Genomic DNA, 72,089 nt, shown 5'->3' on the forward strand with positions numbered 1-72,089 from the left:
GGACTAAAGCCCAGCTAGAGAATGAAACATCCCCTTGCATGTATTCCCTGAAAAACAGTCACGTATGCTCAAACATAAAAGAATGGCAAGGGTGCCCCTGGCAGCTCCCCACCTTGCAGAATTTCAAAACTGCCTGTGGCCTCACCAGAATGAACTATCTGAACAAAAGGAGGTGGAAAGAATGAGAGGAGAGTGGATGCTGACTGATTTCTTGGCCTCTCCTTCCTTCCGCCCCCAGCCTCCTTCCCTACAGATGTTTTTGCTGAACTTCTGTCAAGCCTTCTTGGCTTACTCTTTGGCTCTTTCCCCAGGGAACTGTATCCAAGCAAGCATGGCAAGTGTTGCATGAATCAAGAAGAAAGATTGCCTTTTCCTAGCTAAGTCATTTTAGCTTTAGTTTACTTTTTAAACAACACTGTTTTTTTCCTAATTACGGAAGCTGTCAGGCCCATTGTGAAAAAGTATTGAAAACTGCAGATAAGCAACAAAACAAATAACAAAAATCAAGTATGATCCCACCATCCAAATTTAATCATCATTGACACTTTTATTGTTTTCTTTTAGCCTTTCTATATGAATCAGTATGAATAAATATGTTTCCAAAGGGATTATATTGGGTATAATGTTTTATAAACTACCTTTTCCCTCACTTGGCAATACATTCTAAATATTTTTTTAATGTTCATTTTTGAGAGTGAGAGAGAGAACACAAGTGGGGAAGGGGCAGACAGAGAGAGACACAGAATCCAAAGCAGGCTCCAGGCTCTGAGCTGTCAGCACAGAGCTCGACGTGGGACTTGAACTCACAAACTATGAGATCATGACCTGAGCTGAAGTCAGACACTCAACTGACTGAGCCACCCAAGTGCCTCAATACATTCTAAATATTTTGTCATGATATCACATATCTTCAGACCATCATATTTTTATTTTTTTTTAATTTTTTTTTAACGTTTATTTATTTTTGAGACAGAGAGAGACAGAGCATGAATGGGGGAGGGTCAGAGAGAGGGAGACACAGAATCTGAAACAGGCTCCGGGCTCTGAGCTGTCAGCACAGGGGCCCAATGCGGGGCTCGAACTCACGGACCACGAGATCGTGACCTGAGCCGAAGTTGGCGCTCAACTGACTGAGCCACCCAGGCGCCCCAGACCATCATATTGTTAAATAAACTTTGTATTTTAGAGCAGTTTCTAGGTTCAGAGCAAACTTGAGTGGAAGGGGCAGAGATTTATCAAATGCCCCTTGCCCCACATATGCATAGACTCCCTCATTATCAATATCTTCCAGACCACCAAGCTGCATGGCCTTCTAGTATTCTCATTCTCTTAATCAAGTCCTACTGTTGAATGTTCACATTATTTCCAGGGATTATATTCAAAACACATAGAAAACATGTAAAAGCCAGCAGGTATGGATCAACCAATCAGAATGACCAGCCCATCAGACCACAGCTGGGTTCTGGAGACCCCAGACTGTACCACGCGTGAACTTAAGTTTAGTGTTTAAATGGAAGGATGTTCTAGAGCAGGACTTAGAAGGCAGGCAGTTCTTGCAGGGAGGGCTTCAAGTAGCATCTATTTAACCAGTGCCAGCAAAAGATTTTCAATATTTTAAGAGTCTATATTGTTTTATAGATGCTAATTTTCTCAATATCAGAATATTAATTAAAATTACAAATAGAACAGCTATGAACATCTTTGCACAGATATATCTTTGCACAGATCTCTGATTACTCCTAGATGGAACATGTACTGAGTCAAAACATTTGATACATTCTTAGGCCCTTTAGGATATTCCTAAATTGTTTTTCAAAAGTTAACACAATTTACACTTTTACCAAGCTTAATACGTTTTTTAAAAAGAAAAAAATCTAACTTAACCATTAAACCTTGTGGGGTTGGTGTTTTGTTTTTTGTTTTGTTTTGTTTTGTTTTGCCTCTTTGTTCCTTTCAACCCAGTATGTCCACTCTTAGATATGCATCCAAGAAAAATAGTCTTGTATGTGCAAAAAGAGGCATATACAGGGACATTTATTGTAGTGTGGTGTTCATAGTATGAACAACAACCCAACTTTGTTCTTTCCCAAGATTGCTTTGGCTACTTGAGGTCTTTTGTGGTTTCATAAAAATTTTAGTATTACTTTTTCTAGTTGTTATTTTAATAGAGATTGCATTAGATGTGCAGATTGCTTTGGGTAATATGGACATCCTAACCATATTTGTTCTCCCAATTCATGATCATGGAATATTTTTCCATTTGTTTCTGCCACGTTCAGTTTCATTCATCAATGTTTTATAATTTTCAGAATACAGGTCTTTTACCTCCTAGGTTAAGCTTATTCCTAAGTATTTTATTATTTTTGGTGCAATTGCAAATGGGGCTATTTCCTTAATTTCTCTTTCTGCTACTTCATTATTGCTGTAAAGAAATACAATAGATTTCTGTACATTAATTTTGTATCCTGTGACTTTACTGAACTTATTTTTCGGTTCTAGTAGTTTTTTGGTGGAGTCTTTAGGGTTTTCTATATATAGTATCACGTCATCTACAAATAGTAAAAGTTTTACTTCTTCTTTACTGATTTGGATGCCTTTTATTCCTTCTTGTCTGATTGCTGTGGCTAGAATTGTAGTCCTATGTTGAATAAAAGTGGTGAGAGTGGACATTTCTTATTGTTCCTGATCTTAGGGGAAAAGCTCCAAGTTTTTCATCATTGAGTATGATGTTAGCTGTGGAGTTTTCATAGAAGGCCTTTATTATGTTGAGGTATGTTCCCTCTAACCTACTTTGTTAGAGTTTTTATCATGAATGGATGTTGTACTTTGTTGAATGGTTTTTCTGCATATATTGAAATGATTGTATGGTTTTTTTTTGCTTTTCAGTTTTTTTTTAAAGTTTATTTATTTATTTTGAGAGAGAGAGAGAGAGCAGGGGAGGGGCAGAGAGAGAGGGAGAGAGAGAGAATCCCAAGCAAGCTCTGTGCTGTCAGCATGCAGCCCAATGTGGGGCTCAATCTCAGGAATTGTGAGATCATGACCTGAGTCAAAACCAAGAGTTGGAAGCTTAATGACTGAGCCACCCACATGCCCCATTGTTTTTTTTTTTTTTTTTATCCTTTCTCTTGTTGATATGATATATCACATTGATTGATTTGCAAATGTTGAACCACATTTGCATTCCTGGAATGAATTCCACTTGATCATGATGAATGATTTTTAAAAACATATTGTTGGGGCACCTGGGTGGCTCAGTCGGTTAAGTGTCCAAGTTAGGCTCAGGTCATGATCTCACCCTTTGTGAGCTTGAGCCCCGCATCGGGCTCTGTGCTGACAGCTCAGAGCCTGGAGCCTGCTTCAGATTCTGTATCTCCCTCTCTCTCTGCCCCTCCCCCTCTCGTGCTCTGTCTTCTGTCTCTCAAAAATAAACATTGAAAAAAATAAAAAAAAACCATATTGCTGAATTCAGTTCTCTAACATTTTGTTGAGAATTTTTGCATCTATGTTCATCAGAGAAATTGATCTATAGTTCTCTCTCTCTTTTTGCAATGTTTTTATCTGTTTTTGTTGTCAGGATAATGCTGACCTCATAGACTGAATTTGGAAGCTTTCCTGCCTTTTCTATGTTTGGAATAGTTTGAGAAAAATTAGTATTATCTCTTCATTAAATGTTTGGTAGAATTCACCTGTGGAGCCATCTGGTCTTGAACTTTTGTTTCTTGGGAGTTTTCTGATTCCGATTCAATTTCATTGCTAATAATATGTCTGTTCAAATGTTCTATTTCTTCCTGATTCAGTTTTGGAAGGTTTTATGTTTCTAGGAATTTATCCATTTCTTCTAGTTTGTCCAATTTGTTGGCATATAATCTTTCTTTTTTAAAAAAAAAATTTTTTTTTAACGTTTATTTATTTTTGAGACAGAGAGAGACAGAGCATGAACGGGGGAGGGTCAGAGAGAGGGAGACACAGAATCGGAAACAGGCTCCAGGCTCCGAGCTGTCAGCACAGAGCCTGACGTGGGGCTCGAACTCACGGACCCGCGAGATCATGACCTGAGCCGAAGTCGGCCGCCTAACCCACTGAGCCACCCAGGCACCCCGGCATATAATTTTTCTTAATGTTCTCTTGAACAAGAGGGAGAATGGATGGTTAAAATACTTTATGGAAATTGATGGTGTGAAACATTACACAATGATTAAAAAGAATGAGGAAGATGTACAAGACTGACTTAGAAGGTCCTGAGACATAATGAAAAAGAAAGCATGTGTGGGACATAATATGCAGTATGAGCACAGTAATAGTATATAAAAAGCATTTGAATATGTAACAATGTATAAATGTATATATGTATAATGAAACTATATATGAGTATGTCAGTATCTGGGAAGAACACACATGGAAATATTGGGGTTTCTGAGGAACAAAGTAGGATTATAAGGTGGGTAAAAGGTTTTCTCATTTTTTAGTCTGTGTGTTTTTATCATGTTTTAATTCTTATAATGATAAACTTTTCCTATTGTATGATTTTTAACAATAGCCTTTAAAATATGAAATAAAGAGATTGAACTTGGTTGTTTTACTTTTGTATTTTGTTTTCTTTTTTTTCTCCTAGCAGAAGAATCCTTTCCTCCCCAAACCTTGAAGTAAAATTCCAACATGTATGATACCTAAAATCAATGCTGGTCTAATTACAAACCAGCCTCAAGGGCCTGAGGTCTCTGCATCATATAAGCCCCCCACACTTGATATCATACCCTGCTGTCACTGTTTTGAAATTCTTATTAATTTTTAATAAGGGGCCCCATTGTTTCACTTTATATCGGGCCCCATAAATGACGTAGCCAGTCATAACCATAGATTAAAACTCTCCACGTTCCAAGAGTGTTTTGTGAGTTTTCAAAGTGTCAGAACCACTGAGTAGTACTGCACTGAGTAGCCACCTGGGGATTAGAGCCATGGAAGTCAGCCTCCTAAGAGTGTTCTAAGAAACTCTGCACATCCAGGTCCTGAAGTCAGAGCTTCAAATGACTGAGATTGAAATATATGGGCTCGAGTCTTTGCAGTCAAAGACATGCCAGTGCCAGACGCATCTGTAACTCTTCCAATGCACAACGTTTCTTTCTTTTTTTAAAAAAAATTTTTTTAATGTTTATTTATTTATTTATTTTTTAATTTCTTTTTAACGTTTATTTATTTTTGAGACCGAGAGAGACAGAGCATGAACGGGGGAGGATCAGAGAGAGGGAGACACAGAATCTGAAACAGGCTCCAGGCTCTGAGCTGTCAGCACAGAGCCCGACGCGGGGCTTGAACTCACGGACCGCGAGATCATGACCTGAGCGGAAGTCGGCTGCTCAACCGACTGAGCCACCCAGGCGCCCCTCACAACGTTTCTTTCCAAATGCCTTCCTGATTTCTGTGGAAATTCCCTATGATTACCGGTAAAGCCCAAATCTGCATATGATATAAAAGTGAAAACTTTTTAACTAGAACCCTTGGTTAAAATCAAAATGTAATCTTTTCATGTTATCTTGTTATCATGTTATCTTGGAGGCGATAAGATGACTGATGTTTCAGGTACAGGGAGACGATGAGAAAATCTGCATCCTATGGTATTTTTTTTTCCATTGGCAGAAAAATTAAATTTCCTTCTTAGGGCTTACTTTCTTGGGCTTCGAAAATGATTTCATTTTTCTCCTTCTATGTCAATGGAATCAAGTGAAAGGAGATTTTGTGGGCAGAAAAGATTAATTGTATTTCTGTCATGCAAAAGGAAATGAAATGAGTCTCACGGGTCTTGTCTCGGAAAACCCACACCAGTGCTTAGAAACCTCTGATTCATTTTCTAACAGCTTGCTTAGAAACCATGTATTCCTTTCTAATAAGCTGCCTGAAATTGCTGTGTTCCTACAGCATGACTTGAGTCATGTCATGTCCTTTGACGGGAATCCTTACTAAGTCCCCATTGCCGGCAGGCTTGTCTGCCTTCCTTCCTTTCTTTCCTCCTTTCTGAAATCTGCGCTGTACAGAAAATCACAAAAATTTCTGCCACTCCAAAATAGCCCCTTTTAACCTGTTGGTGAACATCCTGCAAATTATTTCTCTATGAAAAGATAAAATACCAATTATGGCTATAAATATGTATTGACATGCATGGGTCTTTCCTCATTGCCTTCTCTTCCATTTAATTGGTTAAAACATCAATTAAATGACATTTGCATAGGGGCGCCTGGGTGGCGCAGTCGGTTAAGCGTCCGGCTTCAGCCAGGTCACGATCTCGCGGTCCGTGAGTTCGAGCCCCGCATCAGGCTCTGGGCTGATGGCTCGGAGCCTGGAGCCTGTTTCCGATTCTGTGTCTCCCTCTCTCTCTGCCCCTACCCCGTTCATGCTCTGTCTCTCTCTGTCCCAGGAATGAATAAAAAACGTTGAAAAAAAAAATTTAAAAAAAAATGACATTTGCATAAACTATCTCTTCATCAAATTCCAAGTTCGAACTCCTTACATTGGCATTTAAGACGGGTCCCAACTCCGCAGCAGATTTTCTTCCCTCTTCTTCATTTATCTGAACAACATTCGATTCAGTCACACTTATTACGTAGTCCTCTTTAAAAGTATTAGAAATGCCCCTAGGTAGGCATCCTTCCAATAATCCCTTTGCTCTGCAATGCTGCAGCAATCCTATAAACGTCACTCGAGTCCTGCCATGCATCATAGACTGACTGTTACTGTTACTTATCTTTTTCTAAGCTGAAGGTAAAGACTGTCTTGAACATCCTTTCATCCTTTGCCTTATTTAGCATAGGGCCCTAGATTCAGTAAGCAGCTGATAAATAGTTGATAATAGAGATAGGGATACTGTTACCACCACATAAGGGGACTTGACACTGATGTTTTATTCCTAAATATCTGGGAAGCTTGTAGGCACTACTTTCCCTAATCTTTCTCATTATATGTGTTCTCTATCACTTCCTTTAGCTGCAAATCTGACATCACTCTTGTTTAGGGTCTAATAAGAGAGTTTTGGCTTCTAAGACCTTTCCTTCCTATCATGGGACAGAGTACAATCTTCCTCCCCGTCTCTCTCTGTCCTTTTCTCTCTTTCAACTGTTTCTTTCTTGAAAACAGTGACAATCATTTTATTAAAGGGCTGGAAGCCAGGGGCTTCCCAGATGTAGAATGAATAATGTTCTCCTTATTTTGGTGGTCAAGATATTCACCACCTGAGGTTTGGCATATTTTATTCCCCCAAGCTGTCACTTCTCTTTTTTAGTGCCTACTGTTTTCCAGGGGCTGTACTGAATGCTTTACACAATTATTCTGCTTCCTACTCACAATGAGCCTGCGAGGTAGACATTCCCCTATTTTGTTCATGAGAAAAGGGAAGCTCAGAGACACTGAGTGACTTAACAGATATCTCTCTGTCCCGGCAAAGGTTAAAAAGGAGCACTTTCAAAGCAGATTATTTGACCTAACTCCTGGCTTCATAACAATGTTAGAGAGTGAATTAATAAAATATGCAAAACCTTCCATGGAAAGGTGCTCATTAAAAGGTTCTGATTCCTTTGAGAACATAAATAAACACATATTTACTCCTTTATAAGATTAATTCCTGAAACCTCTGGGTCCTCAATGAAGCCTTTTCCCAATACATTCAAGACATAGGTTTTTCACAGGGATCCAATGCCCTTCTTGATGTAAGTGTCACATCTCAAGACTTGCTGGGCTGGAGGTGGCCTGGTGAGGGGCAGGGAGGATAAACAGGGACCAGTTGGGACAGATGCTGGGGGGCTAGACCCAGATTCAGGCCTCAGGAGCAGTCTTTCTGAGCATCTAGAGATTATGACACTGGATGAGAAGTAGTTCAAGAAAGCTGCCCAGTCATGATACCCAAGATGCAACAGTAGGGATGCCCTATGACTGTGGTTGCTAAAGCTTACAAGATCTTCATGTGTGCCTGCAAGTTCACTTACATTACCCAAAATCTTTAAAAAGGATTTCCCAAAGTGTGGCCCATAAAACACAGTGCTTTGAATATAGAAAAACCTCTGGGATCAAACAAGCGTGAGAAACAAAGTGTATTATTCCCACTCCACCAACGAAATTAGATGATTAAAGCCTCTAAAAATATGAAAAATAAACAAAAAAACCCTTGTAATCAAGAAGCCATATTGAAAACACTTAGGACATGAATATGTTACGAACAATAGAAATGGCAACTCTAGTAATTGAAATTCTAAGAAATTTTTGTTAAAAGAAGAGAGTTAAGATGGTAGTTCAAACACACAGAGTGAAAGGCTTTTTTCCTACAAGAGCGGAAACATGACAAGGTTTTCACACGGAGGCAAAGCAATAGTGCACAAGGCAGAGCTTGCTGCCTCAGATTTATGTCTGTTTCCTCAGAGAAATTGCGAGCTCCTTAGGGGAATGCCAGAGGTGGAACTCAAAAAGAGTTTGAGAAATTGCTAGAGAATTGATCATTAATGGCTACCATCCCCAAGAAGGAACAAGGGTGGGAGTCAAGGCAGCCTGAGGAAGAAGAGTAGAAAAGCACTTGCTCTGAGGTAGAAAGGGAGTGGGAAAGGATGCAGAAAACATACGGATATTCTGGAGAGGAGGCTACACAAGGAGCTGTCTGGCAGTGAAGAGAACTCCCATCAGGTGGCTTCCTTCATTGCAATAGTGCCGGAGGCTGGGTCACTGCTCACAGAGGGAGCCGGCTGCATTTTGGGAACAGGGCAGAGAGGGAAAGGAACTGAGCAAGACAGAAAACAGCTGTTAGCCTCATATTTTGGGGAGGCAACAGGAAATGTATAAAGTTTTGCTGAGTAACTGTGAGAACCAACGTGAAAAAGAGTCATATACAGTGGTCTTGAAGGGCATGGTCTCTGGAGCCAGACTAACCAGGTTTGGGTTTGAATCCCAGATCCCTCCCTTTTTGAAAGGTGGTAAGAATTAAACTAGGTAATATATGTAAAATGCTTAGAAGAGTTGCCTGGCACATTAGTAAGCACTCATTAAGTATTAGATGTTATTGGGGCGCCTGGGTGGCTCAGTTGGTTAAGCGGCCGACTTCGGCTCAGGTCATGATCTCACACTCCATGAGTTCGAGCCCCACGTCGGGCTCTGTGCTGACAGCTCAGAGCCTGGAGCCTGTTTCAGATTCTGTGTCTCCCTCTCTCTGACCCTCCCCTGTTCATGCTCTGTCTCTCCCTGTCTCAAAAATAAATAAAAACGTTAAAAAAATTTGTTAAAAAAAAAAAAAAGTATTAGATGTTATTATTGTTGTTATTAAATTGTGAAGGAACCACTTATAAGAATCTTGTGATTTTCTCCCTCTTTTTTTTTTTTCTTGTGATTTCTTTCTTAAAGAAGCATAGGGTTTCTTGGAACTACCATAGATATGAACATAGTCATGAAATGAGGCAAGAACCCAAGGCTGAAGATTGGCCCAGCGGGTACTAAGGGAAGTCACAAGATGGAGGAGTCTGGGTTTCTTCTTTTTAAAAACAATTTTTTTTTTAATGTTTATTCATTTTTTGAGAGACAGAGAGAGACAGAGCATGAGCGGGGGAGGGGCAGAGAGAGAGGGAGACACAGAATCTAAACCAGGTTCCAGACTCTGAGCTGTCAGCACAGAGCTCGACATGGGGCTTGAACCCATAAACCATGAGATCATGACCTGAGCTGAAGTTGGATGCTGACCTGACTGAACCATCCAGGCACTCCTGGAGTCTGGGTTTCTAATTAGGTAGAGAGCATAGGAAAGCCTAGGAGAAAGTTGGGACATGTACCTTGAGCTTTTAGCTGAGGAAATACTCAGGGTGATGACGAGACCTAAAATATTGACATAGAAAACATGGCTACCATATATACATTTATTCCATTGCTTTGACAAACATTTTTTGAGTGCCTAATGCCAGCCACTCCTAGTGCTGGGGTACAGTTGTCCACAAAGCACACAAACATCCCCGTCTTCATGGAGCCTACATTCTGGCCAGAGGACTAACAGCCACCCACAATACCCTAAACTCCCTCCTCAAATGATTGCCTTAATCTTCTTGACAAACCAATTAGGCAGGTATTATCCAAAACATTTTTTCAGACAAAGAAATTAAATTCTTCCACAAACCAATTAGCTAATGAATGGCAAAGCCAGGTTTGAAACACTGATCTAATTTTAAAGTTCATGCCTATAAAAATTTGTATCTCCATGCTGCTGAATAATTTTGGTGGTTGTAGAGGAAAGTTTTAAGAGTTGGGGGCTTCGGATCCCTGAAGTCACCACGTTAGGCCCTTCCAGTGGGTGCTGAGTTCCTCAAGAATGATGGGAGAAGATGAGGTACCAAGGGAAATGTACATTTGGCACTGAAGTCATAGAAGAAGTGAAAGTGGGTTGTAAAGAATGGTAAGAGGAAGTATGGATTTCAAAGGCAAAGAGGTGACGGAGCCATCAAATAGGAGTAGCCCTGGTTCGCAAGATCAACTGCTTCCTCGTTCCTGCTAAGTGGGAGGAAAACGGGAGAAGTCATGTCCTCTGTTGTAGAAGATTTTACTTAAGTGTCTTATTCAGACAAGGAGGTGAAAGGACAGGCATGGCAGAAGCATCTGAGGCTGGAAAGGCATCCCAGAGCATCGTGTCCGTAGGCAGATGGACAGAGGGCTGAATTTAGTTTCCAATAGTTAGCAAAAGCAAGGAAGCTGGGAGATTAGCTGGAGATGTAAGTTAAAAGAAAGCAGGCGAGCTCTGTACACCTGGAACTTTGTGAGAGGGGGTTGAAGGGTTGCACATGCCGCATTCCATGCGGAATGTCAGAGAGGACAAGTCCAACTGCAAACTCGCCTGCCTAGGTGTGTAGCTCTCACAAATGGCCTCTTCTAGGGGAAAGGTGGATCTGGCCTCACCAGAACTTTTCAGGGAAACTTAACTGTCCCCAGTCTACCCCACTGAATTGAGAGCATTTTGTGATTACCAGATTGAGAAGAACAAGGATATTAGCAGGTATATACTATTTCACAGCTGTACCGTCTCGTCACAACCTTGCCAGGAGCCTTGACATCAAATCCTTGATTATTGGAACCATGCTTTAAAATTCCTGGAACCCCAAATTGTCCGGTTAGCAGAAACTGAAGAGGGCAATCTGAGTGGTCAGGCCTGGAGAAAATCCCCCACAAAATGTAAGTTAGAGATCTCATCAGCTGTCCTTTAAAATAGTTGATCTGTTTCTTTTGATTAATGGTTCTCCAAATTTATAATGTTAAAGGTTTTGGTGAGGCTGGGGGAAGGAGGAGGGGTTCATTCCAGTTGCACCAAACAGCCCTAGAGACCAAAGGTATAAACACATAGCAATGAAGAGATAGGGTGTAGGGAGGAGAAGAGGGATTCTCGTTTCAATGGTCTAGAGCGTAATATTTTCAAACTTTCATACATATATGAATCACCTGGGATCTTGTGAAAATGCAGACGCTGATTCAGTGAGACAGGGTAGGACCTGAGATTCTGCATGTTTAGCAAGCTCCCAGGTGGTGCTGATACTGCAGGTGTGCAAACCACACCGTGAGTAATGAGGACCTACACTACATAACTCGTCAAGAGTTAGTTTCAGGGGCACCTGGCTGGCTTGATCAGTAGCACAATGTGACTCTTGATCTGGAGGTCTTGAGTCCAAGACCCACACTAGGTGTAGAGATTACTAAAAAAAAGTTAGCCTCAAAAGATAGCTTGTTTTTGAGATGAGAAGGTTATTAAGTAACCCATCAAAACATATTGGGCATCAAATGTACATATAACAGTAGGATAATTGCCAACTTCATAGCCAGAACTTGCAGGTTTAAATCTTGATTCTACCATTTTCTAGCAATAAAATTTGGGCAAATCATGGACCATCTCTGAGTCTCAGTTTCTGCATCTAAAAAATAGAGGCAAGGGGCACCTGGGTGGCTCAGTCGGTTGAGCGTCCGACTTCGGCTCAGGTCATGATCTCGCGGTCTGTGAGTTCGAGCCCCGCATCGGGCTCTGTGCTGGCAGCTCAGAGCCTGGAGCCTGCTTTCGATTCTGTGTCTCCCTCTCTCTCTGCCCCTCCCCTGCTCATGCTCTGTCTCTCTCTCTGTCCAAATAAATAAACATTAAAAAAAAATTTTTTTAAATAGAGGCAATAAGATCTGCCTGGGTTGCCTGACCATACAGGGTGGATGTGAGGATCAAATGAAACAACTTAGTGAAAGTTCTTAAGAAACTGAAGGTGCTGCACATGTGTAAGCACTATTATTCCTATTATTATTATTATTTTGAAGCTAAAGAAACCTGACTAATAGCTCCCATTTCTACTCTTATTCACTGTATCTAGTTGATTCACTCTGGCAAACACCCATCATCACAGAAGAAGGTGATGGTCTAGAACAAGTGTTGGCAAACTTTTTCTGTAAAGAGCAGGATCGCAAATATTTTAGGTTTTGCAGGCCAGGTAGTAAATATTTTAGGCTTTGCATGCCAAATTTACATCGCTCTTGCAACCATTCAACTCGGTCATTGCAGCACAAAACAGTCATAGACAATATGTAAAGGAATGGGTGTGGCTGTGTTCCAATAAAATGTTATTTACAGAAACAGGGGGCAGGATGGATTTGGCCTGCAGGCTATAGTTTGCTGATTCCTGGGCTAGAAAATCTGTGTTGTTCAATATGGTAGCCACAGGCCACATATGGCTAATTGAATTTAAATTTATTTAGGTTAAAAAGTTTCAATTCCTCGGTTGCATTAGCACATCTCAAGGGCTCAGTAGACATAGATGGCTGGGACCCACTGTATTGAACAGTGTAGAGAAGATTTCCAACATCACAGAAAATTTTATTCGGAAGCCCTGAGCTAGATCATCTTTTGGGGTGGGGAAGAAATCCCTTATAAGTAGCTGTGAGGACGTGGAAATTCTGAGTCTTAGTTTGGCTAGTTAACCAGTATGACTCTAAGTAAATCACACCATCTCCCAGAGCTTAGGACACATAAAACAGGAATAATACCTTCCTCACTGTGTTGTTGTGGGAACTGAATAAGATAATATGTGAAAAGCATTGTAATCTTGTTAGGTGCTGCACAAACATAAGCCATCATTAGGATTCTGTTATTTGAAATAAGAGAAAATGTATGGATGCAGAATTGGTGTAGGTACTTGAATTGAGAGAAACAGGTTTTCTTTTGAATCACCCAATGGAAACTATTAGGATGTCAAAGAATTGTCAAAGTCAGGAAATATTATTTGCACAGTATTCTAGTTCTTGGACAGGAAAGAGACATGAAACCAGGCAGATTTCATGGCCATTCATCTTTCAAAGCTAGGAACTGCCTTAGTAATGCTCAGCACCTTCAGGAAACAGATGAAACTGTCCAGATAGGATCTGTGATGAAATTGGGCAGGTCACAGTGTCCCTCCTGAAAGAGATCAAAGTTTCAGTCTTTTTTGTCACTCTCAAAGTTAAGAAGGATGGAGCTATCTCACATCAAAGGTTCTAGTCTTTCCCTTTGCTTCTCCCTCACAGGGGTCCCCTCTGTACCACATCCACTGTGGATCCCCCCCACTGGTCAAGGACAAAGCTCAGTTTTGCCACAGAGTGATGGCCAGGGTGTTGGCTGCCCAGATGGTTCCAAAATATCTGTGGTTCCCAGAGCCTCTTTCCTCCTACCATTCCTTTTTCTTTTCTCTTTAATTTTTTTTATTACATTTATTTATTTTTGAGAGACAGAGTGAGACAGAGCGCAAGTGGGGCGGGGTAGGGGGAGCAGAGAGAGGAGACACAGAATCGGAAGCAGTCTCCAGGCTTTGAGCAAGCGTTCAGCACAGAGGCTGACGTGGGGCTCGAACCGACAAACCATGAGATCATGACGTGAGCCGAAGTCAGACACTTAATTGACTGAGCCACCCAGGCACCCCTCTTTAATATTTATTCATTTTTGAGAGAGAGAGAGAGAGAGAGAGAGAGAGGGAGCTTGTGGGGGAGGGGCAGAGGGCGAGGGAGAGAGAATCCAAAGCAGTCTCCACACTGTCAGCACAGAGCCCAACAGGTGCTTGATCTCAAGAACAGCAAGATCATGACCTGAGCTGAAACCAAGGGTGGGATGCTCAACCAACTAAGCCACCCAGGCACCCCTCCTCCTACCATTCTTAATCCCAGCCATAGTTCACCCTTCTAGGAAAATCCCTGCTATCCTTTGCCTTCCATTAGCCTATATTCCCCCTCGGTCCCTCAGGGTTTCTGTCTCTCAGGGTTCTGGGGGGCCAGGATACCCTCCAGAGAAGAAGGTATATCCTTTTGGTGATGGGTATAATCCCTTTGATTTCTGCCAATAAGTGGGAGTTATGTTTCATAGGGATCCTTTCTTATAGCTTTTCACATGAGCTTTCTAGAAGCTTCCTCACATCTCTCTGCCTCCTTTCTATTTCCTCTCCCCTTTCTTTTCCGCACTACCTCACTACTCTAACACTTAACTCCTCTGCCCTCTGCTAACACTTGCCTATCTGGCTGGAAGGAAATGCCCCTTATACACAGCTGGTGGTGGTGTACATTGTTTCAACCTTTAGGAAAGCAATTTGGAAATATTTTTCTAAGTCCTTAAAGATGCATATATACCTCGACCCAGTTGCTTCACCTCTAAGGAAGTATTATAAGTAAATAATAGAGATGTGCTGAAAATTACTAAGCAAGGATATTCATTACTATATTATTGATATTAAAAAATTAGAAATGACCTAGTTGTCAACAACAGAAAAAGAATAAAACAAATATCAAATTTAGAAATAAAAATAAATACAACAAAATATTAGGAGTGGTTTTGTCTGGATATCTCGGGTATCTCTGGTCATCTCCAGAGTACCAGTGATTTCTATTTCCTTCTTTCTCCTTTTCCATTTTTTGTGCGTATACATGATCAGAAAGAGATTATAAAAACCAACCCATTTCCCTAGCCTGGCTCTTATACATTGCTCTATAATATTCCCATTCAAGGATTTAAAATACACGTTTGTAGGCTCAGACAACCCTCATGTTAACCAGAGAAGTCCTAAGAACAGCCACACACACAGACTTTCCTGTATATATCTGAACAGAGAAACCTAAGAGCTTACTTTGGGGTCCCTTATAACTGATGGCCAGTTTTGGAAGGAGAGGGGTTGAGACCAAACTTCCTGAAATAGGCCTGTTATCAGTGTATCAGTGCAGGGAATGTAGTTGCCATCCTGCTAAGAAAGCCCTCTTGTTGCCATCATTGTCCCTGCAGTGCTGAAGAAATGGCTCTTATGAAGCTAAGTGACAGGATGTCTCTGCAGATGAAGACAGTTGGAAAGGAACAACAGTTTACTGAGAAAAACAATGGCTTTCTCCAAAATACGGATGTGGCTGAAGGTGCAATGCAGAAGTAAGTGAGGGCTGAGCTCTCAGGAACAGTCTCTGTCTGGAGACTTAGTTGGGACAGTAGGATGCAAACAATGAGATTTTCAAGTTCAGGGGTGGGGTTGACATTCTTCTCTACAATTCTTTTAATTTTGACCTCATGAATATTTATTGGAAGACACTAAAGGGGCCTATGGTCATAAACCAGGTGGACATCAGTTGAATAGAAATGGTTAAGGTTCTAATCTCAATTTACAAAAATACTTTGTTTTGTGCTTTTATTATCTTCATGTGGAAAATATATAAACCATTTACAATACTTTCTAGAGTAGAAAAAGCACAAAATATTCAGACAAATAAACATACGCATTGGTTAATACATGATAAAAATGTGTTCTAATATATACCAACAGTTAACAACCTTTTTCAATAGGAAGAAATGTGTTAAAGTAAAAGACTTCCCAGAATCCTCATGTGTCAAAAAACCTATTATGACATCAACGATGTTTTTATTTTTTTTTTAATTTTTTTTTTTAACGTTTTATTTATTTTTGAGACAGAGAGAGACAGAGCATGAAGAGGGGAGGGTCAGCGAGAGGGAGACACAGAATCTGAAACAGGCTCCAGGCTCTGAGCTGTCAGCACAGAGCCCGACGCGGGGCTCGAACCCACGGACCGGGAGATCATGACCTGAGCCGAAGTCGGCCGCCCAACCGACTGAGCCACCCAGGTGCCCCTCAACGATGTTTTTAAATGCATTTACAATTTATTAATACCAGTAGTATATACCTTTGGAAACTTTAAGCAGTATTTCTGGAAGCAATATTTGTTCAGTCTATAGAAATGTTTAGATTCCCTGTATAGATTCCAGAACCCCTTTCTATACAGGGTAGGTGTAAAGTGTACCCCACCTCAGGGTTCAAAACCCACAGACTGGAAACTCCTGCCATAGACCTCCATCACAATGTATTGCGATTCACTCAGATGTATATGTGAGTGTGTGTGTACATATCCACACACATGCGCTCCAGATAATAACAGTAATCCAATAGGAAATGGGCAAAGAATTTCAATACATTACCATAGAACAGGAAATACAAATGGGTTTTATACATATACGCAAAAATGCTCAACCTCGCTAATAGAAAAAAGATTAAAACTAAACAGAGATACCAGTTGAAGCATATGGGATTGACAAAGGTGAAAAAACTTTAATAATACATGATTGTAGAAAAGGAGTGGAAAACAGGCACTCTCATCATTTTTGTTGGAAGTGTAAATGGATTCAACCTCTTTAAGGCATAACTTAAAATCTATGATAAAATCTTTGATAAAATCTGTCACAATTTAAAATATATGTATCTACTGACCCAGCAATTCTATTTTTAGGTTATCCAATAGATATATTTGTACACATACATACACATCGACCCATAGATGTATAGGGATATTCACTGCAACACTGTTCGTAGTTAACAATTAACTGGAAATAATCTACATATGCATTAATGAAGAACTGATTAGCAAATTGGTATATGGCCCCACAATGAAGTACCACATAACCATTTGAAAATGAGGCAGCTCCCGGGGAGCCTGGGTGGCTCAGTCGGGTAAGTGGCCAACTTTGGCTCAGGGCATGATCTCACGGTTCGTGGGTACAAGCCCCGTGTAGGGCTCTGCCCTGACAGCTCAGAGCCTAGAGCCTGCCTCGGACTCTGTGTCTCCCTCTCTCCGCCCCTTCGCCGCCTGCACTCTGTCTCTCTCTCTCTCTCTCTCTCTCTCAAAAATTAATAAACATTTAAAAAATTAAAAATAAAAATAATATGAGACAGCTCTATATGTACTAATATGAAATGGACTCCCAAGAGGTTGTTAAAAAAGAAATATAAGGTGCAGAATAATGTGTATAATATCCTCTCATGTATATTTAAAAAGGCTTATATATCTACATAAACATAGCTTGTTTATGCATGGAATCTCTGTGGAAGGAGAAAAAAGGAACTAGTATATGTGGGGCAGACATTAGGCAACTAGAGATCAAGATGGTAACACAGACTTTCTCCATTCTGCATGGTCTTTTGAACCACACAACACTTTTCAACTCTACTTTTTTAAAAAGAGTATTTATTATTTGTTTATTTTACACACACACCTGCACGCACGCAGGCACACAGCTGTAATGGCTTTGGAATTTGCAATCTCACTGTTCAATCACTTATTGATTCAGTCAGCAAATACTTATCCCGCCTCTCTATTCCTGTTTTGTGCATTATACCATGGTAGACATTATTCACACAGGGTGAAATCAGTACTCCTTGGAGCCGGGAAAGATTCCTGTGTTCTCCCTCTAGAGATGTTTAGGTCGAGCCTAAACTATAGACCTAAGGCATAATAACAGCATCTGTTTTGATTGTGTGGCTTGCAGTTTGCAGAGGGAATTTACCAAAATGGACCGCATATTGGACAGATCAGATGATGAGAACAACATTTTCTCTGAAAAGCCTCAAAGTGACTTCCATCATGTGACAGAGACTACAAAATGGGTAAGGGAAGATGTAAGCATCACAGTGGGTGAAGAGAGGAACTTTGTATCTCAAATCTCAAGGTGGCAAGGAAAGATCTGAGGGTTTCCCCCAAAGTAGGTGCGGGGTGTTCAGAGCTTGAGACCAGGAGGGAGGGAGCGTCTCCTCTGAGGGCTGCTGTTATCACGTGAGGGATTTGCTAACCTTTCCACACAAAAGCACAAAAACATTTGTGCATTCTATGTTACTTTTGTCCTTGGGATTTGTGAAATAACTGTGACATTTTTCACCCTAGAGTAAATTGCCGTGTGTAAAATCACCCTCTGCTCACAGGCTGTCTTCCAACAGGAAGCACCAGAGAGATCTATTTACTCTTAATTCAGGCTGACCATCTCCCAGTCTTTGAAATTCAGTCACTCAGCTGACATGGAATGGAGGAAATTCCAACAAACGCCAGAGATTGTCCCGGGAAGGGTTTATGTTTTCACTACCATCTAGATCAAAGCGGAGGCATGGCTGAGACAGACCCAGTTTATTATCGATGAGCAAATCTCTCCATAGATCCCCCAGGCCATTGGCCTTTGGTTTCAACCAGTCAGAAAAACATAAAAGAAGGCTAGAGTGAGAATGTCCACACCCAGGCTTATGCAGCCCCCACAGGAAGCTCAGGATTCATCTCTTTGTCTACTTTTCCTTTGAATATATTTTGGATTCAGGGCTGGCTAATTCTGTAAATCCATAGAAGGAAAAGTCCCAAAAGAATATTGTAAGCTGGACTTTACCTTTGAGGACTCTTCAGTAAGTAAACATAGAAACAAAGAAGTAGAAGGGGATACAAGGCATGAGGGGATGGAGTTAGAAGTTGGAGAATAGATTTAATGAGACAGACAAGAAGTGAAAGGAAAGACAGAAAGACAGCCAGCCAGCCAAACACCTTTTATGGAAAAAAAGAATAATAGGTACTGAATTAGAAGGGGAGACTTATGATGGGGTTTTTTAGCAAGGCTGAGGATGAGAAAAGGAAATCGGGAAATCAAGGTGTGAGGCTCTATGGTCTTAGGGAACATGAATTGAAGGTATTACTCTATAAATAGTATCATCTGATTTTTTTTTTGGAGGGGTCTTGTCCCTGGACTCCAAGGGCTGTTACCATTAGACCCACCGAATCCTGTCAGTCAGTGAACATCCCTTGTGGACTCAGTATAGAATAAGTGTAATTAGAGAATAAAATTATTCACTCTGTAAGAGTTTACCAAACAGTCCACATTCTCAGGGTATAAGGCAAAAAGACTATTTCTTACAAACTTCAAGTCAGAGTATCTGTTTCACAAAGGCTTTAAAATTTTTTTGGCTATATTTCTTTATGTCAATTTATTTATAGGGAAAATTCTACAATCATATAAGAATAAATCACATGCAGTTACACAATTAATGTGTTAATAAATTAAGATCTTTGCCAATAAAAGGACAAATATATGACTTCTTTAGGAAAAAGCAGTTTTGTCTTATTCCCTGAAAGCAAACCAGAAGGTCTTTAATTTGCATAACTTCACATTTTTTTTATGAGACCATGAGATTTAAAGGTTCAGAAAAAGGACAGAGTTAACAGAAGTTTTTTAAAAAATCAGTTGGCTTAATTAACAAAATAGACTTTAACCAGACTGCCAAAATTGCCGTATCTAGCCATCAAAACCCCCAAAATATTTAGAAACGAGTATTTTGTCTGGTTTCACATTTTCCAATCTCTGGCACTGCTATGTATAGTGTTGATTTCGGATGCCAGGTGAGTGAGCACACTTTCCTGTTTCCTGCTTTCGTCTGCATCTCTCACAGGCAGAATGCATTTGCCTACTACTGAAGTCTATTTATTTATTTTCTGTAACTGGAAGTTTGTACCTCTCCACCCCTTTACCTACTTTGCTCCTCCCCTCTGGCAACCAACAGCTTTTTCTCTGTATTTATAAATCCGTTTCTGTTTGTTTTGTTTATTTAATTGTTTTGTTTTTTAGACTCCACACATAAGTGAAATCATATGGTATTTGTCTTTGTCTGACTTACCTCACTTAACATAATGCCCTCTAGGTCCATCCACGTCACAAATGGTAAAATCTCGTCTTTTCTTTGGTGGAATAATATTCCCTTGTGTGTGTGTATGTGTGTATGTATACATACATATAATAAATATGTAAATAAACAAATAAATAAATCAGTTTCTTTATTTGTATTTCTATTGCTTCATTATTAGTGTATAAGAATGCTACTGATTTCTATACATTGATTTTGTATTTTGCGACTTTGCTGAATTCATGTACCAGTTCTAGCAGAGTTTTGGTGGAATCTATTGGGTTTTCCATATATAATATCATGTCATCTGCAAAAAGTGAAAGCTTGACTTCATCTTTGCCAATTTTGATGCCTTTGATTTCCTTTTGTTGTCTGATTGCTGATGTTAGCACTTCCAACACTATGTTAAACAACAGCAGTGAGAGTGGACCTCCCTGTCGTGTTCCTGATCTCAGGGAGAAAGCTCTCAGTTTTTCCCCATTGAGGATGATGTTAGCTGTGGGCTTTTCATAAATGGCTTTTCTGATATTTAAGTATGTTCCTTCTATCCTGACTGTCTCGAGTGTTTTTATTAAGAAAGGATGCTGAATTTTGTCAAATGCTTTTTCTGCATCGATTGACAGGATCATATGGTTCTTATCTTTTCTTTTATTAATGTGATGTATCACGTTGATTGATTTGCGAATGTTGAACCAGCCCTGCAACCCAGGAATGAATCCCACTTGATCATGGTGTATAATTCTTTTTATATGCTGTTGAATTCGATTTGCTAGTATCTTATTGAGAATTTTTGCACCTATATTCATCAGGGATATTGGCCTGTAGTTCTCTTTTTTTGCTGGGTCTCTGTCTGGTTTAGGAGTCAAAGTAATGCTGGCTTCATAGAATGAGTCTGGAAGTTTTCCTTCCCTTTCTATTTCTTGGAATAGCTTGCGAAGGATAGGTATTATCTCTGCTTTAAATGTCTGGTAGAATTCCCCAGGGAAGCCATCTGGTCCTGGACTCTTATTTGTTGGGAGATTTTTGATAACTGATTCAATTTATTTGCTGGTTATAGGTCTGTTCAAGTTTTGTATTTATTCCCGTTTGAGTTTTGGAAGTGAGTGGGTGCTTAGGAATTTGTCCATTTCTTCCAGGTTGTCCAGTTTGTTGGCATATAATTTTTCATAGTATTCCCTGATAATTGCTTGTATTTCTGAGGGATTGGTTGTAATAATTCCATTTTCATTCATGATTTTATCTATTTGGGTCATCTCCCTTTTCTTTTTGAGAGGCTTGGCTAGAGTTTTATCAATTTTGTTTATTTTTTCAAAAAACCAACTCTTGGTTTCATTGATCTGCTCTATAGTTTTTTAGATTCTATATTGTTTATTTCTGCTCTGATCTTTATTATTTCTCTTCTTCTGCTGGGTTTAGGCTGCCTTTGCTGTTCTGCTTCTATTTCCTTTAGGTGTGCTGTTAGATTTTGTATTTGGGATTTTTCTTGTTTCTTGACATAGGCCTGGATTGCAATGTATTTTCCTCTTAGGACTGCCTTCACTGTATCCCAAAGCGTTTGGATTGTTGTATTTTCATTTTCATTTGTTTCCATATGTTTTTTAATTTATTCTCTAATTACCTGGTTGACCCATTCATTCTTTAGTAGGGTGTTCTTTAACCTCCATGCTTTTGGAGGTTTTCCAGGCTTTTTCCTGTGGTTGATTTCAAGCTTCATAGCATTGTGGTCTGAAAGTATGCATGGTATGATCTCAATTCTTGTATACTTATGAAGGGCTGTTTTGTGACCCAGCATGTGATCTATCTTGGAGAATGTTCCATGTGCACTCAAGAAGAAAGTCTATTCTGTTGCTTTGGGATGCAGAGTTCTAAATAGATCTGTCAACTCCATCTGATCCAGTGTATCATTCAGGGCCCTTGTTTCTTTATTGATCCTGTGTCTAGATGATCTATACATTACTGTAAGTGGAGTATTAAAGTCCCCTGCAATTACCACATTCTTATCAATAAGGTTGCTTATGTTTGTGAGTAATTGTTTTATATATTTGGGGGCTCCTGTATTCGGCACATAGACATTTATAATTGTTAGCTCTTCCTGATGGATAGGCCCTGTAATTATTATATAATGCCCTTCTTCACCTCTTGTTACAGCCTTTAATTTAAAGTCTAGTTTTTCTGATATAAGTATGGCTACTCCAGCTTTCTTTCCACTTCCAGTAGCATGATAGATAGTTCTCCATCCCCTCACTCTCAATCTGAAGGTGTCCTCAGGTCTAAAATGAGTCTCTTATAGACGGCAAATAGATAGGTCTTGTTTTTTTATCCATTCTGATACCCTATGTCTTTTGGTTGGAGCATTTAGTCCATTTACATTCAGTGTTATTATAGAAAGATATGGGTTTAGAGTCATTGGTGATGTCTGTAGGTTTCATGCTTGTAGTGATGTCTCTGGTACTTTGTGGTCCTTGCAACATTTCACTCACAGACTCCCCCTTAGGATCTCTTGTAGGGCTGGTTTAGTGGTGATGAATTCCTTCAGTTTTTGTTTGTTTGGGAAGACCTTTATCTCTCCTTCTATTCTGAATGACAGACTTGCTGAATAAAGGATTCTGGGCTGCTCATATTTTTCCTGCTCATCACATTGAAGATTTCCTGCCATTCCTTTCTGGCCTGCCAAGTTTCAGTAGATAGATCTGCCACTAGTCTTATCGTCTCCCTTTATATGTTAGAGTGTGTTTATCCCTAGCTGCTTTCAGAATTTTCTCTTTATCCTTGTATTTTGCCAGTTTCACAATGTTATGTTGTGCAAAAGATCGATTCAAGTTACGTCTGAAGGGAGTTCTCTGTGCCTCTTGGATTTCAATGCCTTTTTCCTTCCCCAGATCAGGGAAGTTCTCAGCTATGATTTGTTTAAGTACACCTTCAGCCCCTTTCTCTCTCTCTTCCTCTTCTGGAATTCCTATGATATGCATATTGTTGCGTTTCATTGCAACACTTAGTTCTCTAATTCTCCCCTCATACTCCTGGATTTTTTTATCTCTCTTTTTCTCAGCTTCCTCTTTTTCCATAATTTTATCTTCTAATTCACCTATTCTCTCCTCTGCCTCTTCAATCCGAGCTGTGGTTGCCTCCATTTTATTTTGCACCTCATTTATAGCATTTTTAGCTCCTCATGACTATTTCTTAGTCCCTTGATCTCTGTAGCAATAGATTCTCTGCTGTCCTCTATGCTTTTTTCAAGCCCAGCGATTAATTTTATGACTATTATTCTAAATTCTTGTTCCGTTATATTGCTTAAATCGTTTTTGATCAATTCGTTAGCTGTCGCTACTTCCTGGAATTTCTTTTGCAGAGAATTCTTCTGTTTCATCATCTTGGGTAGTCCTGTGGTGGCTCCAAACTGCAGGGCACTTCCCCTGTGGGGTCCAGAGTAACTTGTGTTGGTGGGAGGGGTTGCAGTCAAACCAGATGTTGTCCCCAGCCCACCACTGGGGCCACAGTCAGACTGGTGTGTACCTTATCTTCCCCTCTCCCAGGAGCAGGACTCACTGTGGAGTGGTGTGGTCCCTGTCTGGGCTACTTGCACACTGCCAGGCTTGTGGTGCAGCCTGGATGGGATCTGGTGTATCAGCCGGGGTGGATCTGCAAGGTGCACAGGGGCGGGAGGGGCAGGCTCAGCTCGCTTTGTCGATGGTGGTCCCCTGCAGGAGGGCCCTGTAGCACTGGGAGGGAGGCAGGCCCATTGGAGGGATGGATCCACAGAAGTACAGCGTTGGGTGTTTGTCCGGTGCAAGCAAGTTCGGTGATGGGAATTGGTTCCCTTCGGGTTTTCGGCTGGGGGGTGGGAGAGGGAGATGGCATTGGCCAGCGCCTTTGTTCCCCCTCCAAACTGAGCTCTGTCTTCCGGGGCTTAACACCTCTCCCTTCCGGTGTCCTCTCGCCCTCCCGCTCTCCAAGCGGAGTTGTTGATCTATAACATTCCAGATGTTACATCCCGCTGGCTGTCAGAACTCACTCCGTCCGGCCCCTCCGCTTTTGCAAGTCAGACTCAGGGCTCTGCCTTGCCAGGAGGGCTGCCCCTCCACCACCCCGGCTCCCTCCTTCCAGTCCGTGTAGTGCGCACCGCCTCTCCGCCTTCCTACCCTCTTCCGTGGGCCTCTTGTCTACGCTTGGCTCCGGAGAGTCCGTTCTGCCAGCCTTCTGGCAGTTTTCTGGGTTACGTAGGCAGATGTGGGTGGAATCTAAGTGATCAGCAGGACACAGTGAGCCCAGCGTCCTCCTACGCTGCCATCTTCTCTGGTCTGTACCACATCTTTTTTATCCATTCATCTGTTGATAGACGCTTAAGTTTCTTCCATATCTTGGCCATTGTAAATAATGCTGCAGTGAACACAGGAAGTCTATTTATTTTAAAACCATGTACTGAACATCCACTGTGTTGTAGGCACTGTAAAGTGTTGAGACTATCTCTACCTATATAAAATCCTTTCCCCTCACACACTAGTTGGGACTCAGACAAGAAAATGGCTCTGCATGATAAATCCACGCTGGAAGTAGCAGATGTGGTACAAAGTACATGGCAGGTGCTGTACAGGCAGATGACCAGGAAAATGAAAACTGAGTTTTGAAGGGTGAACTGGATGAAAGAAAAGCATTTCAGAAAGAAGGGACAGTACATGCAAAGACAAAGGGGCTAAAGAGAACTTGTGTTCTGAGAGGAAGGGTGGAAGAAAAGGAGCGATGAGCAAGCAGGCAGGCAGGACACTATGGGGGGATATAGCGCAGGACGCAGGCTGTAGCCAGGGCGCCAATAGGATTCAGGAAGTGATGAGGACCAAAGCAAGGCACTGACTAGCAGCCATGGAGATGGAGAGAAAAGGACACAGGTTTAAAAGATAGGTGCTATTGGGCTTGGACACCAAGTGGTGTGACATGAGTAATGAAGAGGGAAAAGAATATCTCCCATGAAAACTCAAGGACATCTTTCAGGGTTTCTGCAGAGGCATCGAGATGAATAGGGAGAACATATGCAAGGATGGGAACCTGGACAAGGTAGAGGGGAAATGCAATAAGTTCAATTTTTTGCTTGATGAGTTTGAGGTGCCTATGGAACACCCAAATAGAGGCATATGAGCTTTTCAAAGAGCTGCACATAAATGGAAAGTAATGCCCTCAGGCTTTGTATTTCATGCAAGCACACTTTTAGTTTATTATTAAAACACACACACACACACACACACCTCTTTATTTGTTCAATCCTGAAGCTTTTAAAAAATATTTCATTTCTACTTCCTGGCTTTGACTCTTTTGCAGTGTATTAACCATTACAGTAAACCAATTGATGAAAATGAGAAATGTTGTAGATTTTTTTGGACATAGACAGAACCCTGGAGATGATCTGATCCAATTTTGTTCTTCCAGAACAGGAAACTGAGCTTTAGAGTGGTTAGGTGGTTCCACAGCCACAGGAGTAGAACAAGGCTTAGAACTCAGGTCCCCCATACCCAGTGAAGTGTTCTTCCTCAACATCACAGTGTTGCTGCTGCCTTTGAATAGCGTGGCAAAAGATTAGGTGGGAAGAAATTGAAGTTATGGATGTTTTTATTCACAAAGAAGTAGCTAAGCAGAGTTATATAGCACTCGGAAAATCTAGCCTGTTTCTTCATCCGTAAGTGTGATAATAATCCTTACCTCACTGGCAAGGGGCCACTGGGCCATGGAAGTGATAGGGATGAGATATTTCTTAATGTGAATCCAAGGACTAGATATGATGAAAATAGTCATAGCCTTGGAATCAGAAAACCTACTTCAAGTTCTAGTCCACATACTTATTGGCCATATGGATTGGTTTCCCAAGGCTGCTGTAACAAATTACCACAAATTTGGTGACTTAAAACAACACAAAAGGTATTCTTTCATAGTTCTAGAGGCCAGAAGTTTGAAAAAAGGGATCAGCAGGGTCATGCTTTCTCTGGACACTCTACAGGAGAATCCTGCCGTGCCTCTTCCAGCTTTTGGAGCCTCCAGGCATTCCTTGGCTTGTGGCAGCTCTGTCTTCTCATGACTTCTTCCTCTCTGTGGGTGTTTTCTGTCTCTCATTAGGACACCTGTCATTGGATTTAGGGTCTAGGTAATTCAAGATAATCTCATCTTAAGACCCTTAACTTAATTATATCTGTAAAGACTCTTTTCCAAATAAGGTCACAGTCTCGGGGTCTTAGTATTAGGACATGGACATATCTTTTTGGAGAGACCACTTAATCCACTATATCATATAGCCTTGGACTAATCACTGATATGAATTCCCTAGGAGATTTCAATACCTGACTTTATCCACTGAAGTCCATCATGGGAATTAAAAGAAAGAATGCACATGAAAGAGGTTTGTAAAGAGTTATGTGAATGTCGGTTATTCCTGTTGACATGGCCAGTAATTTATACAGACATTTCAGTAAGAGACTGATCTGCACTCCAAATTTTTCTCCTTTCAGTTTAAAAATAGTTTTGCTGAAACACAAAAATTTCAGACCAAAATTTCAGACTTCCTTAAAGAACAGAGAAATATTTCACAATGTAGTCACTAAAGAAGAGAAATGTTCAAAGATAAATGATTAATTGTGTGCATGAACAGAAGTGAAATATCAGAAAATGGTTTAAATGTTTTTGTAGAACAAGGCAAAGAATAAGGAAACAAAGAAATAAAATTCATGGGTCAGACTGATAGAGTAGGCTTTTCCCCCCTTATAACTCCTTATTATGAAAAATTTTAAATAAAATGAAAACTTAAAGATATACAAGGATCAATCATATACTCCCACTTAGATTTTGAAATTGTTAGCATTTGTCACATTTGCTTTATCTTTTTATTTTATTTTATTTTATTTTATTTTATTTTATTTTAGAGAGAGAAAGAACGCGAGCAGGAGAAAGGGAGGAGGGAGAGAGAGAGAGAGAGGGAGAATCCCAAGCAGGCTCCATTCTCAGTACAGAGCTAAAAGCAGGGGCTCAATCCCACAACCCTGGGATCATGACCTGAGCCAAAATCAAGGGTCAGATGCTCAACTACTGAGCCACCCAGGCACCCCTGTTTTATCTTTATATATGTAAATAGATGGAATTTTTTGATCCTTTTTAAAAGTAGGTCAAAGACAGCATAAGACTTTACCCTTGTTTATTTCAGTCAACATCTCTAAAAATAAAGACTGTCTTCTGCATAACCAAGATTCCATCATCACATCAGGAAAACAGCAATAATTACATGATATAACCTAATATCCTCAATTCTCTGAACATTGTAATTTTTTCAATTGGCCCTCGAATGCCCGTACTTTTATTTATTTGTTTGTTTATTTGCTTATTTATTTATTTATTTATTTATTCATTCATTCAGTCAGTCAGTCATCCATTCATATTTGGTGCCAAAACCCAGAAAATGCCTACACTTTTAAAATCAGCATCTAAACAAGAGCTATGCAATGCATTCAGTTGTTTTATCTCTTTAGACTCTCTTAACATAAAACAGTCCCACCCCCTTTTATTTTTCCCTGATACTGACTTTTTTTGGAAACCAGTATGTTGAGTGGAGTGCTAGAGTCCATGATCATGTGGAATTCTGTTACCTGTCGGCACTGAAAAGAGTCCTGCATCTGGACCCTAATGTTCTCTGCGTCCCTGCTGCAGCCTTCCTCTGTCAATGGAGCAAGAGGGCATGTCTGCTTATTTTATAAATGCATTAGAAGGCTCCAGGCTCACAGAGGGCTTGTCCCCAGAGAAAGGGTCATGAGTAGGCTAAGAAGGCCATCACCTCTTGTGATAACACCCTTTTTTTTTTTTTTTTCTGCTTTGCTTCTTTCATAATCTTTATCAGAATATGCCGGAGCTGGGTGCTGAGCATCACCAGGACCTGCAGAACGAGCAGGATGAGCAAGAAACAAATCAGGTTCAACATGAGGATCCTCAAGTGCCCACATCTTTGCAGTTTTCAGAGGAGAGCATCCCTGAACTGTAAGCCTTGAAACAAGAAAGAGGGATTCTTGATAATACTTTGTGGGTATAATGCTATGTGAGTATGTCAGTCAGAGAAAGACAAGTATCATATGGTTTCACTCATATGTAAACTTTAAGAAACAAGCAAATAAACAAACAAGACAAACAGGGGAGCTTGGGTGGCTCAGTCGGCCGAGCTTCTGACTCAGGCTCAGGTCAGGATCCCCCAGTTCATGAGTTCAAGCCCTGCGTAAGCCTCTCTGCTGTCGGGCGTGCAGCCTGCTTCGGATCCTCTGTCCCCCTCTCTCTCTGCCCCTCCCCAATGGTACTCTCTCTCTCAAAAATAAAATATTTTTTAAAAAGACAAATAAAAATCCAGACTCTTAAGTACAGAGAATAAACTGGTGGTTGCCAGAAGAGAAGTGGGCGGGGGGTGAGGGGCAGAGGAGGGTGGGGGAGGGATGGGTAAAATAGACAAAGGAGATTAAAGTGTACACTTACTGTGATGAGCACTGAGGAATATATAAAATCCTTGTTTCGTTATATTGTACACTTGAAACTAATCTAACACTGTGTGTTAATCATACTTCGATTTAAAAAAGAAAAAAAATAGTATTTTGTGGCAAATAAAATGAAATTTAGCAGACAACTAAGGGAAAGACTGGAAGATTTAAAATCCATACATGTCTTAAACCTTAAACACTCACGTGCCCCAGGAACTACCTACACATTCCAGTAAGAATGCACAGTAAGGACATTTCTAGAGATGTAGGCAGAGCCATGGGGTTCTCTTTGCAACCTCTTCTTTGGAGCCTGGAATTAATACATATCTTGTCACTCTCAGATAATTCTCTAGATATGAAAAGCATCATAATTATCAATAGAAATGTATCGTTAAGGCCTTGTAGAACCTTTCCCTGTTGCATAGCTCTCTTCTTCCAACAAGATGCAATCACTACCCTAACATTCATCAGGGTAGTGTAATACTTAACATTCATTCCATACAGGGAAATTTAAAAAATACATCATTTTTTTTTTTTTTTTACTAAATGTAAAATGCATTTTATTTCCTCCAGCCTTATGGCGATCTAAATGGCTATCATATAAATGCTTTCTTGAGGCCTAACTGCCTACCTGGCCCATTCTGGTGACAGAAAAAGAAACAGCATTCTAACTTGCCATTCAAGGGAAGAATTTTTCTGCCTTAAAACTGACCATAATAATATTTCTGCAGGAGTCAGGAGAACACGCTCTTCCAGCTAAACCACTGGAATATACAGATGGGTTTACAAGTGAGAGAACTTGGAGCTGATCACATAGACTGGATGGAGAAAATGAACAATATTATGCAAAAAATAAACCTAACAGAAAACACAGTGAAGAGGTAATTTAAAATTTTCTTTTTAATGTTTATTTTTGAAAGACAGAACATGAGTAGGGGAGGGGCAGAGAGAGAGGGAGACACAGAATCCAAAGCAGGCTCCAGGCTTTGAGCTGTCAGCACAGAAACAGATGTGGGGCTCGAACCCACCAACATCAGATCATGACCTGAACTGAAGTTGGATGCTTAACCGACTGAACCACCCAGGCGCCCCTCACAGTGAAGAGGTAATCTTAGGGTGTTGGGTTTGGCCAGAAAATAGTGAAAATTTTCATAGCTTCAGAAACTCTGGCTTTAAGGTAGTAAGATCTTTTACAAAGTCTTCAGAATAGGAAGTGCCAAGTCTTATGTTTAGAGGTCAATGCCACAAAAATCTCAAAGCCTAAATCACAGTTATCTGCGTCTTTGCTCTCTCTTCTCTCAAGGAAAGAACTTCCTTCATAAGCTCTTTTTTTGGAGCTGTGTTAATAGTCACCAAAGGGAGGTCTTCAAGTCCCCAATAACCAGCTTTAGCCAGTGTTGTCCAACGGGATCCAACTAGCATAACATGAAAAAAAATATATTAAAAAGTATAGTTGTTAACGTATATCTGAATTTAACTGGAAAGTTTTAAGCTGGAACAGAAGTGATGAGACTAATTGTTATTTATCTAGTCACTGGTATAAAGAGATTGGGCTTTGGAGTCAAAGGTATTCCTTCCATCAGTGTTGTATAGTGTTCAGGGTACAGAGATCATATTTTGTTAGATTTAGGCCTAAGTATTTCATGCTTTTGGTCCATTATAAGTTACTTGAAATTTTTCAATTTCTAATTATTAATTGTGAAGATATAGAAATACAATTGGTTTTTGTATATTGGTCTTGTGTCTTGTGACCTTGCTAAACTCATTTGTTAACTCCAGTAGTTTTGTAGATTATTTGGGATTTTCCACATAGATAATCATGTCATCCGCAAATAGAGCTTTATATCTTCCTTTCCAATCTGCATACCTTTTACTTCCTTTTGCTACTTTATTGTATTGGCTAGAACTTCTAGTATGATGTTGAATAGGAGGAATGACAGGAGACACTGGACATACTTACCTTGTTCTCTATCCCACAGAAAAAGCATGAGGTGTGATGTTAGCTGTCTTGATGGTTTTGTTTTGCTTTGTTTTGTTTTTGAGATTGGGAAGGTGTTTTCTATTCTTAGTTTACTGAGATGTTTTTAAAATCAGGAACGGTACTAAATTTTTCCAATAGCTTTTGCCGCGTCTATGAATGATCATGTTATTTGTTTTTTTTTTTGTTGTTTATAGTCTCCCGATATGGCAAATTATAATGAATGATGTTTGAATGCTGAGCCAGCCTTGAATTGCCAGAATAAACCCCACCTGGTCATAATATATTATTCTTTTTATATGTTGTTGGATTCTGTTTACTAAAATAGAACTTTTGAATGCATATTAATGAGAGATATTGGCCTCGGTTTTTCTTTCTTGTAATGAAAGAAACATCCCAGAAAAAACTGGGATATTTTCTGGATGAATTTGTGTAGAACTGGCACAATTTCTTCCTTACATGTTTGATTGAATTTACCAGTGAAGCCATATTGCCTGGGTATTTCATTACAGTAAGATTTTTAACTACAAATTTAATTTATTTAATGATATACAGGACTCCTCCGGCTACTGAGCTCTCCAGTATATATTAGCAGTAGGTTGTATCTTTCAAGGAATTTGCCCATTTCATTTCCCCTCAGCCTTTCCAAATGGTAACATTTTGTCCAACTTTAGTATACCATCAAAACCAAGAAACTGACCTTGGGACTATAAACAGAGCCTATACAGATTTCACCAGTTATATGTATTCTCATTTGTGTGTGTGAGTGTGTGTATAGTTCTGTGCAATTTTATCATATGGGCAGCCTTCCATAGCCACCACCACATCAAGATTCTCAGCTGTACCATTGCACAAGACTCCTTTATAGCCACAGCGATTCCTTCCCACCCACCGCTAATACCCAGCTATGACAGATCATTTCTACATGTCTATAATTATGCTATTTCATCAACGTTATATACATCAAATCATGCATTATAAATTTTTTTCACTCAGCATAATTTTTTTGAGGATCATCCAAGTTGCTGCCTGTATGAATAGTTCCTCTCCTTTTGTTGCTCAGTAGTATTCCATGGTATGGAGAGAGAGAGAAACAGACAGAGACAGAGACAGAGACAGAGAGAGAGTTTGGTTAACCATTCACCCATCAGAGGACAAGTGTGTAATTCCTAGTTTTGGGCTATTATGAATAAAGCTACTTTGGACATCCATGTACAACTTCCTGTGTGAAAGTAAGTTTATTTTTCTGGGATAATTGCCCAAGAATGAAATTGCTGGGTCATATGGTAAGTCTGTTTTCAGTTTTGACAGGCACCGCCAAGCTATTTTCTGGAATGACTGTCCATTTTACATTCCCGCCACCAATGTACAGGTGACCCAATTTCTCCAGAAGCTCACTAGCATTTGGCATTATCACTATATTACATTTTAGCCATTCTGATAAGTTTGTAGTACTATGTCATTGTAGCCTTGATTTGAATTTCTCTCACGGCTAAAGGTGCTGCGCATCCTTTCATGTGTTTATTTGCCATCTGTGTATCTCCTTAGGGAAATGTCTGTGCATGTGTTTTGTTCATTTCTTCATTGGATAGTTTGCTTCTTTAAAGCTGAGTGTTGAGAAGTTTTCATATTTTCTACATGTAAGATCTAGGGTATGTGACAAGCAAATCCACTTACAGAGTCTTTGGCCAAACAAAAGCTTTAAATTTTGATGAGGCCCAGTTTATCAGTGTTCCCTTTTATAGATGTCAAGTGGAAGAAATCTTTGCCTAGTCCTACCTCCCAAGGATTTTTTTGTGTTTGTTTTTTCTAGAGATTAGGTAAGCTTCCATTTTAATCATTTAAATTTTCTGCTCCTGTATCCAATTAGGCCTTACATTTCTGTACTGCTCTCTTGATTATTTCGTGTTTTTTACTTTCTTGCATTGCATTTGTGACATTCATTCCAACACAGCCACGACCCAAGAGTCCTCTGAGGTAAGAAGAGGATTTCATTCTTGAAAGATCAAAAAAGATTGTCTCTTGGGTGATTTTTCTTAGCCCATGTGACTTAGTCCATCTCTTGGTCTGTCTGCAGCTTATTAAATGAGGTGGTGTCCCTGGAGGGCCACATTGAAAAGCTGGAGTCACAAAAGGACTTTGACCCTGATAAGGGGGCAAACATTGAGGTAAGTGGGAGGCTTGGAAGAGACGATCTGGGAGACTCTGGGGACTCTGTCACCTCTTCCCACACCTCCTATTGTTTAACAGGTCGTAAGAAGAATTAAAACCTGTCTTTTGTCACAAGGAGCAAGGCTCTCTGGTGGTCAGTTCGTGTGGGTACCGCCAGTTTTATCCTCTGAAGACACAAAAAGGCTAGACTTATTTTTTAAGTTATTTTATTTTATTTTTTTGAGAGACAACACGAGCAGGGAAAGGGCAGAGAGAGAGACAGAAGGACACACAGAATCCAAAGCAGGCTCTAGGCTCTGAGCCGTCAGCACAGAGCTGAACGCAGGGCTTGAACCCACAAACTCGAGATCATGACCTGAGCGGAAGTTGGATGCTCAACTGACTGAGCTACCCAGGTGCCCCCAAAAAGGCTAGACTTTTTAAGACTCTCTGGAAATTCAGTTAGATAGGCTTATATCTGGATGCCATGTGAAGACATGATGAGTGCCTTAAGGGAAGACTTCTCTTCCTTAATCTTTGCATCCCAGCACAGTTTAGAGAAGACACCCAGAAATTAAGTATTTGTGAGTAACTGCATCCTTAAAATGAAAGAGATATATTCGTGTTCACCTCTGATGCTTTTATGAAGAGTTCTTGTGTTGGTTTTCATGATCTCCAGCTTTTCTATTGTTTTCCTGCCTTGCATTTCTTAGAGACTCTTTTCTGAGAAAGGTTTAATTTCCCCTTTTTAAAGAGTCATAGAATGTTGGAAAGGTAGTAACCAACTTTGGATAAGAATTAGACCTCAGAGCCCTGGCCGATAGTATTTCTAAACTTCGTGCCTTTGAAAAAAATTCTCTAAGAAAGGAAAAAAATCTGTGTCTAGCTACTTCCTTTTATTGAAATCGCCAGCCTCTGTTTTAGCTTAAGCCCAAAAGCTTACATTAAGTGGATTTTGGAGAAAATAAAGATGAAATATCTCTCTTATTGTAGGAAAGTAATGTTTATTTAGATCCTTCACATATTAAAAGCCATCTATAGATAGCATAGATTAATGCCAGGGGAAAAAACTACTTTTAACCATGATTTAGTCCACTACTTTGAAGTAGCAATCTCATTTTGAGCTAGTTGAAAAGTTAAGGTTTTTTTCCACTATCCTTGGGCTTTGGAAATCGCAAACTATGAAAAAAGGGAAGGGGACAACGGCCAAGAAATATTCTGCCTTGGGAAATTTGCTCCAAAGTCAGCTGTGTTACAGGGATGTGAATTTCAGCAGGAGGTAGGGATAGGGTGGGGTAGATATTAAAAGAATGATGAGAAAGATAGAAGAGAACAAAAATAAATGAAAGGGAGATTTGAAAACAAACCAACAGAGGCTTGGAATAATATGAAAAGGGAAGGCATGACAAATAGATGGGAGATTTTCTACACAGGAGATGCACAGCTTTGTACGCACTTAAAAAAAAAAAAAAAACAGGCATGACTTATAAACTGTAATCACCTCCACTAACCACCAACTGGTATGTGGATAAACTGTGGCACATGTGTTATGATAGACTACTACTCAGCAATAAAAAGGGTGGACTTCTTACTCATTCAACAATATGAATGAATCTCAAATGCATTCTGCTGAGTGAAAGAAGCCAGATCCAGAGGACTACATAGTTCATGGTTCCACCTGCATCACATTCTGAAAAAGGCAAAACTATAGGAACAGAAAAGAGACTTGTGGTTGCTGAGGTTGGGTGGGGAAAGGGAGAAGGGAATTGATTAAGGGGCACAAGGAAATTTGAGGTGTGATGGAAATATTCTGTATCTTGTGCTGATGATTATGTCAAATTCATATAACTGTAGACTTTTATTTTCATTTTATTTTACATATGTATTTTTCATTTTTTATTTTATTTATTTATTTTGAGAGAGACAGAAAGAGAACGCAAGAGACAGTAAGCATGAGTAGAGGAGGGGCAGAGAGTGAGGGAGAGAGAATCCCAAGCAGACTCCACACTATTAGTGTGGAGCCTGATGTGGGGCTTGATCTCACAAACCATGAGATCATGACCTGAGTGGAAATCAAGAGTCATATGCTTAACTGACTGAGCGACTCAGGTGCCCCCATGAACTATACACTTTTATTTTTTTATTTTAAAGTGTATTTATTTATTTTGAGAGAGAGAGAGCACAAGCAGGGTGGGAGCAGAGAGAAAGGGAGAGAGAGAGAAAATCCAAGCAGTCCCCATGCTGTTAACATAGAGTCTCATGTGGGGCTCGAACCCACGAATGGTGAGATCATGTCCTAAGCCAAAACTGAGAGTCGATAGGTCGCTTAACTGACTAACCCAGGCATCCCTGTACACTTTTAAAAAGTGAGTTTTGCTGCATGTAAATTACACCCCAATGCACGTGGCTTTTAAAAATGGATGCCAGGGGGGTGCCTGAAGGGCTCAGTCATTAAGTGACAGACTTGGGCTTGGGTCATGATCTCACAGTTCATGGGTTTGAGCCCCAACTTGAGCATCAAGTTCTGTGCTGGTGGTGTGGAGCCTGCTTGGGATTCTCTCCCTCTCTCTCTGCCTCTTCCCCACTTGCACTTTCTTTCTCTCAAAAATAAATAAATAAACTTAAAAAAATAACTGTTTAAAATAAATAAATAAAAATAAAAATGGGGGTGCCTGAGTGGCTCAGTCGGTTAAGTGTCCAACTTCGGCTCAGGTCATGATTTGGCAGTTCGTGGGTTCGAGCCCCGCATCAGGCTCTGTGCTGACAGCTCAGAGCCTGGAGCCTACTTCAGATTCTGTGTCTCCCTCTGTCTGCCCCTCCACCTCTTGCACTCTGTCTCTCACATTGTCTCAAAAATGAATAAACATTAAAAAAATTAAAAATAAATAAAAATAAAAATAAAAATGGGCACAAAGTCTGTCCTCAATAAGTCTAAACAGTGATGGGAAAGGCTGTGTAATGAATAAGAAACTTTAAATATAATTGCCACAGAAGCAAAATCAGTAGGAATGGCTATAGGTTTACTCTGGTGAAGAGAAAGTGAAGATTGTTAGAAATATAGAAAGAGCAGTCAAGCAAAGTGTGGACAAATTAAAGGAGAAATGCGTTAATAAAGTTAAAATAATATCACATGTATTGGCTCATTTATATCTCATGAAGAAATGGAATGGCTCAGAAAGGCATGAAGGCAGGAGGGAAAGATTGGTAAAATCACTTAAAACACACTTAAAACTCACACACACACACACACACACACACACACACACACACACAGCAGAAACAAATTTAAAGACCTTTACAGTGAAGAAAGGACTTTGGGGTAGCCTTTGGGTGTTGCCTGATATTTAACCCCTAAATCCACGAAGCTTTCTGAAATCTCCAGGTCAACATCTAAACTTTCATTCGGAGATTGACTCCTATCTTTTCTCTTTGATACAATTATCTCAGATAAGTACTGTGCAAAAGATATTCATTATATAAATAAACCAGGATACCAAGTAAAACGCGATTGTAGTATCACAGCTCCTTTCTAAATAATTAAGTCATACAATTCAGGGGTTGGTAATGAATGAGCTCAGTAAAAAAAAAAAAAAGGGGGTATAGACTATACATTCTCGAGAAGCTGTTTGAAGGTAAATACTCATTCCATGTATGTAATCAACACAATGCCTAGCCCAAGGGCCACTTATGTAGGATGTGGCCAACTCAATCTTGTTGATTTGACTTAATGTTGATTTTGGAGATCAGAACTCAGAAAAGTACTGAAAAAACAGTTGTTCTTAAGTCTCAAAATTTTTGACCATGAATGAGCTTTCTTCCAAAAATCGTCTTCATTTTGTTTCAGTTCCACATATCATTCATTACAACTTTTGATTTATGCCCTTTTGTTTTAAAGGAGAAGATCATGGAAATTAAGAAGCAATTAGAAGAAATGGATAACAAATGTGTCCAGGTAATGATAAAATGGCATTACAATTAAGGAAGAAAAACAGTTCTTCAAAGACAATCTCAGATTTAGAGAATTTTGGTGAATGGAATCCAAATTTCGATGAAAGATAGACTCAGCATTTTAGACCTAGCATGGAACTGTCTTGTAGCCTTTACTCTCCTGTTCAGAAGAGAACAGCATAACTCAAAAACATGACGTGATCTGCCCACATTCCCAGATGAAAAGACCAGTCTTGTTCTTGCTCTCCCATTAAAAAAAAAAAAAAAAGTATATGTATTTTTTCTAACAAAAGTAGGGCATGCTTATTTTAATAATTAAAATTTAGAACTATTTCATATAAAAAATGAAAAATAGGGGAGCCTAGGTGGCTCAGTCAGTTAAGTGTCTGACTTCGGCTCAGGTCATGATCTCACAGCTCGTGAGCCCCACATCGGGCTCTGTGCTGACAGCTCAGAGCCTGGAGCCCGTTTCAGATTCTGTATCTCCTTCTTTCTCTCTCTGCCCCTCCTCTGCTCTCTCTCTCTCTCTCCCAAAAGTAAATAAACATTTTTTAAAAATGAAAAATAATCCCACTCCCTCAAAGATAAACACAGTGAACATTTTAGCATATTTATGTTCTTCCAAATTTTTGTATACCTGTATCTACATGTTGTTGCAATTGTAATCAGATTATATTATATATAGTTTTGCAACTTGGCTGTTTTTCACTTACCATTTTTCTTCAGCAACTTTCTATGCCACTAGATGTCATTTTTACCTTTTCACTGTCTATATAATGCGCAATTTGATTTTGGGATTTATAAAATGTATTTTATTGGATATTTGGGGCCTTATAATAAATGTTGGCTATTATAAACTTTGCCTCAGAAAATCTGTATCTTTGCTTGCTTGTGCAAGTACTTAAGCAAAATTTCTGGAAATGGCACCTCTAGCACCCATCTTCCTTGAATCCCAGAACACTGTTCTTCCTACTATAGCTCTGCCTTTCAAAATCTCCTGCAAGTCTATTATAGAATGATTAATTAAAAACCCATTGAAGAGTTATTTACTCCTGACATATGTATGATTGGGATTCATGTCTTAGAAGGTTTGCTTTCAGCCTGTCTCTTGAACTTACTGATAGGAACCAACCAAAACCATATGTTGTCTCTAACGACCTGTAGGAGACAGGATGAAAAGAAGAATCAGACATTATTTGTGGACAGCTCTTTTGCTAAACTATAAAGTCCAAATATGCAAATTAATATAGTGAGAACATGTACTCATATATTATAAATTTTAAGATATTTAAAGGAAATGCAATTTTCTTTTTTTTCTCTGAAACATACTACGTTTCTCTAATTAGTGCCTCGGAAGTATTTTAAGGCACAAAGAATAATGAATAGAGAAAAAGATTTATAATAAGCTGCTATTGTATAAATTTATACTTCTAAAATATTAAAAATAACTATGCTAATCTTTTGGTTATTCCTCCTGCAATTTATCATGATTATACTATGAATTTGCTGTAAGAGGAAGGATTTTATTGAGTAAAAGCAAGTTTCAAAGAAGCCGCTTTACGACTAAGTGGTGTCAAAATGAGTGACGTCTTATGGTATAAACCAGAAAAATCTAATTTCCATTTCACCCAGAATTGTGCATGTCTTTTCAGGAAGATGCTTGTAATGAAGCTCATGCATTAAAGGAGAAACTCATTGCAAGAATAAAGGTAAGATTTCACAGTTATGCAAGTTCAAATAATGATAAAATCTAACTATAGGGATGATTCTTTCTCTAGAAGTTGAGATTGTGCCACATACTCTTTCTCTTTCCTGATCACTTTTTCCTCCCTTTCCTGGGCTTCTTCTTTGGGCCAATGGGACACCTCACAGGTCTGGTGTACTCCCCAGACCTCACAGCCCTGTGCTGCTTCTACATCTCCTCCATTTGGAGCTTATCCTCCAGGTCGACAAATTATGCATTTTTCAAGGCTCAGCTCAAATGTCATCTCCTCCTCCAGACCTCCCCTAAACTCCCCTAGCCAGAAAAATGCTTCCATATCTGAACCTCTCCCACAAGATCTTGAGATAAACAGGAATGCGTAAAAGAAGCAATGAATGACTGAGTCAACCTGTCACTTGTTCAGAGATGCCTAATCGTCCCACCTCTAGAGTAGATGTCCCACCAACAAACCTTGGCTACTCTGTCTCATCACCTTATTTATTTTCTTTTTAGCATGTATCAGAGTCTATAATGTCTAATCTAATGTATGTGTGTGTGTGTGTGTGTGTGTGTGTATATATTAGATATTATGTTTTGTTGTTTATTGCTTGTCTCCCAGCCCCTATTAACATGCATGCAATTCGTTATCCATTTGGTTTAAAAATGCACATGTAATAGAATGCATATTCCTTATCTATTTTGTTAACCACAGAATCCTAGAATGGTGCCTAGTAGGAGTCACTTAATATGTTTTGCATAGATGAACAAATTGAACAGATGAATTCAATACAAGAATAATTATCTTCCTACATGAATAATCCAGTAGTTAAAGATTAGCATGTGGGTTTCGTTTAATTTTCTACTGTGGTGCTGCTACCTTATTTTGTGAATGTGTAAGTCTCTTTCCATTAGGTGGGTGTGCACCTGCCAACGATTTCCTCACGTGACTCATATGGGATTGGCAGTGTGGGCTCCTGAGGTATTCTGGAGGAAAAGCATGCTGCATCTACAATAAGACTAGCAGACCTCTAAGATCATTGTTTTAAATGAGAGTTGATTGCTATTTTTTTCCAGAACTTTTACAAAGACATGACTCTGCTAAATACAAAGCTGGGGATGTACCAAAAGCAAGAAGGGAAAACAGACTCTCAGAGCCCTGAAGAAATGGGAGTGGAAGAAAGAGAACCTCTGCATCCTCAGGCTCCATCCCCCCCTTTAGGGGAGAACGCTCCTTCTGGCATTACAATGTGGTAAGTCAGAGAAAGGAGACTTTGGGGCTGGACAAAGGCCCCCAAATGTATGAACCATAGTATGATGAGTTATTGCAAGGGTTGACTAAAAATTTGTTTTATCTTCATTTATAAATTATCTATTCTTGTTCTACTTGTCTATTTGTTTATTGGAGTTGTAGTGTTTATTGGAGTTTTTTGTATCATTTTTAGATATAGATCTATTGCATTAGATCTAAAAATACAAGTATATATTTCTTTATTATTGCTTTAGGTAAATATGTATACATACATCTTAGGACGTTGTCTTCAAGGTATGATGCAGCCTCCCCCACCAAAGGAACATACCTGCCAGGCAGACTTGAAAACCTTTGTTCATCACACAAGAGGCTTCTCCCTTGTATGGTATTAAAGATATACATACTAGCAAATCTGACTCTTTGGATCCCTTTCTGAAGATGCCACAACACCAAATATACCTGGAGCAGTACCCTCCTGTAAGAAAACTTGTCTGATTCTTTATCCCCAACTACCAATCCAAGTAGATGTTCAGCAACCTGTCTTGCGCATACACTGTACCTTGCACATAATCCTGACACAGAACCCACAGTATATCATTGCAATTACATTACTTTATTATTATTATTTTTTTTACTTACTTTATTATTTTTAAATGCTTATTTTTTTGTTTTGAGAGAGAGCGAGAGAGCATAAGTGGGAGAGGGGCAGAGAGAGAGGGGGAGAGAGAATCCCAAACAGGTTCCATGCTGTCAGTGTAGAGCCCAATGCAGGGCTCAATCTCACGAACTTTGAGATCATGACCTGAGCCAAATCAAGAGTCAGATGCTCAACCGACTGTGCCACCCAGGTGTCCCATGCAATTACATTATTTTAAATCTGTCTCCTCCTAGTAATTCATGAGCTGAAGTTAGAGATTTTAGTCATTTTGAGACATGGAATATAAAACATCTTCACCAGGCTTAACAGATATTAAACTACTAAGTAAGTGAGGAGTGATGTCAATGAAAATAGTGGAATAAAGACCCCAGAAAATTTCCTCCTCCATAAAATCAATGACAGAGCTTGAAAAAAAAAAATAGAATCAACTTTTTCAGAACCTTGGAAATTAAGGATTTAGTATCCAGAATATATAGAGAACTCTTATAACTCAACAACAAAAAGAGAAACAAGCCAATATTTTAAATGAGCAAAGGACTTGAATAGACATTTCTTCAAATAAGATACACAAATGGCCAAAAAGCACGAGAGAAGATATTCAACACCATCGGTTATTAGAGAAAGGCAAATCAAAATCACGTGATACCACTTTACATCTCTAAGATAACTATAATTAAAAGAACAGCATTGGAGAGGATGTGGAGAAATTAGAACCCTCAGACATTGCTAATGGGATCGTAAAATGGTGCAGTCACTTTGGAAAACAATTCGGCTGTTTCTGAAAATATTAAATATAGAGCTATCATCTGACCCACTCCTAGGTATGCACCCAGAAGAACTGTATGTCCACACAAAAACCTGTACACAAATGTTCACAGCAACATTATTCATAATAGCTAAAAAGTAGAAACAATACAAATATCCATTAACTGATGAGTAGGTAAACAAAATTTGGCATATCCATACAATGGAGTATTGTTCATATACAAAAAAGGAACAAAGTACTAACACATGCTACAACATTGATGACCCTTGAAAACATTATGCTAAGTGAAAGAAGTCAGACACAAAAGGCCACATATTATATGATTTCATTCCTGCAAAATGTTCAACATAGGAAAATCCATGTAGGCAGGAAGTAAATGAATAGTTGCCAGGCTTTAAAGGAGTGGAAAATAGGGAGTGGCTGTTCATGGGTACATTCTTTTTGGGGTGATGAAAATTTACTGGAATTAGATAGTGGTGATGGTTGTACAACCCTGTGAATAAACTAAAAGCCACTGAAGTATACACTTTCAAGGGTAAATTTTATGGCATGCAAATTATATCTCAAAAAACAAACAAATAAGTAAATGTCTTTTTATCATCACTTGCTTGCATTAAATGGGCAGATTACAGTTCAGTTGAGTTGCCCATCTTTCATCACGTCATTACATTCTAGTTAAGATTGCTTAAGACTTTGACCAATCTCTTGTCTATGAACTGGAAACATACTGGTTCCATTGAAGCATATTTATACATCATTCTTTTGAGAAGGTTTATGTATCAATTTTGCTATTTTTAGGCTCGGGGGGACCTCTTCCTGGTATCCTCAGTTCTCTTACAGACCTTCCACTAACAATACGAGCATTTTTTAAAAGAATAAAGGTTTTATGCATGGCAAGTCTTGAAAAATATATATAAATGAATAAATAAACAGTATTAAAAAGTCAAAGGAATGTTTTTATTCTTTAAAGAACATAAATTCAAAGTGAATAAAATATTTAATGACACTAATATTTGGTTCCGTACCGATGATACGAAAAAAAATGATTTTGAATTAGTAGCTATGATTAGTTCAGAAAAGTGTCTGAACTTTTAAAAAACAAACATTACACATGTTCTTTTAGTTGTTTACTGGTGGAAAATCTGAAAAATATTTTGTTACATTGACTTGCAAATAAAAATCAAACCATTCAGTAGTGTCAAGAAATAAATTTGAACCTAACCCCACCTGGAGTGTTCACTTAAGGAAAGAAAAAACTGGAAGAACACACTCTAAACCAAAAGAAAAACAAATAAAAAACAAAACAAACAAAAACTAAGAAAGAAAAAGAAAGAAGAACAGAAAAAGAAAAGAAAAAAACAGAAACAAACTTAGCTGATTATAGGGGCACCTACATGGCTCAGTCAGTTGAACATCCAGCTCTTGATTTTGACTCAGGTCATGACTCCAGGGTCGTGAGATTGAGCCCCGCATCGAGCTCCATGCTGTGCATGGAGCCTGCTTAAGATTCTCTTTCTCCCCCTCTACCACTCATGCTCTCTCCCTAAAAAAAAAACTTAGCTGTTTATATTAGGGTGATGAGATTATAACTTTTTCATTTCTCTGTTTTCCAAATTATCTGTGATTCAGGAAAACAGTTTTTCTCTTAAAAAAAAAATAATGTTAGGGGTGCCTGGGAGGCTCAATTGGTTCAGCCTCCAACTTCAGCTCAGGTCATGATCTCACGATTTGTGAGTTCAAGCCCCGCCTCAGGCTCTCTGCTGTCAGTGCAGAGCCTGCTTGGGAAACTGTCCCCCTCTCCCTCTGCTCCTCCCCCACTTGCTCGTGCACTCTCTCTCTCTCTCTCTCAAAAATAAACATTAAAAAAAAAAATAATGTTAAATTGTGTTCCTTTGAAAATGTACCAGTATGGTACTTCCAAAGGTAATTGGTTTTGGAATTTAGGAAGAATGGTGTTCATTTACTAGCTATGTTTTTGTAGTGAGTTGTTTTTCTTTTCATAAGAAAGAACAAATCTATACTTAGCGCTTCTTGAGGGAAGGGCATCTTTGCTTCATCTTAGCAGCCTCTTCTGACTAGAGTATATTATAAAAGCATTGGCTGTTTAATAAATGTATGAAATAGAAGCAATCATTTGTGTAACTACCAAGAGGCAGCCAGTGGCAATAATTCCAAGCACTTTGGCTCAGGTTTACAGAATCCTCTGAGTTGGATCACAAACTAGATCCATAGCTGGCTTTAACTGCGCTTTAGATTTTCTCTTCTGAAATTTATCGTTGATGGTAATTATCTACAGGTAACTGGATTATCTGGGACGTTTCTTTCTTTCTTTGTGTTTTTCTGGATCTGCCAGATCTTCTGCCTTAATCAAGTATTGCATGTATAATTAAAAAATAATAACGCAAGGATTTAAAGGCAAACAAAATACATCATAGGTACAGCCTAGAAGAAGGAGTCCTTAAAGACTTGAGAAAGCTTCTATTGCTTTAAAAAGGGTAAGTCAGGGGCGCCTGGGTGGCGCAGTCGGTTAAGCGTCCGACTTCAGCCAGGTCACGATCTCGCGGTCCGTGAGTTCGAGCCCCGCGTCAGGCTCTGGGCTGATGGCTCGGAGCCTGGAGCCTGTTTCCGATTCTGTGTCTCCCTCTCTCTCTGCTCCTCCCCCGTTCATGCTCTGTCTCTCTCTGTCCCAAAAATAAAAAACGTTGAAAAAAAAATTAAAAAAAATAAAAATAAAAAAAATAAAAAGGGTAAGTCAGGTGCCAGGACAAAACTAGTGATAGAGCTGGATTCCATTTGTCACTTTGTATTTTATATCACCAGGAAAATCTAACTGCCTGTTCTTTTATTTCCCTCCAAATCGGCATCATTTACCTCACAAGTGAGGTCTTTACCTCAATAATCTGCTAGTGTATGAGAAGTCCATTTCGAAGGAGAGAACCTCATAATATCCAGGGTTTCATTGTTTCGTGGCTATAGAACCTTAGAATTCCAGCTCTAGTCCTAGGATGGACTTACGTGCTTATTTATTCTAAGCTCCTTCTTTTGCGGATGTTAACTGGGGTCAAGAGAAGTTCAGTTATTTCCTTGCAGTTAATAGGACTACCTGGGTGGAGGAACCAGGAATCACATCAGTGTGGTTTTCTGCACAATGTTCTTAACACAGATGTCTTCTTTTCTTGTAGGAAACGTGCACTGAGGATTTTCATCATGTTTTATGTCCTCACCTTCACTGGACTTTCATGTTACATACTATTTTTTGATGCTACGTTTATCTTTGAAAGCCTGCTCCCCACAATGCTTGGGCACCGCAGAATGTGGGAACTACGGGAGATCATCAGGCCTTTCTTGAACTTGCAAGTGGAAGACTTGTTACCCTCCTAAAGATATAGAAGTTACTGTTACCCTACTGACTTTCTCCTTAATAAAATTCTGGCTGTTCTTGTATTATGGTGGTTGACATATTTTTCAAAAAATACTATTGGATGTTCAGCAAAGGACATTATAGTTAAAAGGAAATTGGTTGCTCACAGACAGAAAAAATGAAAACAGTTTATCTTTACCCTTATGACTCACAATTACTTCTTGAATCATTCCAGAGGTTGTTTAAACATTTACTTCAAACCACTAGCCTCTCCAACCCTGGGAACCTGAGACTATCCAGTATTAGCTTCCTCAGTATTTGCCCCATTTTGACCTTTGATTCCTCAAAAAGGAAAACACAGAATTCTTCTTCATCAATATCAGTTTTACTTCAATTGGATTGGGGCCATATTTTGGTAGTAGTGGATATTTCTTGGTTTTGCTCCTAACATTCATTTTTCCTTTTAGTAACAGGACCCTAATTTTGCTTTGAAAGAACTATCTTTACCCAGTGAGCATAATTATAGTGGTCTTCCAGTCAGTGTCCCCTTTCTTTCTATTAACAACAGTTGGGAATATATTGAATCAGACATTCTCTAAGAATGAGAATTTTGTGGGGTGCCTGGATGGCTCAGTTGGTTAAGTGTCTGACTCTCGATCTCAGCTCTGGTCTTGATCTCAGGGTCATGAATTCAAGTCCTGAATTGGGCTCCACACTGGGTGTGAAGCCTACTTAGAAAATAAAATAAAAGGGGCTCCTGGGTGGCTCGGTCAGTTGGGCGTCCGACTTCAGCTCAGGTCATGATCTCACGGTCTGTGGGTTCGAGCCTCGCGTCGGGCTCTGAGCTGACAGCTCAGAGCCTGGAGCCCGTTTCAGATTCTGTGTCTCCCTCTCTGTGTGACCCTCCCCCGTTCATGCTCTGTCTCTCTCTGTCTCAAAAATAAATAAACATTAAAAAAATTATAAAAAATAAAATAAAATAAAATAAATAAGAATGAGAATGAGAATTTTGAGAAGAATCATATAAAAAAGACAAATGATTTGAAACTTCTATTTTAACTATTTGAACTACTCTATACCTTTTCCGCTGAAGTTTGTCAGAGTTGGTTCTGTTGCTTATGATAAAAGAAATTTTAATTGATACAGAAGTTTTGAATGCTCGACTGGAGCATTTTTATCCCTAATTGTGTAGGTAATGGGGAAATTGTAAACTTTATCTGCAATATGAAAAACAGTTATAATTGAACTGTTTAAGATTAATAGAACCATAAAGAATACATTGGCTTTAGGAGAACAGAAGGGATGTGAGGGATGAGTTAAAAGGCCATTCAGTGGTTCAGGTGAGTGAAGGATGGGGAGACAAGGATGGAAGGAGATGAGGGGTGAAGCAGACATTGTAAGGATGGGTTCTACGACACTGGGTTGTGCAATGGATGTGGGGTTGGAAGGGTGGTGATAAGGAATGTGGTTCCAATTCTCACACTTGAATGGATCTTGAAGGATGGATAATATTTTCATGCCAGAGATGAGGAAAAGGCATTTCAGAGAAGAGAAACATCTGAGTAAAACTTAGAAGCCATGAGTATAAGGCAGAGTAAGGAAACTTGCTAGAGTATATTACTCAACATACCAGTTTATATAGTCCTTTCAAAAAGCACAGCCTCACTCATTTTTGTGGTCTCTGGAACAGTGATTCCCAAATAACTGGTCCATTAACTGAATGCATCAGAATCACTTGGGGAGCCTTACACATTGAAGATTTGCAATCCCACCTCCAGATTATTTACATTCAGTAGAGCTAATGTGAAGTCCAGGCACTTTATTTTTTTAAATCTCCCCAGCTGAATATAATACAAAGCCAAATTTGGGAACCATGCCTTGGTACCCTTTAGGACAATGCTGTGCACATAATAGATACTCAAGAAACACCTACTGAAATAATCTAAGTTATATGTTTTTCTCTTTGTGGTCTCCCTATCACCTCATCAAGTGCTACATTTAATATTTGTTCAATAATTTCCATCATAGCCATTTTCCCAATGATACCTTCAACTCCTTTGCTATCTTTTTGCTTTAACATTCTAGAAATCACCAGGTCCTTCCAATTCTTCTACAGCAATTTTTCTCAAACAGCCCCCATTCTTTACATTTATAATGTTTCTATTCTGATAGCCCTTATTATACAAGTGGATTACTGCTAGCGAAAGCCAGCCTGTTATTTCCTCTTCTATAGACTATCATATATACGCACAATGTTAGAAAAGAATAGACTCCAAATGCCAATTTCATCCTGATATTCTACAACCAGAAAACCGTATCAGTGTCTAGAAATGTGAAATGTACTTCTGAGTGTTTTTCAGGCCGTGATACTGAACGGAATTCTACAAAGAAACATTCAGTTGTCTGAGCGTCACCTCCAGAAATTCTAAATCTTTAGATCTAGGATGAATCTCTAATATCTTCCATTTTAATAGATTCCCCTAACAAGTCTTAGGACTCAAAGTTTAAGAACCACCATACTATGCTATGAGCAAAAGGTACCTGGGATTCCAATTTGGCTGAGATCCCATACAATGTTAATCAAGAGGGGACTCCTTTTTAGGGGAGGGAGAAGGCAAGGGTATGGATGAGGAAGTTTCCAGGACAAACAGTAAAGGGAAAAATCCAAAGCTCTGGGAACAATGAGTAATATATTCAAAAGGTCTTGTGATAGTGAGAGAATATGCTGACAGATTTTTTTTTAGAAGTCACAGATTTATTTTCAAATAAAGGGACTACTCAGACCAATTGGTAGACAGAACTGGGTGTATGTTTTTTGATAATCTTCAGGAAAATTCCCATTGCTGGATACAGTATCTGCTGATTTGTTTGTAAAACCAAAAAAAGAAGCATTGAGTTTAACTAGCTCAAGTAAAGCCAAAAGTGCTGCAATGACCATGTAACACTAGTGATGAAAATAATGTAAGGAACTAGATTCTTTTAAGGAATAAGTTCATATTGTACTGACTTCTCAGATATACTTTATTAATATTTAAACTAAGGTGGAATAATTTTCACTAGGGGATGAATAGCCTTAAAGTGGGAATGATACTATTTTCATATCAATTTATTTTCAATTTATCAACATCTCAAGCTGGAAAGCTGGGTGTCACAATGTTCTACTCCACTGAGAGAGAAAAACATTTAGTAAAGTACCATAGTATTAAGATGATATAAATGGCTATATGTGGTAATTCAGTTAACTGCTTTGTGTGGTTGGGTTTTATTTCAGATCTTTTAGACACCACCTTCAGTTGAGTCAACCACTATGCTCACAATCACTTACCAAAAACATCAGAATCACTTTACAAATACGATCTTGGTTTTGGATTAGGACAGAAAATAAATGGTCACAGAATCTCCATACGTCGTTTATTTTTTAGTGAAGGCAGCAATGCTGTAGTGAAGGAAGCTTTAAATTTGGATTTGAAGTTACATTAGAGTCATGATCTGCTGCCAGCCGTGTGTTTGGTAGGGTCACCTAATCTCCACCCTCCCCCTGCTCTGAAGGGGATCCAAGCACTTGTTCCCCAGCTGCTCAGCGTATTGGCTGCTGAGAGTTCACAGCTAGGATCTCCCTTTGGACTTGTCTTTGGTCAAAGAGATCTCCTTCACCTAAGGCTCCTCTCCTTTCCCAAGGGTAGGCTACATCCAACAACTGATCCAGGCCAGGGTACATTTCTGAAGCCCCATCCCGACTCAGAGCTCCCCATGAGATCCATTAAAGCTGTAGCGCAACTATTGTGTCGTAGTTCAGCTTCTCTCTCTGCCCCGTGCTGTTCCCATCATCCCCTTCAGAGGGGATGATCTAGAAAGTGCTCCTCAATAAACCTACCCTCAGGTCGGGATCTCAAAGTCCATTTCCCAGGGAACCTGACCTAAGACCCCAATAAAAATAAATGAAGACCAATTAAATGAGAATAAGCAAAGGCTAGTTATTTCAAACTTGCAAGGAAGTCAGCCATCTTCACTTGTGTCTTAACAGAGACTCAAGAAAGATAGAGGAGTGGGAAAGCTTTACAGTGAAAAAAGAGGAAGGCTTCAGGTATGTGGCTGTTGGCATGAGGAAGATGTAGCTGGGCTAACTAGAAGCAGGACATCCTACATAATGGTTAGGGGTGCATATTTGGCTGTTTCCGGTTGGTCCTAAGCTGTTGGTTATTAATCACATCTCTGTTTACACATGTAAAAATAGTGGAAAATAATACCTGCCTCATGAGGTAGTTGAATTAAAGGACTTGATGCTTAACAGGTTGTAGGGTGTTGTTTTTATTATTACTGTGGACAATATTTTTAAATATGTGAGATTACCGAATTAAGAACTTTGGGTCTGACCTAATAGGGAAGAAATGAATTTGAATATACTTCCTGAGGTACTATTTCTTGAAATGAAAGTGACTGGACCACAAGTTTTGACTCCTTTCTTTCTCACGTTCTACTTGAGGTCTAATAGGAAATCTTTTGGTTCTACCTTAAAACACATGCAGAATTTAAGCACTTCCACTACCTCCTGATACCAACTGCCTTGAGTATCACCATTATTACAAAAATTTTCCAAAAAAAAAAAAATAAAAAATAAATAAATAAATAAATAAATAAAATTTTCCAATTGTCTCTCTGATTCTTCCTAATTCCACCCTTGCTCAGCAGTCAGAGTGATACCATTTTAATGTACGTCAAATCAAATCACCCCTCTGCTTCAAAATCCTTCAATGGCCTCCCATTTCTTTTAGAGTAAAACCAAAATCTTTACAATGACCTTCAACGATCTGTACTTGGCCCTCTCTTGGCTCTCACATCACCCTGTTCTACTTGCCCCCTTGATCATACCACTCCAGTTTCACTGTCCATCCGGCTATCGCTGGAGCACATCGGCCACACTCTCACCTCAAGGGCTCTGCCCTGGCTGGTCCCCTTGCCTGTCAGTCTCTTCTCTGAGACTGAGAATGTTCACATGGCTCACTTCCACATTGCCTTCAAATCTTAGCTCCAATGTCATCTTCTTGGCTATCATAAAAAAGGCAGATAGTAATAAGGATTGGTGAGGGCGTGGAGAAATTGAAAACCTGATATAATGCTAATGGCGATGTAAAATTAAATAGCCTCTTAGAAAAACGGCTCCTCAAAAAGCGAATGTACAGTTACCCTATGACTCAGTAATTTCACTCCTGGTGTATAGCCAAAAGAAATAAAAACATAAGTCCATACACAGACTTGTACATGAATGCTCCTAGCAGCATTTCATAATAGCTAAAAACTAGAAACAATCCAAATATCCATCAACTAATGAGTGAACAAAATATGATATGTCCATACAATGGAGTATTTATTCAACTGCAAAAAAAGAATGAAGTACTGAATCATGCCTCAACATGGATTACCCTTGAAAACATTATGCTAAGTGAAGGAAGCCAGACGCAAAGGCTACATATTATATGATTCCATTTACATGAAATGTTCAGAATGGGCAAATTCATAGAGACAAGATAGATTTATGGATGGGGGTGGGTGGGGAGGGAGTGACTAATAATGAGAACAGCATTTCTTTCTAGAGTGATTAAATACTCTGGAATTCGATAGTGGTGATGGTTGTACAACCTTGTGAATATACTAAAGATTACGGAATTTGTATATTATAAACTAGTGAATTTTATGATATGTGAATTGTATCTCAATTTTTAAAAATATCATCTTCATGAGACTTATATGGTCATCATGTTTCATATTGTAATCTTCATCCCCTCTCCATCCTTCTCAATTGCTCTTCTCTGCTCTATTTATTTTCTGTGACTTTTAACATATATATATATATATATATATATATACACACACATATATATATATACACATATATGTATATATACATATGTGTGTGTATATATATGTGTGTGTGTATGTGTGTGTATATATATATATATATATATATATATATAATTTATTCATTTATTAGGTCTATTGTTCACCTGTCTCTTCCTGTTGAAATTTAAGCTCCATAAGCGCAGAGACTAGACTAGGACTATAGAGACACTACATTATCTATATACATAATACAAGAAAATACATCCATTTGAAAGGGGGGATGCTAGCATCATAATTACTAAGAAAGATTATTTTGCTCTGAAAGCTAAAAGGCTGAAGAGGAATGAGTTATATCTAGGGTGAAGGAGTCAAAGTCTAAAAAGGTCAGGTAATCACGAAGGAGAAAAATCTGTGAGGTTTGCACCTGAATAAAAGTTTAGAGGAAAAAGAGAAAAACATGCTCCACATATGGCAAATGAGTTTCCCAGTTATGATGACTAAATTCATTCACATAGACTATGGAATCACCTAGGCTAGAGAGAGCAAATTGGTAGGAACAAATGTGATAAGGGGTCCAGGACTTATTGGATCCCAAGGAAGCAAAAAAAAATTCACTAGCAGGGGGCACCTAAGTGGCTCAGTCACTTGAGAAGCTGACTCTTGATTTCAGTTCAGGTCGTGATCTTACGGCTTGTGAGTTCAAGCCCCATGGTGGGCTCTGTACTAACAGCATGAAGCCTGTTTTGGATTCTCTCTCTCTCTGTCCTCCCCTGCTCATTCTCTCTTGCTCTCTCTCTAAAAATAAATAAATGACATTAAAAAAATACTTTCACTTAAAAAAAAATTCACTGGCAGGTGGAATTGAGCTGAAGGTTACACTGCTCACTTTGGATTAGAAGTAGATAAGATGGTATCTTCAAGTTAGGGGTTCCCATGCCTGTGGCCAAGCGGAACTGGGTAAAGATAGAGATTTTCACAGGACATTTCGTTTGCAATGAGGGATGATGCGTATGAGGGTGAGAGAGGATAGCCCCTTTGTCATTAAAGGGCCTGTTAGTCACCTCAGAGGTTATTTTCAATTTTGGCATAACTTCATGAAGTCTGAAACCATCTTAATTTGTAATTATTTTTAATTTCAGTTTTTGAATCTCTTTTTCTATGGGTATTTGAGGAGGCTCATTAATATTCAATATCGTAGAATAGTTACTGACCAAGTGACATATCATTTCTGTTTGACTGCGTAGGCCGATGGCTTTTTCTCTCTTTCTCCTCAATTTAAAATTAACTGATTTTGCTGCTATGATCTCCAAGTGATACAGCCTAACAAATAAAGCTAAGTTCAGAAGAATGTAGCAATATTTTTTCCAGCTGCCATTCCTCACTTCCCCTTCTTACTGTAGAGATACAGTACCCTTGTCCTGTAGGACTCTGGATCAGATCCTGATTGGCCTAAGCCAATCATAGTGGCCCTGATCCCTTTGTTAATGATTGGTTTAGAAGTAAGCATGTGATTAAATTCTGACCAATGATACTTGAAGGTATAACTACTGGGGGAGGGGAAGTTTCTGCGCTGTTTCCTTTATCCTAAAAGGAGACAGTAGAAAGAAAAATCTCTTATTTACTTTTGGATGTCACTGTGTGCAGATTTGATGCTTGAAATTCCTTAGGTCATTTTGTAGCCATGAGGGGAATGTACAGTCTAGTTTGGGGTTGAAACCATTATTAGGGCAAAGCTGATAGATACAAGAGATAAAAATAGCCTGGATGCTCAATGGCATCAGTGAACCACTAACAACCTAGTCTACAGTCCTATTGTATATGTCTTCCTACTGTTCCAGACTCTTAGATTTAGATCTAAGAGGAACTGAGGAGGTGGAGGCAGAGGTGGATGAGATAATTACTTTTCAAAGTCAAGTTTGATTTAAATATATGTATACACACATGTATATGTATATATGATGGGAGGTTTTTATTTTCTTCAGTAAGAGGATCCAGACGAATTTTAATTTATGGTTAGCTGCTATCTTGGAATTAAATGATAGCAAAGAAAAGTTTTAATAACTGTATCATCAAGTACATAATTAAATGCATTTGAGTGATATTTGGGTGAGGTAGAAGATGAGCCTACTCATGTTTGAATTCAGTTCTTTTGGTGTTTTATCAAAGTCCTGTGTTGTTTATGTGGTTATTTTCCTTTCCTGAATAAGAACAAGCAGTAATGTCTGTTGTGACATTGGCGTTTACCAAATGAAGAGTACTTGACTAATAAGCAGTCTCAGACATGGCCAAATGTCCTCCTGTACTTGTACTTGATGAGATCCAGGCCTTCTCAAAATGATACCACATGTGATATTCTGTCTGCACTACACAGCTAATGTTCTTATGTATGGATGCAGGAATAATTTGTTTCTTGTTTTCTTATTTTTCTTCTTTGAAATTTGGTCAGTGAAGCATTAGGGAGAAAAAGAAAAATCTTTCAGAGCAGATCAAGTGACTAAAATGCCCTGGGTTTTGGAATTTTTAGTGGCATAAATTCCTTCCAAAAGCGAATGGTGTTTTCTCTGCATTTGGCAAAGTGAATTCTTACCTCTCAGATCAAGGTAATCTCTCCAGGGAAGAATATGGCTGATTTGAGGGGAGAAAAGTCCTGGAGCTCCTGAGACCTTCACAGCCTCTCACACTCAAACTGTCTTGTGCCTCTGTGAAAAGTGTTGAGGAAAAGAGAGCAATGAGTGCTTTTTAAAAAAATTTAAACCCACGTTAATTAACATATAGTATAATAATGATTTCAGAAATAGAAATAAGTGATTCATCACTAAACACCCAGTGCTCATCCCAAGTGCCCGCCTTAATGCCCATCACCCATTTAGTTCATCCCCCCACCCAACACCCCTCCAGCAACCCTCAGTTTGTCCTCTGTATTTAAGACTCTCTTATGGTTTGTCTCTCTCCCTGTTTTTATATTATTTTTTCCTTCCCTTTACCTATGTTCATCTGTTTTGTTTCTTAAATTCCATGAGTGGAATTAAATTTCTTAAATTCCATACGAGTGAAATTGTATGATATTTGTCTTTCTCTGACTGACATATTTCGCTTGGCATAATACACTGTAGTTCCATCCATGTTGTTGCAAATGACAAGATTTCATTCTTTCTTTTTGATTGCCAAGTAATATTCCATTATATACACACACACACACACACACACACACACACACACACACACACACACTGCATCTTCTTTATCCATTCATCAGTCGATGAACATTTGGGCTCTTTCCATAATTTGGCTATTGTTGATAGTGCTGCTATAAACATTTGCGTGCATGTACCCCTTTGAATCAGCATTTTTGTATCCTTTGGATAAATACCTAGTAGTGTAATTGCTGGGTCATAGGGTAGTTCTATTTTTAATTTTTTTGAGGAACCTCCATACTGTTTTCCAAAGTGGCTGCACCAGTTTGCATTCCTATCAACAGAGCAAAAGTGTTCCACTTTCTCAGCATCCTTGCCAACATCTGTTGCCTGTGTTGTTAATTTGGCCATTCTGATAGGTGTGAAATGGTATCTCATTGTGGTTTTGATTTGTATTTCCTGATGATGAGTGATACTGCGCATGTTTTCATGTGTCTGTTAGCTATCTGGATGTCTTTGGAAAAGTGTCTATTCATGTCTTCTGCCCATTTCTTCACTTGATTATTTGATTTTTGGGTGTTGAGTTTGATAAGTTCTTTATAGATTTTGGATACTAAATCTTGATCTGAAATGTCATTTGCAAATATCTTCTCCTATTCCTTTGAGTTTTTCTGATTGTTTCATTCACTGTGCAGAAGCTTTTTATATTGATGAAGTAATGAGTGCTTTTTGACTGCAAGACTACGAACACATCAACATAACTTCCTTCAGTGGCTTTGCAGATAAGGCTACAATCAACTTTAGGGCAGATTATCTTCAGCAAAATTCTATTCTCTAGCACAAGAAGAACACAAATGTAAATAATAAATGTAACAATGATTGTTATTAACTAATAATTTAATAATACACATACAATAATAAAAAATAATTATATTGTTTATCAAGTGATTACTGTGTTTCATGCATCATGTTAAATCTTTCATATGCATTTTATTATTTGATCCTCACAGTTCATTGATAAGCCAAGTATTGTTGTTATGCCCATTCTTATGCATGAGGTAATCGAGGCACAGAGAGTAGAAGTCACTTGTCAATAGTCCCACTGTGAATGGTAGAGTCAATATTTGAATCTAAATCTGTCTGGATGCAGTAGCCTTTTCATGTGACACATAGCCTCCCCAAACCGGGTTGTAAATTCTGTGACAGCAGAAACAATGCCATGTTAAACCCTGTGTATTTAGCATCTAGAACATTACTTAGAAGACAGCAAGTGTTGGGATGCCTGAGTGGCTAAGTTGGTTAAGCGTCCAATTCTTGGTTTCAGCTCAGGTCATGACCTCATGGTTCGTGAGTTCAAGCACCTCATTGGGCTCCATGTTGACAGCATGGAACCTGCCTGGGATTGTCTCTCTCCCTCTCTCTGCCCTGCCTCTACTCTCTCTGTCTCTCAAAATAAACTTTAAAATTTTTTTAAAAGAATACAGCAACTGTTTGATAAATATTTATCAATGAATCAATGAACTAACGTGTTAAGTGTCAAGTTCAGCCTCCACAGTGCAGTTGCTTTCAGATACCACCTGCCACATTGCCCTTCTCTGGCATCATCTCTGCCACTGAGCACTACTCCCAGAAGTCACATTGATGCAAAGGTCATTGACATAGGATTGGAATGGCCAATGGCCCACTTTTCACCCAGATTGAGCTACAACCTTTTCTGCTTCCTCTTTGTCTACTCTCCAAACTGAATCCCCCTCTGGAAGTCAAAGTAAGTCTAAATCCCATTACTTATTCTAGTACTCAGAGGTACACCAGAGATTAAGGTTGTCCCCTCGACCTTTCCCAATTTCTGGGCATGAAGCCCACACGGCCTGTCCCAATCTAGACACTTGTATTTCCTTTAGTTTCTGGATAGTGACCTTACCACATGCTCAAAACCCAGATTTGGTCCCATGACTTGTTTTTCCTTTGGAAGAGCTTTTGCTACATGTGACTGATGAGTGAGCACAGCAAATGGTCACATTATCTTGTTTAAAAATAGAGGCTTAACAGTTGGAATGCTTTTGTCTATAACAGAATACCTAAGTAATATTGACTTAAAGAATAAGGACATGAGGCGCCTGGGTGGCTCAGTCGGTGAAGCATCTGACTCTTGATTTCTGCTCAGGTCATGAGCTTACAGTTCATGAGTTTGAGCCCCCCGCCAGGCTCTGCGCTGGCAGCATGGAGCCTGCTTGGGATTCTCCCTCTCTCTCCCTCTCTCTCTTTCTCTGCCCCTCCCCTGCTTGGGCTCTCCCCTTGCCTCTCAAAATAAACAAATAAACATTAAAAAAAAAAAGAATAAGGACATTTATTACATCACACGACAAATGTCTGTAGCCAGGTTGGTTCCAGGGTCAGTTAATTAAGCACCTCAATGATGCCAGTGCTCTGAACCACCTTATCTTCCATTCTCTTGGCTTTCCCTTCATGTCCCAAGATGGACCTTCACTGTGAAGAAGCTTGATAATCCAGGTATTGTTGTTATACCCATTCTTATGCATGAGGTACATAGAGGGTAAGTGGCTTGTCCATAGTCCCACTGTGAATAGTAGAGTCAGGGTTTGAATCTAGATCTGTCTGGATGCAGTAGCCTTTTTATGTGACACACAGCCTCCCAAAACTGGGTTGTAAATCCTATGACAGCAGGAACAATGCCATGTTAAGCCCTGTGTATTTAGCATCTAGAACATTACTTAGGAGATAGCAAGTGGCTACTGCTGCACCAATGTCTTCGTGTGATACAACATGCAACAAAAGAAAAGAACAGGGACAAATCTTTCCTAGAAGCTCCCAGCAGACTTCTTGGGAACCATTGGGTACGGTAGATTATAGGCCACCCAAACCAATTACTGGCCCTGATCTGCCACCCTTCCCACTCCCCTGTACTGTGAGTTTAAGCACAATGAACCCTTCTCCTGTCAAGGTGTCATGACATAATAGAAAGAAATCAGGTATATACAAAAGGTTAACGGTTATCTCTGGGGGGTGAGACTTTTTAGAAAATGTTATACAATGTACATGTACTACTTTAAAAAATACTTTATTTCAAAATAATTTCAAACTTATAGAATATTTGTAAGAAAAAAATGAGGAACTTCCATATATCCTTTGCCCAGATTCATCAATATTTAACATTTTGCCACATTTGTTTTACTAACTACTCTATTTTTGTTGGAACCATTTGAAAATCTGCATATATCATTCCCTTTACTTTATAATATTTGAATGTGTATATCCTAAGAACAAGGATATTTTTTCACAGACCAATAGTATAGTTATAAAATTTAAGGAGTTTAACATTGATACATTCCTTTAATCAACTACCCATATTTTAATTTTGTCAATTATCCCAATACTGTCCTTTATAGAATTTTTTTCCTATACAAGATCTAGTCCAAGATCATGTATTATTTGTCTTTTTTTTTTTTTAATTGAAGCATAGTTGACATCTGGCATTATTAGTTTCAGGTGTACAACAAAATGATTCAATATTGGTATATACTGTGAAATGATCATCACAATAAGCCTAGTTAATATACATAGTTACAGAATTCTTATTCTTATGATGAGAACTTTTAAGATCTACTCTCTTAACTTTCAAATATGCAATACAGTGTTATTAACTATAGGCACCATGCTATCCATTATATTCCCATGATTTATTTTATAACTGGAAGGTTGTACCTTTTGACTCCTTCTTCTCATTTTGCCCACCCCCATCCCCTGCCTCTGGCAACCACCAATCTGTTCTTTGTTTTTATGAGCTTCTTGGGTTTTGTTGTTGTTGTTGTCTGTTTTTTGTCTTAAGATTCCACATATAAGTGAAATCATAAGGTATTTGCCTTTCTCTGTCTTATTTTTACTTAGCATAATGCCTTCAAGTTCCATCCATGATGTCACAAATGGCAAGATTTTATTCTTTTTTATGGCTGAATAATATTCCATTGTATATATACCACTTTTTTTTTTTTTAATCCATTCATCGAGTTTGGACACTTAGGTTGTTTCCCGTATCTTGGCTATTGTAAATAATGCTGTAGTGAACATGGAGGTGCAGATATTTTTTTGAATTAATGTTTTTATTTTCTTTGGATAAATGCCCAGAAATGGAATTACTGAATCATATGGTAATTCTATATTTAATTTTTTGAGGAACCTCCATAGTGTCTTCCACAGTGGCTACAATTTACATTCCCACCAGAGATGCACAAAGGTTCTCTTTCCTCCACATCACAGCCAGCATTTGTTCTCTCTTGTTTTTTCATAACAGCCATTCTACCAGGTGTGAGGTGGAATCTCATTGTGGTTTTGATATGCATTTCCCCATATTTAGTGATGTTGAGCATCTTTTCATGTACCTGTTGGCAGTCTAGATGTCATCATGGGAAAAATATCTATTCAGATCCTCTGCCCATTTTTTAGTCAGATTTGTTTTATGCTATTGAATTGTATGAGTTTTTTAAACATATATTTTAGATATTATACTCAAATATTATTTCTCATTTGATAGGTTGTTTTTTTCATTGTGTTGATGGTCCCCTTTGCTATGCATAAGCGTTTTAGTTTGATGCAGTCCCATTTTCTTACTTTTGTGTTGCCTTTGTTTTGGTGTCAAATCCCCCAAAATCTTTGCCAAGACCAATGTCAAGGAGGGTACTGCCTTTCTTCTAGGAGCTTTATGGTTTTAAGTCTTACATTCAAGTCTTTAATCCATTTTGAGTTGATTTTTGTGTATGGGGTCAGATAGTAGTCCAGTTTCATTATTTTGTATATGACTGTTCAGTTTTCCCAACAGCATTTATTGAAGAGACTGTCCTTTCCCCCATTGTATGTTCCCGGCTCTATTGTCATAAGTTAATTAGCCATATATGTGTGGGTTATTTGTCTTTTTAATTTGCTTTCAACGTTTCCTTCTCTTTCCATGCCAGTGACATTTGTTTTGTTGTTGTTTTTTAAGAGTAGGCCAATCATTTTATACAATGTCCTCAATTTGGGTTTGTTTGATGTTTCCTCATGATTAGATTCAGATTATGCATCTTGAGCCAGAATATCACCTAAATGGTGTTGTGTCCTGCTCAGGGCATCATATCTGGAAGCATACAAAGTCCATCTGCCCCTTATTAATAATGTTAACTTTGATCACCTGGTTACATCTGGTTTCCCCACTGATGCATGATATTTCTAATCATAAAGGAATGTCTTCTTAAAAACTAATACATTATAAACGATCACATTACAGCAACTGGGAACTGAGTTTAAATGAAAAACTCTATGCTATGCTCTCTTGATCATGCAAGGAAAAACTGCTACACCCCATCAATAATACTGAATTTGAGAGACAGGAATGGGACTTTAAAGCATCACGTTTCAGAAAAGAAGGTTAGGGTCTGGAGAGGTGAAGTAACCTGCCCAACATTAGTATCAGAGCCAGGACTAGGACCACAGTACAGTCCCTGATCTGCCACCCTTCCCACCCCACTGTAGCTGTGAGCCAAAGCACAGCAAATGCTTTCCGTGTCCAGCTGTCACCAAGAACTCTTTTCTTTAAAAGAAGAAAGCTGGTGCTCCCCCTCACCCACCTCCTTGCCATTCCATATTATGATACTCCCAAGTCCTTAGTCCAGACTCCAGATCTGCTCATATGAAAACACTATCCATGTCCAAACTGGAAATGGGTTTCCTGTTTTATCATTTAAATGAGTTACCTTACTCCCCAGTTATCTCCACAAACTCACTTCTCACTGCTCATGCTCACTGCTTGGAGCCAGCAAAAGAATGAGATAAAGCAGCTACACAATGGTGTGTTGGATGTATTCCACAGAGGTGTCTTTGTGTAACTTGTGAGGGGAAGAGTAGTGATTTTTTTTTTTCTGGCTAGAAACAGTCAACTGTGCTATTTTGAAATCTACCAAAGGCAGACAGTCCAACAACCTATAATTGTAGAGAGGGGCCATCTTTCCTGGCAGCCGTGTCTGTGTGTGTAGGTTGTGAAAGGCAGTACTGGCCCAGAAGTAGACCCAGTGCCAGGAGAGCTGAGGTTTCAACCCTGTGCTATCATTTTACTAATAAATTTCCTGTATTGCCATCTTATTTCATGATAGCAAGTACTGACCTTTCTGTGCCTCTGCTTCTCCTATTGGTGATAAGAAGAGACAGACACTCTCACATACTTACATGGGTATTTGTGAAGGCAAATAGAGAATAATGAATGGAACAAATCTTAGAGGCTCTTCCACTAACTGGTTGTTATGGGACTGTTAGGAACTGAATTGTGTTTCCCTACCTCCTGCCCCTCACCCCATTCATATATCAAAGACCTAATGCCTACTACCTCAGAATGTGACTATATTTGGAGATAGGCTCTTTAAAGAGGTAATTAAGTTAAAATGAGGTCAATAGGGTAGGCCATAATTCTGAAGACCATGTGAAGACAAAGAAAGAGGGCAGCCATCTACTAGCCAAGGAGAGAGGCTTCAGAGGTAACCAAGCCTGCTGACACTTTGGTTGGACTTCCAGCCTCCAGAATTGTGAGAAAATCAATTTCTGTTGCCTAAGGCACCCAGTCTATGGTATTTCATTTCATCACTTTAGCAAATCAATGCAGGTATCTTGGGAAATATACTCCTTCTAGAAAGGATAAACTATGTAATCTGTGGGACCCAGTGTAAAGGGGCCTCTTAAGAAATTAAGAATTTCAAGATGGTGACAGTAGAGAATTAAACCAAGTATGAAGCCCCTCTAAGTGTGGGCCCTGGGTGACTCCACACATCTTCCACCCATGAAGTCAGTTCTGCTTCTAGACTTCAGTTTCCTTACCTGGAATGTGGTGATAATAACTGCACCTACTTTAGGTTTGTTGAGAAGATTAAATCAGATTCTAGGACTACGTTCTCAGAAAACCTGAAAGGGTAACCAAGAAAGGTATTCAAAGTTTAGCATTAAATGTCTTGCTGAGGTTGAGTCACAGGATCACAAGAAAGAATAGCTTGGTTTTTTTCTCTATGGTCAGTGAGACATTAGTTGGTGGGAGGGGAGAGTGTGCATGGAGGGGGGGGGGCAGGGACATTTCAGAGCTGAGAGATTCTGTTGGAGTGAACAGTGCAGATTATTTGGTAATTTGCTTATTTTATAGTCTTAGGGCCCCTGGTGCAGGGCATATGATTTCTTTCTCCTCACTCCCTCCTGCTCCATTGGAAGTGGTATTTGGAGCCTGGAGCTTCTGAGTTGCTGTCTGACTTTCTGACAAAAGTGTTATTATTTCCACACATATGACTCTCTTATTCTATAAATAAATAAAGCTTTAGAAGGCAACTGAACACAACTCTCATGTCTAAAATAGGACAGGACAAATAAAGCTGATCCTTATAAGATTAATCCTCATTAGGAGGGAAAGTCAGGGGATTCTGAGTGGCATTTTGGAAGGGGTGATTATTTTCTTTGACATATTTATTCCCTTGTAAGAGCATTTAGAAGCCAGTGTGTTGAACGAATTAGAATAAAACGCCCAGCACTAACAACTTTTCAAACAATTATAGCATAAAGAAATAATTTTTAGTCAACACATAAAGTTCTAAATCTTCTGCTGGTATCTCAGCAGATTTCAATTTTTTGCAACTCCACCTCTACAAAGGCAGGTTTGAATCTAGGCTCCAACTCTTTACTTTCTTAACATGATGATGGAAGCACTGATTCACAATATCCACTGACGGCCCTTTAGAAAGCAAAGCTCAGAGGCTTGCTAATGAGCCCCATGAGAAAGCATCACTGGGGCGCCTGGGTGGCTCAGTAGGTTGAACATCCGGTCATGATCTCGCAGTTTGTGGGTTTGAGCCCTGCATCGGACTCTGTGCTGACAGCTCGGAGTCTGGAGCCTGCTTCAGATTCTGTCTCTCTCTCTCTCTCTCTCTCTGCCCCTCCCCTACTCGCCCTCTGTCGCTGTCTCTCTCAAAAATAAACATTAAAAAAAAAAAAAGTGGGGCGCCTGGGTGGCTCAGTCGGTTGAGTGTCTGACTTCGGCTCAGGTCACGATCTCACGGTCCGTGAGTTTGAGCCCCGCATCGGGCTCTGGGCTGATGGCCCGGAGCCTGGAGCCTGCTTCCGATTCTGTGTCTCCCTCTCTCTGCACCTCCCCCGTTCATGCTCTGTCTCTCTCTGTCTCAAAAATAAATAAACGTTAAAAAAAAAAAATTAAAAAAAAATTTCAACCATAAGAAAATTCAGAACTCAATTTAAAAAAAAAAAAAAAGAAAGAAAAAAAAATGTATCACCTGTCCTCGTATCTGTGGTCACTCTCACAAATAAAAGCAAAATGGGGTTGATTGAGAAAAGTTTGTTTTTTAATGAACAAAAAGAGAGTAGTAGCATATGCCCTGATTTTTTTTTCATTACAATTAGAATAAATCTAAATTCCTCCAATATCTTAAGTGATCTGGCTGCTTTGTGAGAGGTGGTAGAAAGATAAAACAATATTCAAGCTTCTTTTCTTTTGGTCTTTGTTCATTGCCCCTATAATCATAGCCTCTTCGTTCTAGTTGCTTAGGGAAGGAATGAGGTAGAACAGGGTCATGTAATTAATATAATTATATTTAATTAATATGTAATGATAATTGCATGTTGAAAACTAACACATTCTAAAATTCCCACAGAGCGTGGAAAAATATACCACCAAGACAGACTGAGCCTGACTCAAAGTGAAGTCGCAAAGAAACGTGATTAAGAGACAAACTCCATCTTGATCACCAGACCACATCTTCGGGAATTCCACCTTATTTCGGAATAAAAACACTTCACTTCGTGCCATTTCTTTCAGGGAAGGTAAAATGGTCTCACATTTATGATCTCATTTGAAAACACAGTATTAGATTATTTCAAGTGTTCATACTATCTCAGGTGATGGAGATTCAGAACGAGACTATCTGGGGAATGAAGGAAATGCAAGAAACCACTGAACCATCAAGCCTCATAAGAACTGGAGCCTGGTTAAATATCCAACAGTAACTCTGTGTCTGTCGTTCTTGTTAACTCAGCTTTTCTCTGAGCACACACTCTAGTCCTAAATTGGGTTCAATCGTGCTAGCATGTGACTTCGGGCAAGTCAAGCTTTTGGTGGCATAGTTTCCTCATCTCTGAAATGGAAACAGACCTCGCCAGGTTGAAGTTAATATATTTCAAGCATTTAAAATAGTACCAGAGACACAGAAATTGGTGTTTCCTATGATCATTATCATTTTTTAAAAATTTACATCCAAGTTAGCATATAGTGCAACAATGATTTCAGGAGTAGATTCCTTAATGCCCCTTACCCATTTAGCCCATCCCCCCCCCACAACCCCTCCAGCAACCCTCTGTTTGTTCTCTATATTGAAGAGTCCTTTATGTTTTGCCCCCTCCCTGTTTTTATATTATTTTTGCTTCCCTTCCCTTGTGTTCATCTGTTCTGTGTCTTAAAGTCCTCATATGAGTGAAGTCATATGATTTCTGTCTTTCTCTGACTAATTTTACTTAGCATAATACCCTCCAGTTCCATCCATGTAGTTGCAAATGGCAAGATTTCATTCTTTTTTTTTTTTAATTTTTTTTTAATGTTTATTTATTTTTGATAGAGAAAGAGACAGAGCATGAACGGGGGAGGGTCAGAGAGAGAGGGAGACACAGAATCTGAAACAGGCTCCAGGCTCTGAGCTGTCAGCACAAAGCCCCACGCGGGGCTCGAACCCACGGACCGTGAGATCATGACCTGAGCCAAAGTCGGATGCTTAACTGACTGAGCCACCCAGGCGCCCCAAGATTTCATTCTTTTTGATTGCCGAGTAATACTCCATTGTATTTCTATACCACATCTTCTTTATCCATTCATCCCTTGATAGACATTTGGGCTCTTTCCATACTTTAGCTACTGTCAATAGTGCTGTTATAAACATTAGGGTGAATGTGCCCCTTCGAAACAACATACCTGTATCCCTTGGATAAATACCTAGTAGTGCAGTTGCTGGGTCGTAGGGTAGTTCTATTTTTAATTTTTTGAGGAACCTCCATACTGTTTTCCAGAGTGGCTGCACCAGTTTGCATTCCCAATTATAATTTTTTATTATCATTGTTATATTTTCTATTACTTTTACAGCTATTTCCCCCTACTCTTACAGTGTCTACTATCTCATGGTTCGGATTGCTGCCTTTTCTGTGTGTGACTTTCAGCATCTACATCTTTTTGCTTTGAGTTGCTGACTTTCTTCTGATCTCTTTCTACACTTCATGCTTCTACTTACTTCTGCTTCTGCTTATTGCCTTTTTTCGACGTGCCTCTCTGCTTCTCTTTGCTTTTTCTATTCTCTGTTTTTTTCCTTTAATTTTTTTTAATGCTTATTTATTTTTGACACAGAGAGAGAGACAGAGCATTGAGCGGGGAGGGGCAGAGAAAGAGGGAGACACAGAATCCGAAGCAGGCTCCAGGCTCTGAGCTGTCAGCACAGAGCCTGATGCAGGGCTTGAACTCACAGACTGTGAGATCATGACCTGAGCTGAAGTCGGACACTCAGCTGACTGAGCCACCCAGGCGCCCCTATTCTCTGTTTTTTTTATGTGCCTCACATTCAATGTCTTTTTTTAAATGTTTATTTATTTTGAGAGAGAGAGAGAAAGAGAGAGAGAGAGGGCACAAGAGGGGCAGGGGCAGAGAGAAAGGGAGAGAGAGAATCCCAAGCAGGCTCCATGCTGTCAGCGCAGAGCCCAACGCAGGGCTCTATCTCATGAAGCACAAGATCATGACCTGAGCTGAAATCAAGAGTCAGATGCTTAACCAACTGAGCCACCCAGGCACACACATTCAATGTCTGGAGACAGAATCTGATGGGGCCACTTAGTGACTAGTTAGTAGGGAACTCTGATGAGTTCCCATGCTTGTGTCTGCTTCAGGCTATTGGCAAGTTTACACTTGACTGTCTTTGATTCAGGTGGGAATCTGTGGTCCAATCAGCACTGTTCAAGGGTTTCAGGAGGTTGACTGAGAATTGTGTGTGTAAAGAACCACTGTGGAACTGTGTCAGAAGGAAGCTGTGGGGGTGGCAGCATCCAGGGGTTTGTGGCTCCATTTCAGTGCTCTTTCTTTAGCATTATTGTCATTCCATTTATAGATGGGATTTATAGATGTCATTCCATTTATAGATGATGAGGTCATTTACGTCTTATGTCAAGTGTCAAAAATGTCAAGTGATCCTATGTGCTTTATTTAATTGTACCAAAGAAGAGGTGCTATTTCTTACACTTCTTTTTATTCAGGAATGGGTGATGATCTTTTTCAGAAACAGCATCTTGCAATGTGGAAGGTAGTTCTATGGCTATTACACTATAATTAATTGAGAAGTCAAGCAATATAGGGTCACATGGAAATTATATACGGAGAGATAAGAGAAACAAGGTTCAAAGCACTTAAAAGACATATACTAAAGTGATGGTTGAGACACTTTCTCCTTGTTCCCTTAATACCCTGGCTAGTTTAACAAACCACAGTACTAATTATCTTGTAATTCACAGGCTACCCAGTCAGCTTCCTTCAAGTGAAAAGGCCTTTCTGGAGATAGAAACTGGAGGAGACAGAGAGAGCAGGAGAGAAACTCATTTTTATAGGATTTGGGAGATAAGATGCTCTAACCTAAAGATTTGCTAATCAGCAACTTGTTTCAACTTGCCACATCCCTTTAATGAGAGCATTTATTTAAACCAGCTGACCCATCCTCATTTTACATCTATTTTGACTAAAACTCATTCCTCTTAATCCTCTTAGAGGTTTCTGGATTGAAATCTAACATGCCATTTAAAATGTAAATTCTCCTGAAGTAGAAGAATTCTAGTTAAAGATTAGGAGAGACAAAATAAGGCAACAGTAAATTAATGATTGTCCAGGTAAAAAGGTGAATGGGGTAGAAATTAATGGATTAGTCTGAGGGCTGGGAATCCTGCATGGCGCTCACCCAGAGAAGAGGGTACACTACAATGTCAAACTGGGTAAATTGTGATTAGTAGTGAGCCATGATATATTATTTAAAAAATGAGCCTCACTAAATATTGTGGGAGGTGATTATCAAAGGGGGGGAGTTACTGGTTATGTATAATGCTCTGTTGTTAAGTGAAAATGTTCCCGGGACCTCTGCAAAGGTTTGTGCACGGTGCATGTTGGTAGGAAGGAATGGCAAGGACTTGTCACCCCTGGAAAGGCCTGGCAGCCCCGGGGAGGGTCTGGCCTGCTTGGGAAGAATGTTATGCTGACCATCTGCATGGAATGGAAAATAAGAATTGCTGCTGTGTACTGAAAGGGCTGACTTGCCATCTTGCTGGCCTCTCACAGAGTGTAGGAACCAGACATGCTTTTTAGGAAATTCAATTAAGTATGTTTGTAAATGGGATTAACTGTTTAAGGGAATTTAATTTGTTTAGTTTAACCATTAATTGAACATTAATCAAAGATCATGAAAAGCAATAGTCTCTATTTTTAATTAAGATTGTTTTCCATTTAAATATAGAATAATAAAATGGGTAATTGAATGTAACTGCGCTTTTGGAGTTGTCTGGCAGGTAACCAGAGAATAACGTGTGTGTTCTGGGTTGCAAGGAAAGAGTGATTAAAATCAGACCCTGCTTGAAGCGAGATACTGGTCCTATTTCTAACCTGTCTCCATGGGCAGGAAGGGAATAGCGAGGAGGGTTGGATTCATAAACGATGATATGGTGATAGCTGAATAGTGGCTTAGTGTCCAGCTAAAGGATATTAAAATGGTGTCTGGGTTATCACCAATGCCATGCTTAGAATCAGACAGAATAAGCCACAATTTCCTTTAGAAGGAATTCTAAATCTAAGCGTGTTTCATTTGAATTTGGGTCCATGATTTATACCATGTGTCCTACTCACTCTGTGGTTAGCAGTGGGACTGGGACAAGAACAGTCTGAGGCACCCACATCTTTTAAGACAACGCTAGCAGAGTTCTTTCTGAATTTCTAAAGACCTAGCTCAGGAGGTTAGGAGTTTTGAGCAAAAGTCAGCATTCATTCATTTGTTCATTCAGTGACTTTCTATTGAATATCTATAGGATGAAGCATGACTTTATATTCCGTAACGAACATAAAGATAAAACAAACTGGCCTCCGGCCCTCAGGAATTTATAGTCAGTGAGGGACATAAGCCATGTATAAAAATAACAGTACAATTGTTTTGTGGCATAAGAAAGAGGAAAATATGTTTACGGTGTCTTATTATGTGTCAGGCAATGTCCTCTGTCACCTTGCACATGACATCTTATCAAATCCCCACACTAACGCTGTGCAGTAGCATTTACTAGAAAGGGACAAAAACCATCCTTAACTGAGAAAGAAATATTTTTCGGAAATATGGGTGCAAAGCCATTCAGTTTGCACAGCAAATATGAATATGAAGAAGAGTGGATGATTGAGCGCAGAAAGGTAAGTTGGAGGCCAGGATGTAAGGGCCTTTGGATGCCCAAAGAGAGTTTGGGCTTTGTACCCTGGTAAAGGGAGACATTCAAGTGTTTTGAAAGGAGTCAAGAATGATCAGGACCGTGCTTTAGAGAAGCAGCAGCTGGAAGCCCGTACAGACCAGAACAGGCACATGACGTGTCCTGGATGAGTCAGGTGAACTCCCGGTCTCTGCATCCAAACAAAGTGGGGGATGTGTCCTTGTGCCTGCACGGGCTTGGGGAAGGGGGAACAAAGATTCCACCCGTTCCCTGTTATTCTGGAGGGCAGAACTGAAAAAGGGTAGATTGTGGACAAGCAATGCTTTAGATGTATAAAGAAAATAGGACTTGCAGTCAGAGACCTTGCTTTCAGTCCCAGTTCTGGGTATTCGGGAACAATTCATTTATATAACCTTACTGAGCCTTTGATTCCTTATGCGAAAGGGGGCTAATAACATGCACCTTAATGAGCAGTTATGAGGGTTAAATGAGACACAGGACCAAGGTCTTTGGAGGGGAAAGTCAAAAAAGGAGGATCTGCTTGCTAGAAGAAAGATCTTGAGTGGGCCTCTCTCCTAGTTTGTATGTTCCTCGTTGCCAGGTAAATCCAAGCAGGGCCTTTCAAGGCTACTTGTGAGGAATGCTGTAGAAGGGGTTCTTCCAGCCAATTGGTGCATTAAATGACCTTTACAGTCCATTTCAAGTTCTATTTTTGTTACTCCCTGCAGGTTTCTCCCACTTTCAAAGTATTCATCTCCCTACCCGTACCCCATAGTGTTAGCATCTGGCACAATTTATAGGTATTAAAGGTAAGGCTAACCATAGGAATAACTAGGCAGAAAATAGATATCTAGACCTGCAGAGCTCATTAGTGTTGAAACCACAGGAGTTGTAGATGGACTTTTCCATGAAGCCAGCTAGAATCCAGGATAATGGGTAAAGTCTGGGTATCTGTTCCTCATGCATCCTCTTTCACTTGCTACATTGCTGTTATCCTTTGGGGCTTCTCCAAGATACCCAGAGGCCAGTGCTATACATATGTCTTTTTTTTTTTTTTTTTTTGGTAAATGAAGCATTATGGTGAAGCCTAAATGTAGATAGAACAGAGAGAGGAGGGGTGCAGGGAGAAGGAGGCTGAACTTGCCCATTGGTTCCTTCTTTACCCACTCTGGAACCCTTGGTTTGAACAATACTGTTCCAGCCTGGGCCTGTTTTCAGCTTTCCTCTTGACTGTTTTGTTTTCTGGACTCTGATGGCAGCTGTTATCACTCCAGCTGCAGAGGGGATGGGAGGCGACTTCCTGTTATTCCATCCAGCCATCCCTATGGGGGTGGGACATTCCCTCCCCCATCTGCTGCTGGTTGTAGCATGTGAGCCGGGATGCAGCCATCCTAGGACTGGGGCTGGAAGAATGACTGGTAGCCACCCAGCCACTGTTGGAAAGCATTTGGGGAACAAAGCAGGCAACAGGCACCACTGACAAGGGTGTCCCTGACTGAGCGGGCAGGGATAGTTATGATTTCCGGCTGTGAGATTATTGGTGGTTTGGGTGCATTAAGGAATGGATGGGGGTTAGGAGTGATATGATGATCCATTTTTCTGTAGTCCCATATTTTTGAGTCTTTGAATAACGTGTAAGGAATACAAAGAGGATTAAGCATGGAGCTTGGTTAATCCTGTGGGAAGATAAGGAAATACATAAAACTGGACGTAATTACCCATATGTTTATATCTCTGTACAATCTCAATAACCCTTACAATAACCTTTGATGTATTATCAGCCCCATTGTATAAAGGTGGTGACCAAGGTTTCTGATGGATGTTTCAGTGCCTTGCCCAGTTACACAGTAAATGCCAGAACTGTGCAACGGACCCCCAGCCCTTTTTCCATTCACTGTAGCACACAATGAGGACTAGGACTTTAGTTAGGCTTTGAGGAAAGGGCAAAAGTTAACACAAAGAAGAGCTGGTATTCCAGGTAGGCCAGAAGGTAAGAATCAAGCAGCGATCTGTGAGTAGACCAGCTGGAATATAGCAGAGGGTTTCCCAGGAGTGAAATGGGAGATAAGGTGGGAAAGGTAAATAGAGGCCAGGTTAGGGAGAGTTTTGAATGGCTAGCTAAGAATTGTAGGGAAAGGGAGTCTGATTTAGAGGAGAAGATGTTAATGGCAAAAGCAAAACAGTGTTTTAGAAAACTCATTTGGTGGTGATGGATGCATAGAAAGACTTAGAGCTGGGGAAAAATGAAGTCAGAAATACGCTATGAGGTTGGAATACTATAGGTCTGACAAACAGCACAATGGTATAATGGAAAGTGGATCTGTGACAGAAGTCTGGGTCTGTGGATTTTTTCAGCATTATAGTGTCTGAATGAGTGTCTGTTGTGGGCAATCACTACTATAAAGGGAGAAAATGGTTTGGGAGTCAAATGGTTCTTGGTTTCAAGCCCAGTTCCGGATGTTCTGGAGTAATTTACTTGTATATAATCTTGCTGAGCCTTTGATTCCTTATGTTAAGGTGGGGCTAATGACACTTTGCAGATTGGTTGTGAGGATTAAATGAGGCACAGTGTTTGACTCTGTGCATCTATCTACAATTTTTGGCAGAATAATGAAATGTAGGAGATGTTGTCATCAATCAAAAAGCAAACAATACAAACCAACAGAAAGCCAATACTTAATTCATTGTACTTCCAGAAGATAATGGATACTATGCTATCTATATCTCATACAAATAGAGCCACAGTTCACCATTCAGTTCTGTCTTGGATCAGATATTAGGCAAACTGAAAGAACCATCTCCCGAGAATCATTCTGTTCTGGTAGCCAAGGGGATTATACAGCACGATATCCGTCAAGGGTAAATGTTAGTTAATTCTTAATTGATAGCTCAGCCACTGCAATTGGCTCCATTCAATAGTAATTATTCTCATGCGGCTTGTTGAACTCAATTGTGAGATTCCCCTCCTCCCCTCCCTTTTCAGTAGTGCATGAAAGCAACAGCCTTAAGGTACTTAAAAAGGTAAATAGTAATTTTTCTTACTTCAGAGATTCATTTTTTTGTGTGTGTCCGAAGCTCGTGTGGTGTGATTTTCACCGCTAAAAGCAAAAGCAGCAGCACATGGCTGATAACGCCGCCGGATAACAATTCAGAGCTGGGTCGCGCGGTTTTCTCGTCCAAACCTTTCCGGAGCTTTTGAAGTTCTAAATTCCCCATCTAAGGGAACACCCAGCAGTCCCAAGATGAAAGGGAAGAACAGTGAGCTGCCGTTTTCCTTTATTTGCATGACTTAAAGCTAGCCATTTTCTGCTCCACGCGCTGCGGGACTCGTACTTGCCCGTGACACAGAGGCAATTGTTTTTCCTTAAAAAGGGGGCTGGGGTGGGTTAGTTTCGTTTCCGATCTGGGACTTGGTAAATACCCCAGGAGAAGTTTAAAACACGATCCGCAAGGTTCTAGCCCATACCATTTACTCCCTTTTCTTAGAGATAGCAGCAAAGGCAGCATTTTTTTTTTTTTTTTTTTTTTTTTTCCCCACCACCACCCACTCCCAGCCGTGGTCTAGCTCAGCGAGGAATGTATAAAATTAGTTGACTCCTCTGAGTGACGGTCTCCGGGCCCAATGAACGGGCGCCCGGGCGCGGCCGACCCCACCCCCTTGCGAACTCTCTTTGGCTAATTCCCGCAGGGAGGGAGGAGAGAAGGCGAGTGGGAGGTGGGAGGGGGAGGTACCTGGAACTGGGAGTGATGTCAGCTCCTAGCTCTGTGCCTGCCCGGATTCCTGACATGGTGTAGGGCCGAGAGGGTGGGGAAGGCGGGAGCGGGACGGGAAAGGGTTCGGGCTGGGAGCCTGCGGCGGGGCCACCGTGCTGGGGCTTTGAACTCGGACGGAAGGTGAACCAGAACTTTTGGAACTGGCGCCGGCGGCTCTCCACCCCCCAGGTAAGGGCGTTTGGCTCCTCTCACAGACCGGAGGGAAGTGGCACCGTTGTGCGGTTGCAGCTGGGTGTTGCAGCCGCTCCTCCTCTTCCCCGGGTCGATTTCCTTTCCAACTCACTCCTGTTTCCCAGGGGGAACGGGAACTTTTCTGGGGGTGGGGTGGGGGGCTTAACTCCTAGGGCTCCCAACTAGCTTAAATGTGAAAAATACCTACAGGATGGACATGTAAGGTATTGTCTGTGTCCTTAGACCCCCCCACACCCTAGTCTCCCAGTAATACTTGAGAACCCCAGTTAGAGAAGTGTGTGTGTATGGGGGGTTGTATTTAAATGTGTGACAAAAAGTTTATGACATTTCGACCCCAAAATTGTGCTTTTTGAGAGAGAACGAAAGTTTTGTGTATTTTTTAGTTTCCTTGTGGCCTGTTACATGTTGACCTAAATGAAAGAATATCATTGTTATTCTTAATATTCTTATGTATCAACATAAAAAATCCCTTTATTGAATCCAGTCAGGACAGGATGTGAGAAATTCACTTGGGGTGTATTAATTATGAGCTGTGGGAAAACTCGTCTCTTGGGGGCACACTTCTAAAACTCCCATCTCCTTTCACTCTGACATATTAACCGAGAATCCCTTTCATTGCCAACTTTCTGATCTGGAGGGGTTAGGAAGGCTGCTGAGGATCTTGAGATCTGTTTTTTGTGGCTGCTTGAGAAAAGGGTGAGGGCTGGTAGTTGCGTTTTCAAGGATCATTTTTACAGAAGAGTTTGAACAGGGAAATAGTGTGGAAGGCGTGACAAACTCTTAATTATAGGAGCGTGGATTTTTCAACATGTGGGACCAAAACAAATCCTTTCAGTAAGAAGTGCAGAGAGCAATAGAGGAAGAACTCAATTTAGTGTCCCAATTTAGGAAAAGCAATTGGCCGTTGGGAGGAAAAGGCATTTTGAGAAGTGGCAATAGAGAATTCTAATTTTTGTTTATTTCCTGTTTGAAACCCTTTTTCCTGCTTGGAGGTCTTGTCTGTGCCCAGGTAGCTAATTGTCTGTGATTGGCTTTCTGGGAAGAGAATTCCATAAACTGTTTGAGAACCTCACTTATCAGTGCTTAAGTCTCTTTCTTTTGGAGGGGGAAAAAAAAAAAAAACCACAACAACCATATGGGCTGAGACCTCTGAGTCCAGTTTCCCTTTTCATTCACCACTGTTCCTCAGCAGTGAGGATCCTTCTGTTGCCAGGTCAGGTGTGAACTTCATTGTGAGTCAAAAACTGCATCCCAGGTGCCTTGAATGAAAGGGCATTTCCAGGAGGCGAGGAAAGAAAGAAGCTGAATTAATTTAGTAAATCCAAGTAGAGAAATAGGGAACACAGGACTTCATAGATGGGGTTCTTCATCTTTCTAGCCAGATG

General features: G+C 39.7%; 2 protein-coding genes across 12 annotated transcripts in view; both read left to right on the plus strand.

The window, feature by feature from the left end:
- The first annotated feature begins 10,794 nt into the window (after positions 1-10,794).
- On the plus strand, positions 10,795-44,346 carry SMCO2 (single-pass membrane protein with coiled-coil domains 2). 2 transcript variants are annotated; one of them, XM_049627211.1, is made up of 10 exons: positions 10,795-10,999; positions 15,266-15,403; positions 17,804-17,921; positions 27,829-27,965; positions 29,182-29,331; positions 32,506-32,596; positions 36,475-36,531; positions 38,180-38,236; positions 39,304-39,479; positions 44,085-44,346. In XM_049627211.1, exons 2-10 carry the CDS (start codon positions 15,276-15,278, stop codon positions 44,281-44,283), a joined length of 1,113 nt encoding a protein of 370 aa, XP_049483168.1. In that variant the 5' UTR covers positions 10,795-10,999; positions 15,266-15,275; the 3' UTR covers positions 44,284-44,346. The 2 variants fall into 2 exon arrangements, with proteins under 2 accessions (XP_049483168.1, XP_049483167.1); XM_049627210.1 differs by having other exon boundaries at positions 10,796-11,175.
- A 26,211-nt stretch (positions 44,347-70,557) lies between these two features.
- The window catches only part of PPFIBP1 (PPFIA binding protein 1), a 172,094-nt gene continuing 170,562 nt past the window's right edge, over positions 70,558-72,089 (plus strand). For all 10 annotated transcript variants that reach the window (XM_049627178.1, XM_049627183.1, XM_049627182.1 and 7 more), the window contains exon 1: positions 70,558-70,680. The gene's annotated coding sequence lies outside the window, so the exon portion shown is untranslated. The remainder of the gene's footprint in view (positions 70,681-72,089) is intronic.

This window comes from Panthera uncia, chromosome B4 (genome assembly GCF_023721935.1).
Source record: "Panthera uncia isolate 11264 chromosome B4, Puncia_PCG_1.0, whole genome shotgun sequence".
Taxonomy (NCBI): Eukaryota; Metazoa; Chordata; class Mammalia; order Carnivora; family Felidae; genus Panthera; species Panthera uncia.

What these genes read in the sequence shown, in the direction of transcription:
- SMCO2 (XM_049627211.1), top strand. Translation starts at nt 15,276, where the DNA reads ATGGCTCTTATGAAGCTAAGTGACAGGATGTCTCTGCAGATGAAGACA. An exon ending in GAGGAGAGCATCCCTGAACT is followed by an intron (nt 27,966 to 29,181) that starts GTAAGCCTTGAA and finishes ATATTTCTGCAG; the next exon opens with GAGTCAGGAGAACACGCTCT. An exon ending in AACTCATTGCAAGAATAAAG is followed by an intron (nt 38,237 to 39,303) that starts GTAAGATTTCAC and finishes ATTTTTTTCCAG; the next exon opens with AACTTTTACAAAGACATGAC.